Source organism: Excalfactoria chinensis, chromosome 1 (genome assembly GCF_039878825.1).
Source record: "Excalfactoria chinensis isolate bCotChi1 chromosome 1, bCotChi1.hap2, whole genome shotgun sequence".
In the NCBI taxonomy this organism is placed as follows: Eukaryota; Metazoa; Chordata; class Aves; order Galliformes; family Phasianidae; genus Excalfactoria; species Excalfactoria chinensis.
The window spans coordinates 34,477,813-34,529,074 of record NC_092825.1 but is presented as its reverse complement, the minus strand read 5'-3'; the positions used below and the strand labels follow the sequence as shown (position 1 = coordinate 34,529,074).

At 40.9% G+C, this 51,262-nt stretch overlaps 2 protein-coding genes across 3 annotated transcripts; both read right to left on the bottom strand.

Annotated features, from left to right (window-relative positions):
* Positions 1–506: 506 nt before the first annotated feature.
* On the bottom strand, positions 507–12,499 carry RAB21 (RAB21, member RAS oncogene family). Its single transcript, XM_072333151.1, has 7 exons — positions 12,210–12,499; positions 5,650–5,709; positions 5,344–5,451; positions 4,144–4,207; positions 3,318–3,372; positions 2,810–2,898; positions 507–2,010 (listed from the first exon to the last, which is right to left on the bottom strand). The coding sequence occupies exons 1-7, from the start codon at positions 12,354–12,356 to the stop codon at positions 1,871–1,873; spliced, it is 663 nt and encodes a 220-aa protein (XP_072189252.1). The 5' UTR covers positions 12,357–12,499; the 3' UTR covers positions 507–1,870.
* Positions 12,500–30,523: 18,024 nt separating this feature from the next.
* TMEM19 (transmembrane protein 19) lies at positions 30,524–44,357 on the bottom strand. Of its 2 annotated transcripts, none has more exons than XM_072326586.1 (7): positions 44,296–44,357; positions 43,855–44,002; positions 39,068–39,181; positions 37,618–37,755; positions 37,087–37,341; positions 36,394–36,603; positions 30,524–33,911 (listed from the first exon to the last, which is right to left on the bottom strand). In XM_072326586.1, the coding sequence occupies exons 2-7, from the start codon at positions 43,979–43,981 to the stop codon at positions 33,748–33,750; spliced, it is 1,008 nt and encodes a 335-aa protein (XP_072182687.1). In that variant the 5' UTR covers positions 43,982–44,002; positions 44,296–44,357; the 3' UTR covers positions 30,524–33,747. The 2 variants fall into 2 exon arrangements, with proteins under 2 accessions (XP_072182687.1, XP_072182686.1); XM_072326585.1 differs by lacking the exon at positions 44,296–44,357 and adding an exon at positions 44,092–44,225 and having other exon boundaries at positions 31,067–33,911.
* Positions 44,358–51,262: the final 6,905 nt, after the last annotated feature.

Sequence of the window (51,262 nt, the reverse complement as noted above, 5' to 3'; positions counted from 1 at the left end):
TACATGACTGACTTGTCTAGTGAATGTATTTAAAGGTAAATTTAAAAAAACTGATCTGTTTTTAACTCTGATGAGGCTCACTGAAGTTGGATATCATGTCAGAATGTTTACTTAAGTGTTGCCATATTGAGACAGTTGTGAATTTTACAATCAGAGCAAGGCTCTGTGCATTCATGCAGTATTGTCTTCACTAGCAAAGAAGACACCCATATTTCCTGACATGGCTGAATGCATGATGGGCAGAGCACACAGATGTTAACTTTAGAGAGTTTATAAATCAGCTTAATCAGAAAAAAAGGAAGTAAAAGCATCAGGACCAATCTGTAGCAAAGTCATCTATTATTTCAGAGAAAACAGATATCAGATGAAAACATTCCTCACATGTCAGACTGATTAGTTAGTACTACTCCTGTTGTGCACTTTAACATACTCACACCATTCAGTGCATATATATGCAATACTAATAGTACTACCCTTCAGAAAAAGGAAGGCCAAGAAATACTCTATTTTGTCATAGACATCACCTTTACTGTTTTTCCAAGCATGACAAGTAAAAAAAAAAAAAAAAAGCACAAAAACACTTTGAAGTTTTAACTACCACCATTTGTGTTCCTTCTGTGATAGTAATTTATACACTAATTCTGAAATCCCTCCTCCCAGAACCTTAAGTGGGCTTCAAAAAGCACGACAAGTAAGAGAGCAAGTCAAGAGTAAGTTCAGTTTTGTCCACTATTTCCAAATTTACAATTGTGTCTGGCAAGTTTCTTACCTTCCACATAATGATTCCAAGTCAGAAGCAGTTCTAATTAATGCCAATTCATTTTTCCACATAAGCCTTGCAACACAAGAAAAACTTATGCTCAATTTTTCTTTTTTTTTTTTTTAAATAAAGCTGTCTTGGTGCACGTGTATTAATGCAGATTAAGAGTTTCCCCATGCATCTGGTTTAGGTGGCTACCAGATAGACAAGGGCTAAATTTGCTCCAGTTTTCTGGAGATATTCTGAGAGGCAAGATAAATGCACACTCCAGCTGTTTCAGCTGGGAGTCAAACGCCTCAGTGATTAACAGCAGCCTAAGGAAGCATTGCCTTCCTACTAAGGGGGTACTCTAAATACTGCTGCTTGCCAGAGAAAAAAAATACTGTAGCTATGAGTTTACAACAATAACAAAGAAAAAGCTGTTTCCAATTTCCAGAAATGGGAAATAGAATGAACAGTTCAACAGTACACATGAAAAGCTTGCATCTTTTCACTGACTTATTCACTTCACAATCACTGACAAGACTGATGTACATATTTCTGCACCTGCACTTGTAAAAGCAGATAAAATATTTAATAGGTAATTTACAATGTATTTTACCAGCTTGGCATACAGGATGAACAGAATATATCAAAGTAGTTGACTGTTATAGGCTTGTGTTGGCCCTGCAAAAATATTACTTCATATATCTGCTAATTTAAAAAAAAAAATCAATGTGCATTTTAGATGTGATACAATTCAATCTAGCACAAAATACAAAGAGCTGCAAAAATGTATACCATTCCAACAACAACGTATATAAGTTATTAAATAATGATCTGATTTAAAAGAATATAAATGAAGCCTTTAAGTAGGTCTTTTCTACATGCATATTATTCCTCATTAAAGAAAAATATGTAAAAAGGCCATTGGTAATTGCTTTGTTAACCACTGTAGAAAATGCCAATTCTCTGGTCACAGACGCCACTAGTTTAGCACTTAAGGTCTCTGCAGTGTTATATGTGATTATTTTTAAATACTGTTAACTCTATTACTCCATTGGTAAAGAACGCGTGACTTGGAATATGGCAGTCTTCATAATGAGAGGGCAGTGATGCACAGTTTTGTCACTATCCAGAAGAACAGCACCCTCCACTGCTCTGTACTTGTGGTTCATCATCAATGATCTGTACACCTCGCCTTGCTGTTCCTGACTGACTGGATCCATTGCCTCTTGCTCGTTCATCCACTTGAGCAGTTTCTATCATTCCTGCAAATATAGGGTATTAGATGAAATGTATTAGCATTACAGCGTATTATGACACAAGACCTTAAGATCTTAATCTATTTGAGTTACGTACACCAAGTTCAGCAAGACCAATCACTCGATTACGCACAAATAATCTCAAGGCATAATCAAAAGAAAATACTTAAATCTTTTTCCTAAAGCATAAAACATTCAAAATTTCCTGTTGACTTCAATGCTCCAATGTTCTGGTGTTAGTGACCTTCAAAAGCTAGATTGACCCACTCATACTAGAAACATTTGATGAACTAAAGTCATACCCCCTCCCCCAAAACAAAACACAGCCATGCAAGTTAAGTTCTGCTTAGTTTCTTGCAGAACAAGAATAATACAAATAGGATAGCTTCCCTGTGTGGCGTTTTATCCTGTATTCAGCATTCTTTATCATCTGCTCATTACAGTTTCACATTTATGAACTGTAATTGACATCACTTGACAATATATTTGGAATATGTTGAAACAGAGTAAGAAGTAGACAGCGGTGACAGCAATCACACTAAGCTCAATCTGAAGTTACTTATTTAGGTTTGAGTGAAACAGAATGCTCAGGACTCCAACAGAGTGAGAAAGACATTCTTGAACTACAGCATGAACTTCCATCCACACATCAAGCTCCAGTACAAAAGTGGACTGAAGTACGCTCAGAGGAAAAACAGTACTCTTCAATTATTTAAATTAAGATGTTTTTTAATAGGGTTTGAAACATTCTCAAAACCTTTGTGTCTAAGCTCTTTCTTTCATGAGAAAACCAGATGGTACCTACTTTTACAAAGGTCAAGAAACAGTTCTTCAATTCCTTTATTCTGCTTAGCTGACGTATGATAATGTTTTGCTCCAACAGACTCTGCATACCTGTTAGAATGCAAATACAGATGAGTAAGTTGCACCGAAGAACTCAGTCTTTCTAAGCCACTTTACATGAAGTGGAAAGAGGAGAGCTTTCTATTCTTAATTCTTAACTCATATATGCTGATTTAACAAAGGGAACCGTGGTTAAATTAAAGATTAAAAAAATATAATATATATTAGCTTAATTACATTTCTAGACACAACATGAGCTACAATTGGATGACTTCTGCCAGAAATGATGTAAAACTCAAGTTACATTTTGATCATTAAGAATGCTCCAAAATTAAGAAACCAACAGAACACTTAGTAGAAGCTAGCCAGGCACAGCTAGTTATGCCTGCCAGTTGTTAGTAGCGTCACAAATTTATTACTCCAACATAATTCTGCAATGATTGCTTCTATTTATAATTAGCGCGACTTACATTTCTGCTTCTTGTACTGAAACATGTCTCTCTTTTTCCAAGTCTATTTTGTTACCTGTTGAGAACAAGTTAGTATTTCATGCCTTGGTACTCCAAAATTAACAAGTCACATAATCTCCGTATCTCATCTCTTCTTCCCCCCACTACAAGCTGCTTCAGTAAAAACAGATTCTTGCACAAGTTTACTCAGACCACAGCAACATCATTTAAAAGCCCCCTTTCAGTCAAATGCCATGAGTTTTTGTAGCCAGATCAGGATAGCTGAATACCTTGGTAAGTTATAAAAGTAGTGGCTTTCATTAGGCAAAATCTGTGCTTCAGAATGTAGAATATTCACATACCTATCCTCCTGAAAGTGTTAAAATCAGATCTAATGATTACAACTTTAAACTAATACTTACATTTGTAAAAACTCATTGAAATGTCCAAATTTTAGACTCATTTTCCCCACTCTCCACACCCAAGCTCTTAACTTTGAAAATAGACAAGTACTGAGTTTATGCCATTGCAAATAGTGCATAAAGAAAAAACAAGAAGGATCTAACACATCTGAGATTTACATTTCTTCATTCAACTATGAATTTTGCAATTTGTCTTAACCATACACTTCAGCCATAGTGCATCATTAAACTTCTTCCAAATTAACTCTCATTTTCTCTAATTGTAATCCGTTGAAACTTCGAGCTCCAAATGCCTTTCTAATTGCCAGATTCACTTAAGATTTATCCCTTCATATGCACAAGCTGTTACAGCAGTATTTGGAAGGTAATATCAAAAGAAACATTTCTAATTCAGTCACTAGAATCACATGTTAAAGTGTACTTACCTACTATACATAAACAGATTTCATTGCCCAGCATTTTTCTTAATTCCTTAACCCAGTTTTTTACCTGCATAAAGAACAGAAGTAAGTTTGATTTCTCATGATACACTGCCAGTTTAGGCATTGTGGAACTGGCCCATATCTTTCATTAACTTTTTAAGCCTAAAACAAATGTGTTTAGAGCAACTGAGACCTAGAAAATATTTTTTATACAACTACACATGGCTCTTGTTTGTAGTTGAAATCTAGAGCAAAATGCTTTGGATAAATGTTAAGTTACTTCCAAAACCAAACTCTTCACACTCATTATTAGCCCCTCTACAAAGAACAAGTTCACTGTATTGGACACTTTAGGTGCATGGACAGGCACAAGCTGAACCAACAGATGAGTCAGCGTAACAAGTGTGCGGCAATGCACAAAGCACCTCACTGACATAAGATTATTTCTTTAAAATGCTTATTCCACTGCAGAACCATATCCTGATACTTTCTCCATCACTAACTCAAGCCTGACCCACACAGCCATTTTCTACTCAGCTAGAGGAAGTCCTACTGTTCTTTGTCACAAGATCATCAGGTCCAGACTCCTCAGGAAAGCACGTCAGTTTTCAGCTGGATCATCCTATGGAGCAACAGCACCAGTACGACACAGGGCTGGGAAAAAAATCCACCTGTCTCAACCTGATCAACTAATGCTGTAAAGTAGCTAATGATCAAGATCAAATTTCATGTTAAACGAAGACTTGGAAGTTCAAATATCTATTACCACCAAGAATACAATGTTCACGCTGCTGTGTATTGTGATTCCAGATTGTTCATACCTGAAGCTTAATATCACAATGTATTTGAGCAATGTGACTTATACAGTAGAGAACAGTACTCTATACTATCACAAAAGTACTTTTATTTCATATTCATAGTCTGTCACATATTAATTCTCTAGTGCTCTTTGAATAACTCCACTAGATCTTTATTAAGAGTAGGCTTCAAAAAAAAATAAGGTGTACACTTTCATTACATGTCCTGATTCTGCAAATGTAGTATTATCCGCAAGTGACATGATAAGGTATTAATATTATTATTCAGGCTAATTAAGCGTAAGTGCTATCCCTGAAACATAAGATTCCCCATGAGCACACTCACATAATGGATTCCCTTTCAATCAGAATAGACTTTGCACAGAGGTAAAAATCTGTCCAATACCTTCTGGAAAGAGTCCTCGTCTGTTATATCATATACTAGAATAGCACCATTAGAGTCTCTGTAGTAGATCGGCCCCAGTGCATGAAATCTTTCTTGACCAGCTGTATCCTGTATTTAAAAAACACACTTGTTAGTATCTAAGACTGCAACGATACTTTAAGAGATTCCAATAACTTCAAACTTCTACTTAATTACAAAGAATTTAACATTTGATTTCTATCAAATGGAATATTTCCCTGAAAAACAACCTATTTAATCAGGGAGGGAAGGCACAGTGGGGAGGACAGTTTAGGAAAGTAAACATACCCATATTGCAAGGTTAACTCTTTTCCCACCAATATTCAGCTTCTTCGTTAGAAAAGATGCCTGGAAAGCAAAACAGAGTTCAGTTTTCAAACAAATATGTCTGTCTGACTTCAGATTTATTTACTAATAAAAATATGTGAATCAACAGAAGACAGATTTCTGAGTCAAAATACTCCCTGAGCCAGAAGGCTGGGTCAATATTAAGCTAGTTAGTCATTTCACTACAGTTTGCCAGAAGCCTGTCCTAAATAAATTTGCCTTAAGCAAAACGTCTCCTACATCCTTTTGCTGTTTCTTTGAATAACTTAGAAATAGAGTTGAATTCTGAGTAAGCCTAAAATGAAATTAAAACATTTCACAAGAGTACACAAAGCTACTGGGATTTTAAAGCTGCAGGTATTAGCACAGTAGTTCAACACTAGCAAAACAGTAAAAATAATTCAAGTTTAGAAGTCTCAAAGTATCAGTATTTTGCAAGAATTTCCTCCATGTGCGTTTTTCTCCCCTGCTGAAATGAGCTCACAGCTCTCTTCATTTTATTCCTTCCCCCAGTATTCTTTCAGATACCGTTCCTGAAAGCCTAGTACTGATGTTTCTCAGGTAACAGGACCAGAGGAAGCAGGAGAAGCAGTACACACACAAAAAGAAAGCAAGTGGTAGGGTGAAAAGTTTCAGAAGAAGTATACATGCTGCTCTACGTATTCTATTACATTGTTTTCTGAAAACATTTGACGTGACCAACGCGTATTGTAAGCTTAGCCTGATTGCTGTAACTCAGGAAGATGTCTGTTCTTAGAGCCTGCATGATGCAGTTTTCAAATGCTCTCCTTATGCTATCCATTAGAGAATTCACCAGCCAAAAATAAGTATCGCCAAAAATAAGTATTAAAAATTGATATTAGTTCAATAGACTAAAACAGGCTTTGAAGTAGTCAGTACATCATGAACCTGCACCTCCACTCTGCAGATCAGCAGTAACAAGTTGCCATCATAGAACTCAGTCTCCAAGATTAACTTCAGTCTGTTTCCCAAGTTTAGCTGGTTCCCATTCAGTTTCACCTCAGCACACATTTGGATATCAAGTACTCAGTGAATAAACAATCATCTCAGATCATTCTAGGCTGGCCTGTAGCTTCTCAACACAAGCCCTCTGTACGAGAGCACGAATCAGACACTGAGCTGACTAAAAATCATGTGTATGTAGAAAGGGAAAAACATCATCAGCCAGGTCAGCTGCTTAACAACTGTATTACAGGCACAGACCACACTAGTTCAATTTACACCAGCATAAACTGCTGGTAAAAATATCTTCTTTGAGTCCTGCCCGCGCTAAACTCATTTAGCATCAATTCTGGCATTTGTATGACTGAAGATGAGTTAATAATTTCCCTCTCTGTTTTAAAAGAAGTTGTACCCTCCCTGCAAAGTCTTCCACAAAGTCCAGCAACAAATGGAGAAGATTCAGAAAGACAGACAACAGGAAAGAAAAGCAACCTGAGACTTTCCAAGCACAGGCAGAAAGGAACTAATCTTGACCACTGTGTTGAACGCACCTACAGTTTAAATACCCCTTCAAGTCTACAATAAGCTGGTGGAAGTCAACTTTAGGAAGAGTTCCAGACAGCAGGTTTGAAGTATTTAAAACACTGGTCAACTTGTAACAAACAGCTTAACAGCAGAGCTGCAAGTCTTAAATGTCAGGAGACACCAATGGATTTTCAAGTAAATCATACGTTCTGCAGACGTTCTTTTACAGCTTTCACTCATCTGTTCCAAAGGATCGTAAAAGCTGTGTCTAGTCTCATAATTTGTTCCACAGCATCAGTTTAAAAGCTGTAAGCTCAGACATTTTAATATACCAACACATATGGATCATATTAAGAAAAGTTACGGGTTAGCCATACTAAGTCAAGCTTACCTGCCAACATCTTATTGATCTACTGCACTAACACATTTGATACTCTGCTGTACATCTCAGAGGAAAAGCTGTTCAAAGCACTGTTTGCTTATCACTATAATAATGCTCATCTCTGCCCAGCTGATGCAAAATTGGCCAAAAAAAAAGTACTCTAGAACTACATTTCTGGGCCTCTGGAAAGAAAAATTCTTCACTGAAACAGGATTTACATTAAAGACCACAACAAACAATATTCATGAGGTTAAGACATCATGGCTTTGGATACTAGCCCAGTAAGGATAGCTGTGCTATTTAGTTGTCTGACATATCAAATATTAAAATAGGTTTTCACATCACAGACGAGGCACTGTGGTTTCTTTTTCCTGTTTTGTTTTATAGTAACACATCCCACAAGTCACTATAGCTTTTGATATAACGTTATCTTCTAACGCTGAAAGTAGAGCATTTCCTTTCCTATACATGCAGATATTAGAAAGCCAATATCGTCAGGCAACTCTTCTAGTATCTCCTGCAAAGTGACATAAGACAGGAGCAAAGGTGCTTAGGACTGACTATTGCATTTGCAGACTGCATCAAAACTTGATGAACTTGAACTGTTTCAGGTCATAGTCCAATAGAGTCCTAGATTCTTAACCAAAATGATGATAGCCTATATCAGATATCCTGATTACAACAAAGTTTATGTATAAACTTGCTTATTAACAAGTCTGGTACATTGTATGAGGTAGTCACAGTTAATAACAAGCAGAAAGCTTTAGGAGTGTGCTGTGAGAAACTGTCAATAGTATATTACACTTTAAATGCTTCATTCCTCTATTGTATTTATATACTTGAGGAATACTGTTCGCAGGTCCTGTTCTTAAATTACAAGGTATAGGTAAGTCTGCATAATTAGCACCAGTTAAATGTATTTTAAAAGTTAGAGTGCCGTGCACCCCAAAGACAAAACAGCTAATACCTAACATGTGAAAGTTGTACCCACACCCATTTCCATTTGTCTTATGGAAGAGCAAGGTTACTACACTCCATCCACTCCAAAATCAGAAATCAAAAAGCTACAAATCAAAGGAGCAGCAGGACTTAGTTTTTAGAAATGTGGGGAGTCTAATGAGTAATTAAAGTCTTCACTACTGGTTGTGAGTTCCCTACCCAACCCAGCACTGAGGCCGGCTGCCAAGCATGTGAAGGCCTTTGGAAGCAATGCCATCCAGACAGCATTAGATGATTGCACACTGAAGAGGATCAACATGTGTTCTCATCACCTGAGAATTTACCCAACTGAGTACTAGGGAGTTAAGTGTCAGTCATGACAATTTATAATCAGCAACTCCTTTCCACATTACTTTCATTATTATGGCATTCCACTTTAGTACTGACTTCCAAAAAACAAGCATATGGGACCGCAGCTTATTCCAAGATAAGTAATCTCAGGCAGCTCTTTGAAGTAAACTACTAACCTTGGTATTTTGACTCCAGTGCCTTATGACTAGTGTGAAGAATACTCACATACTTAAAAGGATAATGCAATTATAAGCACTAAAATACCAGCCCCTCTATGTGTCTGGAGAAAGTCTTTTTGTTCTTTTAATTGTCTTTTAAGAGCTCAGTTCCACATGTGCACAAGGCTTTGTTGAGAGCTGACAAAAGGACCTGACAAGAACACAAGGAAGCTGGAAAAAGACACACTTGAATGTCATTAGAATATAGCAGGTTTACAGCATCTGCCCCTTGACTGCTTTGTAACAGGCATACAAACACTACATGCAGCACTGGACTTCCTTGTACTGCTTTTTCTAAGCTGTCTTACATACCCAAGATAACTTTTCCTGGTTACATGAGTCCACCAAAGCAGTGAGGATCAGTATATATCACTAGCAGCACATTGGTGGCTCAGTACACAAAGGTTGTATTTATCCTGAGTAATTAACAGAGAGTACCCATCCACATTTAAAAAAAAAAAAACAAAACAAAAAAACAGGTTTTCCTACCAGAATATTTCCAGCACATTTCACTTGGTTTCATTTTACAGCTTAGAATCCTTTTAAGGAGGAAATACTGACCTCCATCTTTTGATCCATGGGAACCAATTCTAATCATCCCACTGAATCTATCAGAAGGTCACGGACTGTCAAGAAAGAAAAGCCACAACAAAAACAAGGCTACCTTTCCTACATTTTTCTTCAGCAGACCAACAGCTTCCTTAATTTCAATTTGCATATCACTGATATCTGATGTAAATGACTTCAAGCGAACAGAACAACATGCCCTGCAGCCCCCCAGTCTCGATATAAGCAAGCCCCAGTTTAATATTTCCTTCTAACCAGCACTTGGAAAAAGAGCAGGAGGGTAGAGAGTTCCCTTTCAATAAAACATTCTGTTACTTACAAATAGGCGACTTTCTGCTAGTGCACAGCCAACCTGCACACATAGGACACTGAAAAGTACAGACCTGCACAGTGCTAGAAGATTCACACTGACCAGCTGAAGGTCTTCCTGTGCTCTCTCCCATCAGTAGGGTCACGATGCAGGAAGCCCCAACCGACACCTATAGTACTTCAGAAGGCTGTAGTCTCACCATGCTTTTGCTGCTAAAAGGTTGGCAAGAAGTACAGCAGCAACTCCACCACACCACCCCCTGCTCAATCAGATTACCGTGGATTGAGAGGCCCTCACCCCACTGACCAGCGATTTCTTTTTCCACACAGCTCATCACTGTGGCTCCTTTGCTGAAATAGGAATCCAATATTTATCTAATTTTGGCTTAGTTGGAACAGAAACCTATTTACTGCAATGCTTTGAACTGATGCCACAAAGCAAAGTCACTTTATCAAATTAAGCCTTTAATAATAATAATAATAATAAAAATCTTATGAAAATGTCACTGTTTTGTTAGCCACTCCATTTATTTTTTTAAATGAACGTTTTCATGAGGTTTGGTAACTCCTTCCTCTGCCATTCTTCTACCACTGCAAGGCGTAGAAAAACAAGAATGCCGATTCGCAAGCACACACACATCACACACAGTGAGATTCAATAATCAATAAGATGCATGGCACTAAGGAGGTTCAGAACAAAATAAAAAAGAGGAGTGAGTTAAAATATTCAATATAAAATATAGGGAGCAACTAGAAACCTAATCACAGCAGAGAAGCAGAGCTTCAATATCACACGTGAGCATGTGCTCCCCTTCCTTCACAAGCAACTTCCATTCCCCACAGGCAGCCTCAAGCAAAAGCTCTCAGGCTGCAGCATCTAGAGAGACATTTTACTGTCAACGTTTTGGGGCCATTTAAATTTCCATTTTCTGATGTCTGTGACCCAGCTCGCTTTTGGCTTCTAATTTTAGGCTTTCCGCTGCAGATTTTAAGAGAGAACAAAACCAGAGCTGCATCACGTGACAAGCTATTCTTTTTTACACAGGATATCAGAATTCAGCTATACACAGTCACTGCAACGCACTTCTAAACATGACTGCTTGCTCAACACCACGCTTCAGGTGGCGTAGCAACAGGAGTTACAAGTGCAGCTCTGAGAGCAGGTTACCTCTGTGGCAATCAGACCTATCATCATTAGCTTGCCATGCCTCCAGCATCACACTCAGCAAACCAACAAACAGGTACATCATCTAACAGCCCAGTATGAGCACAGGCAGATGAAGTTCCAATTATTTTTAGCTACCTAAAAGAAGTATGGAGCAACAGTACCTGCTGATGAAATATTAAGTATGCTGTTTCCAATGCATCTCTGATGTTACCTTTCTTTTAAGGGAAAGCTGGAATCTCCCACAAGGTGTGCACGAACAGCACACAGCTACCCAGAGGCAACACCATTTATGCTGTATTTCACAGAACTGCAAAAGCAGTTCAGAACCCACATGGTGGCAGGGTTTGTTTCTTCATTTACAAGAAAACACACAGAACACAGCATGCATTGCAGTGCTAAAACCATGCTTCCATGTACATGCCCTCAATAGGTAGAAAAGATGCTGTGCAGCTGCAAGAAGCTGAGCATGCAGACAGAGCTCAAGAGACACGTGCTGACTGTACAACCCACAACATGGAACTCAAAACACATTTTCCAAGGCCACACAGAACACACGTGCGTTGTGCTGTGTGGGATGCAGGCCGCTCAGCAGTGGGAGGCAGCGACAAACACGGCTTTCCAGTAGACACCCATCACAACCCCACCAGTGGAATTTCACTGCTCAGATGCTTATAAGTTCAGTGATAACTCAGGCTAAAATTGAGGGAGATCGCACGATGGCCTCACGGATCTTGTGGGTTATTAAATCATTAAGGCTTCATCTCACAGCCCCGCTTGTGAAAGCTGCTCTTTCTAACTGCTGGCACTGAGGTAACTCAGGCTGTCATTAACAGAGACGCAACTCGAAGCACTTAGTCATCAGCCCACCACCAACCATTACAACAACAGCCACGTTACTTTAAAGCCGCGCTTCCGCATCCCAAGACTCGAAGGAATAACATCCACGCGCAGATCAGACCAAGAACTACCAGCCGGGGACCCCGAGCACCACTCACCGCTACGGGCGAACTGAAGCCCAGCAGCAGCCCTCAGCAGTTCCCCTAACGGGGAGCTACAGCCGCCCCCCCACACACACCCCGCGCTCCCGGCCGGCCCGCACCTGCAGCGTGGTGATGTGCTTGTCGTTGAACTTGTTCTCGCAGTAGCGCAGCACCAGGGAGGTTTTCCCCACGCAGCCCTCCCCGAGAAGCACCACCTTGAAGGAGAAGCTGCGACCGCCGGCCGCCGCTCCGGTCCCCGCCGCCATCCGCGCCCCGCCGCCCGCCGGGCCGCCTCACATCCACCGCCCCGCTCTGCGGCCGCGGAACGCCGCCGCCTGCAGGGAAGAAGAACGCAGGGAGCGGGAGGAAGGGACGGAGGAAGGGAGAGAGGAGGCGCCGAAGAAACAACCAGCAGACACAACCGCAAACACCTTCCCACAACCAGCGGCCCCGCTGCCCCTAATGGCGTCTTCTTCCTCCTACGTCACGCACCGCCCGGTCACGCGCCGCGTCGCCGCCAATGGGAGGGGCGGGAGAGGCGGCGGAGGGAGGCCACGCCCCCTCTGTGTTAGGGGGCGGGGCCAACCCGCCGCGGGGCGGAGCCTGGCTGGCGGGGCGCCTTGAGCCTGCGGGCGCCATCTGTGGCGGTGTCCTATGGGGGCTGATGGAGGGAGGGTGTCCCCGGCGCCCCTCGTGAATAGGGGCAGTGAAACACTCGAGGTTTACCGATAGACTTACCTAGGAATAAAGTGTTGGAAGGGGAAACAAAGCCACGCAAGGTTTCTGCGCACGCGATTTGCTCTCAAGTGCCCCCTCGAGGCTTTCGACCTGTGGTGAGACCGCGGTGCTGTGAGTGAGAACACCAAGCCTCTGTCTGCAGGTGGTAAACATAAGCATGCAGTTTGCGCTGCCCACCGTCAGCGGCCCTGTTCACACAGACTGTTGGTACTTAAATGTTTGTCTGCCCATGGGCAGTAGAATGCTTTGGAACAGAGATGTGGGAACAGGCAGTGAGAAAGGCAGAGGAAAAACACATGCAGAATGGCCTGGGTTGGATGGGACCTCAAGAACCATGAAGCTCTAACCCCCCACCACAGGCATGGCCACCAACATCCACATTTAATACTGGACCAGGCTGCCCAGGGCCCCATCCAACCTGGCCTTGAACACCTCCAGGGATGGGGCATCCACAGCCTCTCTGGGCAGCCTGTGCCAGCACCTCACCACTCTCATGGTAAAGAACTTCCCTGATATCCAATCTAAATCTTCCCTCCTTCAACTTAAAACCATTTCCCCTTGCCCTGCTGTTATCTACCCTTTCAAAGAGTTGACTCCCCTCCTGTTTGTAGGCTCCCTTGAGGTCACCCCGCAGCCTTCTCTTCTCCAGGCTGAGCAAGCCCAGCTCCCTCAGCCTGTCTTTGTAGGGGTGGTGCTCCAGCCCTCTGATCATCTTTGTGACCTTCCTCTGGACCTTCACCAACAGCTCCCAGTTCTTCTGTAGAACTCCTTGATCGCTGGGCTCCTTCCTGGAGACAGAGAATGCTTTGGGTTGGAAGGGACCTTAAAGCTCATCCCCTGTATTTCTCCAGCAGCATCACGTACGTCCAAGAACCGGGTAACTGTCTTGTAAAATTGAATATCCTTCCTAAATTAAAAGCATTCTGCACATAGCAATCCGAACTGCTGCAATGTAACTCCTCTCTAGTGATCGTTTAGTGGTAAGAAAAGTAATGCTTATGAAAAGGCATCACAGTGCAATTTCCTTTGTCAGATAAGACTAATGCTCTGTTGTGTGAGAACGAACAGAGGAAAGAACAGAGAACGCTTCCAGGAGAACAAAGATCAAATTTCCTGGAGCAAGAAGCCTCATTAATGAGCAGCATTGCGTTCACATAGAAAATGGATTTGTTTTTATTTCCCTCTAGATGTAAGCAGAGGAAACAGGACAAGGTGAAAAATCAATGCAGTCAAACTCTTCAAGGGTATCTTTCCTTTGAATGTGTTCCTAGTTTCATCAGCTAGTGAATTATTTCAGCAAGTTAGGATAAAAATACCGTCTTGCTGGAAAGTGATACTGGCTGCTGTCAATCCTGCCCTCCATGCCTGAGCAATAAAACTGCCCAGTGCTTTAGTAAGTCTTCTAGGCCAAATGGATGAAGAAGTGAGATCTGCATGGATGAAGATTGCAGAGACAGTGGAAGTCAATACTCAAGAGCACAAGCTGCTGGCACAGCTACAGAAGAGTCATCAGGGAGAGTCACTGCAAAGTCCACGAGCTGATGTTCCTGACCACAACTATGAGCACTGCTCTTCTAACAGAGCACAGCGAAGCATAAGACACCGTCTGGAGCTCAGTCCTGGCAGAGTTCATCTCTCCAGCAGTCCTCTGCCGTGGTGCACAGCCAGAAGATGCATCTTCCCACTGACGATAAGCACTTTCAAGTTACTACTCGGTTCCATCATTCCTGTTTTCCTCTGTCTTACCTGGACCCCGTGGTTACAGATGCATTTGTGCGGCAAAACTTATAATACCCAAAACTTCAGCCACCAGCACTAAATGAAATTAAAAGGCCAATATGGTTGAGAACAGAAAATTCTGTATGAGCTATAAAAAGCGTCACATTTGACTGTAATCTGCTGTGCGTGACATTAAAATCTGCAAATCGAAGTATCCGTGATAGTTATCGATTTATTTTAATAGTGGTAATTAAATCCGGAAGTCCTCGTTTTATTTCAGGATATTTTGAGAATGCTTTTTCTTCAACTGAATATGGTGTGCTTCCCCTTTTTACCTAGCTTCCTAAAAATACTTCTGCTTTAATTTTTCTTTCGTATTGATGTTTTCATACCATTTTTCAAAACTCTTAAAAAAAAACCCCACTATTTTTACAAGGCAAATCTATTTTGTAGATAACTTACAGCCCCGTGTTTCTTCATCATTGCCCTTGAGATTCAGGATATCTGCTGCTGCAGACAGGGCTGGCAGTCAATTTGAAAGTGGAGCTTGTAGCTCACTGGCCCTGAGGCGATAGCACTGTGATAGCGGTTTTGTAGTGAAGTAGAGTTAGACACAAAGTAGTGCTTTTGTAGTGTGAGCTCCAGGAGTACAAATGCCCTGCACAGTGAGGGTGTAGCTGATAGCCCCTCGGGTCGGAGTTCTTTTCATCTAACTTGTGGACACCTGCATGGAGTCAGGTTAATTCTCTTCAGTCTGTTTGAAGAGGAATGCTTGGCTGACTTGGCAGCATGTGTTTTTCCCTTCAGCTTCAGTGGAACAGCTGTTTCACCTCGGCAATGACAGTTCTGACAGAAAGGAAAATGGAATAGTCAACTATATTGCTGATTTCATCTGCAAGAAAAGTGTCACTCAAAACGTATTTTCTATTGTGTAAAGAAATCACAATAGAATCATAGAACCACTGAGGTTGGGAAATAGATTTGAGATCATCGAGTCCAGTCATTCCCTTAGACCTGTAAGTCCACCATTAAGCTACGTTCCTAAGCACCGTATCCACATCTCTAAAAGATCTCCATGGACGGGGAATCCACCACCTCCCCTTGGCACCCTGTTCCAAAACCTGACACATCTAGCTCACGTTCAGGCAGCTGTTGACCAGCACCATCAGGTCCTTCTCTGCCAAGCGGCTTTCCAGCTGCTCTTCCCCAATCCCATACCAGGGCATGGAGTTGTTATGACCCAAGTACAGTGCCCAGCACTGAACCTTGTCTTTTTCAACTTCAGTGATTCTGTGATTATATTCTGTGATTCTATGGTTTCTGGGTAATTATCAGTCCCTCATAAATTACAAAGGTGGAAGTTATTGTGCAGATGATGTGAATCTTATATTGGCAATTTATTCCTTTGAGGAACATTTATGAGCACAGTTTGTCATCGTTGCACTAAAATGTTCATATTTTATGTGATTTACTTGGAAGATAAAGATAGAATGAAATCTTATCCAATTAATATGTAGTTTTATAGAATCAAATGGCTCCTTGAAACTGTGTAGATGTCCATAAAATCAAGATATAAGAACAGGTTAAAAAAGCCGAGCTTATCATGAAGTTAATAAAATAGTATCAAGATGAGAGATGTTCAGAATGAAATTTGTGTGTTTGTGTTTCCATTATAACTGATATGAGCATCCAGCATAGAATCACAGAATCACAGAATTGTAGGGGTTGGAAGGGACCTCTAGAGATCATCGAGTCCAACCCCCCTGCCAAAGCAGGCTCCCTACACCACGTCACACAGGTAGGCGTCCAGGTGGGTCTTGAATATCTCCAGAGAAGGAGACTCCACCACCCCCCTGGGCAGCCTGTTCCAGTGCTCCGTCACCCTCACTGTAAAGAAGTTCTTGCGCACATTCGTGCAGAACTTCCTATGCTGAAGTTTCAGCCCATTGCCCCTAGTCCTGTCCCCACGCACTACTGAAAACAGACCAGCTTCGCCACTATGGCTCCCACACCTCAGGTATTTATAAACCTGGATCAAGTCCCCTCTCAGCCTTCTTTTCTCAAGGCTAAACAGACCCAGTTCCCTAAGTCTCTCCTCGTAGGGGAGATGCTCCAGGCCCTTCACCTTCTTTGTGGCCCTAGAAGAGAGACAGGAAACACTGTTTGACCAAATGGCAATTAAGAGTAATATCACCCCGTCCATCAAGAATATAGTAGATGTGTTCATCTAGGGTGAGAGAAATAGTTTCGGTTGCTGAAATCATGATAATTCAGTAAGCATATTGAAAGAAATATCCGCATATTAAAATGGTGCATTCTGCTCCAAAAAGAAAGACTATTCAGGCACCTAAGAGTAAAGATAAAGGAGAAATGTAAACCATGTGAATATAAACAGAAAAGAACAAATAAATCAGGAAGAACCTTGACCCAGGGGAACTTTCTTTACCCATATCTTACCCACTCACTCAGTGCTGATAGCCTTGGTGTACCCATGGTGATGTGCTTGACAGCTTCGGTAATGCGCTTGGAGACTTTGCACAGCATGAATTTTGTTTCCAATTTGTAGAAACAAGTGAAACATGGAAACTGATTTCTAGCTAAGAAACAATTCCAACAGGAGACTACTGTTCGGCTGTTGTTTTTTTATTCTTATAGAGAAAAAGATGATTATTTTTTGAAAGTTCAATTCTCAGTACTGAAGAGTAATTGTCTGTAAATGCAATTCCTTCCAGGATAAGCAGTTCTGAAGCATTTGCTCTTTGCGTTGTCTTTTTCATACATATACTGGGATACGTGAGGCCGTGCCAAATTCCATCCCCATGTGGTTCTGTTCGAACTCCTCATTGACAAGCACATGCTGAGAACAGCAAGCAGCAGGCTGCTCCACTGTTCATTAATCACCTCCTCTAGGCATCTTCACTTGCAGGAATGAAGGCGCTTTTCAAGCTGTAAACGTTCTGTCTAAGGTTTATTTTCCTCCTGCTGTTCCTGGAGTGGGCTCTCCTCAAATCCTGCAGTAAAGGAATATCTGGGAGCTATTGGTAATAGGTGAACGGTTGGACTGGATGATCTTTTAGGTCTTTTCCAACCTTGGTGATTCTATGATTGATTCTATGATCTGGGTGACAGAAAGAGCAAAGCTGTGGGCATCAGGATGTTCAGAACAAGCTCAGAGAAAAAGAGATGCTGGAGGTCTGGGGAAAAAAAGGGTGGGGGGGAGGGGGAAGCAGGAATCAAAATAAAGCAATCATGTCAATGTTTGTTTTGCTGTTGTTGTTTCATTTTTGAGCACTTCTGCCATACCCCAGGAGAAGAAGGAGTAATATTCTAGGCTAAGAATGAGAACGAGGTAAACTTTTTCTGCAGTTTCTCCCCCTCCTCTCTTCTAAGATCATCCTCTCCTAATCATACCTAAGGTTTTTCTTCACATTTCTTCAGTTTGGGAAAATCTTGAGTATGTTTTGCTGATCAGAGTGTTTTTTCAAGTTGCACCAGTTCTTGCTGCGCTAAGAATAATTAAGCTATAATAATTCTTGTGTTCTTCAACAGTGTTATTCAAAATGATGTGTGGATGTACTGCATTTATTATGGGAAATTAAATATGTAAGGTCTAACGTGTACATGAGAGAAGTGATGTCATCCGCAAGAATGTTTGTTGTCCGAAAAGCTTAACTTCAACCCAGATATTCCCAAGGTTATCTGGCTGTAACTATTCTCACACACCATTTCGTTTCCCACAAGCTTTAATTATTCAGAACGTGCAGCAAAGAACACAGAAACAGAATCTTTTAGAACAGAGGGCAGAAAAGCAGCCTATAATAGCAAGATCTGGGCTAGAAGACCTCTAAGGGTCCCTTCCATTTTAAATGATTCTTTGTTTCTAAGATTCATCAAGACTGTAGGATATGGACATTTCATGGCACTTTGGAACAAACAGATTGGCACTCCATGGAAACTAGACAGCCTCTGAAAGAACTGAGGACCAGACCAATGGTATCATTTGATAATCTCTTTCAGTGTTAACTCGCATCCCCAGTCTTTAGCCCTGTTGGGTACAGGGACAGTATGGAGCTGGTGGCAGCTCCTTTCTTCTGGGGAGATGTCCCCAGGCAGCACTGTGGGGAGGCTGCACCCCAAGAGAGCAGAAAATATATAGGTCCAAATGGTTGGATCCTCAGCTGCTGCAAATGCAAGTTCTTGGCTGTGTGGAATTTGTACTCAGACCAGCAGGTGGTCTGGAGGTTTCATTTGAGGGTTGGTCCTTCTGGTTGGCAACCAAGAGGGAATCAGAAGAGCGCAATGAGGGGATAAATATGTTACAAGTCCATCTACATTGCACTATGTTTATCTTAGCAGCCTGGGAAATGTGCAAGAGGAAAAAAATTACTAACAAAACGTGATATGAATAGTGTTTCTGAAGATTGTGTGGACATTTTGAATGGCTGAAATATAAAAATAATATGCTATCATCTATTTAACAGTCATAATGATAGTGAAAAATTACTCATGGGACGCTATAACTTGTTTTGAAGATGCTATAATGTGTCAGTATTATTAACGACTCAGCTACAGAGAACCTTTAATGTACCATTTCAACCAGAAAAACTCAATAAAGGGATATTGCTGGAAATCAATAAAAGGCCACCAAACAAACTAGAAAATAAGATTAAATTTCTTCATAGAAACATGTCTGTCTTCTGCCTGGCATTGGAATGGTCTGCTGAGGGAAGTGGTGGAGTCACCATCCCTGGAAATGGTCAAGAAATATGTAGGTATGGCACTGAGGCACATGGTCAGTGGGCATGGTGATGATGGGTTGATAGTAGGACAATATGATCTTAGAGGTCTTTTCCAACCTTAATGATTTTATGAATCTTGGAAAAGCGGACATCATAACTGTGACTTCTCTAAGAAAAGCATAGAAGGCTAGAAAAAAACAAAATTACGTGATTTAAAAAAGAAGAATAAAGAGGTAACTTATACTAAATGCCCCGCGTGGATGAGCTGAAGCAGAAATTAAACAAACAACAACAATAATAATAATAATAAAAAGACATGAAAGGCAGCAGAAGTAGAGAGCGATTATTAGTCATTTATCATAATGACAGGCAGAACACGAACAGTGCATTCGTATCTTCAGCTGTGGCAGGAGCAGGTGACTACAAGGAGAGAAATAATGGTGTAAAAGGAAGGCCAACAATTAAACGAGGCACTGGGATGTTATCTGTGCCAGTCAACGATGTCTAATGGAAATGCAGGTCTGGTCAGACAAAGTAGAAGGGAAACCCACTGTTTATAAAGTCAGTAGGTTTCAAAATGTCATAGGAACAAAAGCAAATGTCTCCCTCCCCAAAAGTCCATTCACAAGATACGGGCTATGACAGCATTAAGAATGAAAAAAAGAAGAAAAAAGCAGAAGTGCTTATTGTAAACACTGTTAGACCAGGGAAATTCCAGAAGAAGGCAGAAGCAAGATTATGTCAATGTATTTCTTTTAAAAAGGTGAAAATGTGACCCATGTAATTATAAGCAACCTAGAATACTGCCAGTCCTTAGCAAACCTTGCTGGAAAGACCATGCCTCGTTGAAACAACCATGCCCACGTTTGCAAATGCAGAAGACCAGTGTAGCAGCTGGCAGGCCCACATTTACCTCTCGGGGTGTATAAAGGATGGAAACTCCAAGCAGAGTCCCAGGCTGCCACAGCGTGTGGCAGAGATGGTGGAAGTCAGGGCAGTTCAGGTTCCCTTGTGCTCTGCTCCCAGTGAGAGGGATGTGGCAGCAGGTCCATGGTGAGGCCTGCAGAATGGTAGCAATAAACTAGAGGTTTTCTGTTTTCTTTGGGCAGATGATCGGCTTGTACATCCTCAAAAGGATCCTACCCAGGAAGCAGGAACATGGCAAGGAAGGGCAGATGCTAATGGAGCTCCCTGTGGACAGCCTAAAGCCCACTTGTTCCAGCACTACTCAGCTGCAGCCAGGCAGTGCTAATTGCACAGGGAGAAAAGAAATGAACTCCTCTGAGAAAACCAGCCTGCTGGAAGCTCCCTAAATCAACTACACTGCTTCATCCAAATCAGCAGCGGCATCACAGTGACCAGCCCATCTGGAGACCAACTCCTGGGTACTGACAAGAGCCCAGTGTGGACAGGCTTGCACTGCCTTTGTACACGCAGACCTTGACTCATGCCTTCTCAGTATGGCATTCATATCTTCTGCTGTGGCAGGAGCAGACGACCATGAGGAGAGAAGTAATGATGTAAAAGAGTGGCTAACAATTAAATGAGGCATTGGGATGTCACCTGTGCCAGTCAACAATGTCTAATATAAAAGTAGGTTTGGTCTAACAAAGCTGTGATGAGGTTACAGATTCAGCTGTGAGAAGGTAATTACATAGTTGTGCTAATTTTTAAGCTGCTTGACTTAGCACCATGTGTTAATGATCAGAAGAATAATTACTTCATAAAGTGACAAGCACAGATGCAGTGCATCAAGAACAGACCAAGTGACTCAAAGCAGCTGTCAGTGGGGCAGTTGTCTTATGTCTCCTTTGGGGGTTGCTTGGGGTTCCTAAAATCTCTAGAAAGCTTGCATAAAATTGTTCCTAATCAAGAGTGAAGTAATGTGCTGTCAGTGTGATGTATGTGCAGTGGTAAGAACCGGGCTGTCAGCTGCATGACAAGCTGTCTCCTGGAAAGCATGAGGATCTAAGGGATGTAAGAGTGATAAATCTTAGGCAACAGGAAGAGTATGAGTGTCAAAGCCTGACAGGCATCTCTGTGTATTCCTGCAGTAAAAGGATGATGGTAATTCCTTGATACAAATATTGGAGGGAAAATGATCTCTGCATATGTAATTGCTAAGAATGATGCTGGAATTTGGCACATAGCATAAAAATAAGGCAGAGAACAGGAAAGAGATCAATAATACAGCAGGGGCAAACACAAGGAAAGAAGTCAGAGAGGGAACCCAGACCTGACAAATACAGATGCAAAATGAGCTTTTTAAACCAGCAAGAAACTACCAAGTGATTCCTTATTCCCTGATAGCTTTGCATGAGCTCTCTGAGAGCTTGCTGGCACAACTCTGCCCAGATACAGATTGCATTTCAGGCTGTCACCACAGCTCACAGGATGCCAACAGTCTCAGCCAGCTGTGAAACATATAAAATTATTTTTTTCAGTATTGTACTCAGCGTATTTATTTCTGAAATAAAGAAAGTCAGAACTATTAATGGCCCGAATGAGCATAACATCTTAGTGAAATGTTGTGCAATCAACTAAGTCTTCTACCATTTGGAGAAACAAAAAAATGCCTTCTAAACATATTCTTTATGTGAATAATTGGAGAAATCCTGGGGCTACGTTATATGGCTTAAATTGAAGCAGTTCATCCTAAAGCAGACTTTAAAACAAGAAAAAAAACAACAAACCAGTTTAATAGCATTGTTCAATCACTACCACCGATGCAAAACTTATTGCTGTACTCTGAAATACATTTAACTTTACATATCCTTCCCTTTGCAGAGTGGTCCTTAAAAAGCTTTTCAGTACAGGCACTGGTAATAAAAAAGTGAACAGGTCGTACCCTGTTCTTCCTCATGAGCTCCACTAAGACTCCTGTTTGGTCCTGCAATGTAAAATGTTCTATAAAAGGCAAGTGGCTGGGCATTGGGATTACTGTCATATAAACCCTTAAAGAAAGTGCTTTCATTTCTACCAACCAATCACGTAAAGCCGAATCAGTCAGTCTTTTCCTTCCACTCATTATTTATTTCTTTAGAAATTTCCATTTTAAAGCCAAGCTCTTTATATTTCAATTACACTCCCTAACCCGGTTTGGAGAGTCACATAGGCACAGCGGGAAGAAAAGAGTGTAGTTCGTAAAGGGCAATTACACAGTTACTGTCAGAAGAACAAAAGATCAACACACATCTTTTTGCTTTGACTGGTTCAGTAGTCCCTCTTAAAACTCAGATCCTCTCATGGTTAGAAATGGAGAGCTGAAGCAATAGAAATGATGGTTCTCTGTTTCTGCCCAAGAACGTGTCCAGGTCTGGCTCCTCTCCCCAGGCCTGAGGCAGCTGATAAGGGGGTTTGCATCACCTCAGTTCTGTGGGAAACCAGAAACCAGGATGACATGATTCTGACAGCCGCGTTGTACCAAGTGCTGCTCAGAGCCAGCAGCAGCACTGCATTTCTGGCACAGATCCTCCGCCTGTCCATGAGCAAAAGCACTGCAGCAGTGCCTGTCGCCTGGGATAAACAGCCCTGCAGAGCAAGCACAGCCGTGTATGCACGTGGTGTGTAGATACAGGTGCATGTATTACAATTTGACTTTGTATCCTGGGACGGCATCTCCATTGGAAGGAGATTTCACAGACTGCTCAGGCCTGAACTAAAACCACAGAGAACAGCTCTGGCGCCACAGACAGCACTTCTTAGTGCTGGAGATGTCACTCACAGTGACATATTCTGAAGCCCTATCTGAATCTATATGGCGGAGCGAAGTAGTTTATGTAAGACATTAATTGTAGGTACTTCAGAAAAAGCTACAAGGAGGACAGCATGCCTGTGAACTGCATTTTTTAGTGAGTGAATCCACAGTTTTTGTAGGCTTTCTCTCACAGAATCATTGAATGGCCTGGTGTTGAAAAGGACCACAATGATCATGCAGTTTCAACCCCCCTGCTATGACCAGGCTGCCCAGAGCCACATCCAGCCTGGTCTTGAATGCCTCCAGGGATGGGGCATCCACAACCTCCTTGGGCAACCTGTTCCAGTGCGTCACCACCTTCTGAGTGAAAAACTTCCTCCTAATCTCTAAGCTAAACCTACCCTGTCTCGGTTTAAAACCATTCCCCCTTGTCCTGTCACTATCCACCCTCATAAACAGCCATAAACACTCCCTTCAAGTACTGGAATACCACAATGAGGTCTCCCCGGAGCCTTCTCTTCTCTAAGCTAAACAAGCCCAGTTCCCTCAACCTTTCTTCATACCCTTTCTCTTCTTGTGGAAACACTGGTGGCTGCAAGACATATTGTTGCGTTCATTAAAAACAACAAACAAAAACAGCAGATGTATTAACAGATTTCTATCAAACAAAAGCATTTGCCAACTAGAAGAGCCAAGATCCAGCAAAAAATAAAAACACCAAATAACCATAAACATCTCGGGGGGAAATCCATTTTTCCAAGCAGCCCTTCCAAGCACTTTGATTTGAAATATCACTGCATCCTTGGTCAATACATTTTTTCCACGGGTACAGGGGTGGAGCACAGTCCGGATGCGCTGGTTACGAAACAGTACATGCTCCAATAAACCCTAAGCAACCCATGAGCAGTTGGTGCATTGAGCACTGACCTGTGCAAGTCACCTGCTCTGTTCTAAGGCTTCATGCTGTCCTACTCCTTTGCAGAGGTCATGGCTGTTTCCTCCCTTCCAGCCCCCTTCAAAGAACCCTGTACCTTCAGAGTGTCAGCTTGAACAGGGTTGCTTCCAGGGTGCAGCACTGAGTTATTTCATCTTTCACCTCTCTCCGATACCCGGGTTTCCCATGTGGACAACTTCACCTTAATAATGTGTGCTACACACTGCATGGATTGCTTTCCTTGTTGAAAGAAAAACTGTAGAGTATTGTGGGCAGCATCAGCTAGCCTGAATGTGCTCACCACAGGCCCATAAGCTCAGCCTTTTCTCCACAAGTAGCACTTTTCCACTAAAGCTTATATATATATATATAGCATTTTCTGATAAATTCCAGTTCTTACATACAGTGAGCACTATTTGCTTGTTCAGTAGGTGGCAATGATCTGGAACACCAGAGACAAACACTTGGGGCTTTTTCTTTATTTTGCTTAAATCAGTGAGTGGTTGAAGAAGAGCCACACCATACATGTATTAATTGGTGATGTATGGTATGTAATTACCACCTGATTAGACTTGCAGAAATACACAATTGGATTGCCTCAGGAAGAATTTCACTCTATTTTATTCACTAAATTCACCCAGAAGTTCCCTGTGCTTCCCCTACTTGACACCTCTGTATCTGTTTCATGCCAGCTTTTGTGCTAGGAAATCATACATCAGAGTAATTGTGCCAATACAATACACTACCTTAGCTCTCCATTGTAACTGTCATGGGGACAGTGTAACTCGATGAAGACACTTCCTGATTTAGATATGCCAAAAGGTGATGATTGAATTGGGAGAAAAAGGCTCTGTATCCTGAAACTGGGAATGTTAATTTAAATATAGCTCTATAACTAACTTTATGCCACTACATCTAGCCCAATACTTCAGATGTTTCCTAGCACCTTTGATGTGCTGCTCAGACTGAATGGAAATAGCTTCCGTCCACACTAACTGTCCTTTCCTTTCCTTTAATCTTTGCCAAACTGCTCCTTAATGATGGATAATCTCCTCTGTCCTCACCACCTCAGGCTTAACCAAGTCATCTAGAGCGATAATTCTGCTTGCACCACTTTCTTTTTCAGATGACTATGGCAGAGAGAAGCCCACAGTGTCATTTTCTGGTAGGGCTTTGACCCATCTGATCCAGAAATGTTTTATGCAGCTGCCCAAGATGAATTCACCAGGTGAGTAGGGAGGGACAGGCTGACAGACCACACTGCTCACTTTCAGCTCCTGAGTGCACACAGTGCTACGTAGCCCAGTCTTGTGTCACCTTTTATTATCATGCTGTGGCATGAGAGTTTAAATAGTCAGGATGCATTAAATAGCCTTGGATGCATCCAGGGATGGGGCATCCACAACTTACTTGGGTAACCTGCTGTCCTTAGCATATGAGGACAACTGCAAGGGGAATGCTGTGATTCTCCATGGGAGATGAGCATCCATCTTGGTTCAGTTATCTTCTTTGCCTTTCAGGTGGTGAAAGCATAGGAATTTTACAATACTGTATAGCAGGGCTGCCAGTGCTGGGAGTTCTCATCTCCTGGACTCATCAGTTATTAAAGACAAGAACTCAGGTTTCAGAAAACCCAGCCTCTTAACTACTGTGAGTAAAGAAACTCACAGGAGCAGGTCAGCTCCTAATTGCCCGGGCCAGTTCTCTTGCTTCATATTGATTCTTCCTTTGAGGCATCCAGCACTGGCCACTTCCCAAGAGGGATCCTGAGGCTCCTGCTCCAATTTGATGGTACGTTGTGTTCCTAGCAAATGTCATGTCTCTACGTGCATAAGACAAAGGAACAACACAAGATCCAGAAATGCAGTACTTTTACACAGTTGAGTCATGGCAATCACTGGAAACAAGCTGGTGCCTGGAAGCCTCAGGCACCATTTTGGTAACTCCCTACTTCGTTTTCATACAGGACAGCTGCTGGTAGTATTAAAACAAGACACGGAAAGGAATTAAGAGAATTAGCTTATTTTAGCAGAGGTGTTCTCAAGAAAGGTCTGAAGTTAAAGGTGCCGATTGGTTTTCCATTATCTTCCCGCAGAGTGGAGCGATTTCTTAAACTGTTTTTCCCCTCTGTCTATTAGCATCAGAAAGGAAAACATGAAAGAGAAGCACAATGGACGCTTTCCAGTATCTCAGTGAGAAGTAAAGCAGAAATTTTGGCTATCCTCATTATTAATTAGTTGATGAAATGCTTCATATATCTGCATGAATGCGTATTCATGACAGTCTGTCACATGATCTCTGCCTGGCTCAATAGCTTTGCTTACACACCAGTGTCCATGTCTTCTACCACAAGTGAGGCCCGCTATTTTGAGTCGCTGCTTGTTCAGATACGTATCCGGTCTCACAAAAATGATCAATACATGAAATTCACAGACCAGCAGGCTACTGTAGCTGTCAAGTACCCTGACCTCCTGTCTAATCTAATCATGGCATCCTCTCTGACTAATTCTTATATGAGTTATAGAGCTTATATTTTAGACAAACACTGTCATGACTCCAGTCTTCCATTTGAGTAATCACACTCCATCATTGACACCCCATTTTACCTGGAGGATCTTCAGTTGTCTTCAACATGGATCTCCTCAGTACTATGTAATTTAAAGTTTTACTACATCCAGTTTCTAGGTTCAGCAGTTTTAAATAGCCTATCCACATTCATTTCCTAAAACCCTCCCTTGAAGACTATCAAAGTGCGATTAACTCAGCCTTGCAGCTGAACATGCGCTTTATGGGCCTGACCACAGGAGCAGGGCCCACCTCCAGCAGCTGAAGCGCAGGGCCTCACTGACTGCTGGTTAGTAAGGCTCTTCAAACAACACAAGCACACCCTCCCATTGCTAGCCCTTCAGTAGGGCTAATACAGATACAAAGCTAATCTACTTTTCAGCCTTTCTATTAAAAAAAAAATAAAAATGGTAGACAATCTTTTCTATCTAGATGCTCTTGGATAGAGAAGCTATACAATTCTGGTACAGAAAGTTTTCTGCTGCACTCTGGTATGGGCTCAGACAGGACTACACCTGGGTTGCGGGGGGGGGGGGGGGGGGGAAGATGCTGAATAAACACTTTAGCATTGCATTCAAATGTAAAAGTGTCTCTGTGCATTAAACTCCCCCCCAGAAGAGGGTATCCTAACACTCCATGGCAACCTCAGGGCTAAAAGGGGAGCTCAGCTTTCTGCGACTTTCAACCCCAGCAGTCAGCTTTTATTGTTTTACATTTCACTCTCTAATCAACCTGGAGGCAAAAGGAGACATTGTAAGCCCCAGAGGATGTCACCCTGTGTTTTTATACAGCTATTTGCACTAGTAAGGAAAAAATAATGGCTCAAAACAGATCAGTCCCGTGCCACTCACAGAAGTGCAAACACCAACTCAGCATCTGCTGCTATGAAGAGAATCACTGTTTTGTGGTTCCTCTAAGCCACATTCATGAGGACTGAAGAACAGCTGCAGACTGCAGGAGGAGCTAAAGCTGAAAACAGAGAATGAGATAAAAGAGAAAGGAATGAAGGAGACTGATTTCTTCAGATAATAGCAGAAAATAAACAGGAAATGACACGTTTCTTGTGTTGCAGACATCTAACAGTTTAAAAAACACCGTAATGATTACAGTGTAAAAAGCTGGTGATAACAGCCCTAAAACATGAACACGGGTGTTATTTTGGGACTGGTATATTCCATGAAGACATGGCCATTGGCTGATATATGTTCATTGCCCTCACAGACATTTTTCTCACACCTTTTTAGAATACAGTTCTAGTGGTTCCCTCTCAGTCAAAATTAGGAGTAACCTCCAAAACGCTACCCCAGCAATGGTGTGAGGAGAAATGTGCACCTACAGTGACGTACCTCCTTCCTATAAACAAATTAGAACTTTTAAAGCAGTAGGATTTCAGCTTCAGCAAACAGCTGTTGCAAGAGAGAATAGCTCTCACCAGTTTTACCTTTTGAAAATTAGAGGTGTGAAAAAGCAGTCCTGTATGCGCCTATTAAATCCGGTAGGGTTTCACTGCTATGTAACATATAAATGACAGCCAACACCTTCACTCTTCAGGGCAGCATAAGATGCTGAATATCCATCAAGCCATGTGCTGTATGTGTCTGAGCTCCTGAGATTGCACTTAAGGCCGCAGGCACGAGAGGATTCTGCCTAAGGATGATCAAAGGGCACAGCCAATGAGCTCACTGTAATCAAGACAGAGCTTGTAGCTTAATGCAACAACATCTGCAAGGAAGAACCGGGCAAAGCAAGTCAGCCTGCATTTTCAAAAACACATGTGGGTTTATCCTTGCCTCTCTTCTCTTGACTTTGTTGCATCTGAAGAACAAAGACATACACAGAATCACAGAATGGCCTGGGTTGGAAGGGACCTCAAGGATCATGAAGCTCCAACCCCCCTGCCTGGCAAGGCCACCAGACTTCCATGTTTACTACATCAGGTTGCCCAGGGCCCCATCCAACCTGGTCTTAAACATCTCCACGGATGGGGCTTCCACAACCTAGATCTCCTCATACGCAGCAGTAAGTGAAGATGACCAGCAGTTCTCCCTTGTGGAAAAGAATCAAAACATGTAGTAAGAGACTGGATTGACTGGAGAGAAAAAGGAAAGGCAGCTAAGTTCCAAGTTTACATTATGTTCTTATCTTAATTTAGTACTGAACCAAATGAAATAACGTTAATCCACATCAAACCGAACCTTTGTGGCATATTACTCACAAATCTATAGGCAAGCCAATGCCAGTTTAAACTGTAAGGTACATTGGAATATGCTTCCACTTTGTCCTGTAATACTGGATTTGGGTATTTTTAGGGTACTTTTTTTTTCTAGCATTGCTAACTGAGAGCTGCACACTGTGAATGCAACGCTCCATTTTCTTATTGCACCATGCAAATGACACCCATGCTTCTTATCCCAGCACACTGTGGATTACCTGCTTTCACTTCTCCATTTTAAAATACATTGGGAGGAGACGTAATGCAACAAGATGATGCACTTATATTTCATACTGGGAGTAGCATAACTGGAGGCATTTGGCAGCTTAAGGCAGGCCAAGAGCAGGCTGAAACGACTGCTGCTTTGGGATAAGCTCTGGATTGCAGCAGCTTTCATCGGTGATTTCAGGATTTAGGATATCAACAAATGGAATAATGAAGTATCAGGATAACAATCAGTTGCCACAAGGAAACCAGGAAGCCAGAGTCATTGCTTTTCTAGTACTGGGCTGAACTCTTCAGCATTGTATCAGGAGCCCATCAGCTGTTACAGGGAAATATCTGTAAATACATAGCTGTGCTAGGTTGTGGGGGTAGAAGTTGACTGGTGTATTTACCCAGATAAACACATTAGGAACCCAAAGGCTTGTATAAAGCCTGTAATTAGGTTAATTGAGAAAGAGAGAGAATTAAGAATAACATATTCTCCGAGTCACAGCACAAGGTTACACTGCAGAGCTCAGCCTTTGTAACAAGTAGTAACAAGTAGTGTCTGCAAAGGCCTTCATTTTTGCAGGACACGCATGATGTCACTCTCTCATGCTGACAGAAATTTTAATGAGCTCCTTCTACTTTCATAGGTTTGCAGCTAGGACTGCAGTTGGAAAGCCTTGATAGAAGCAGTTACTGAGTTACGAAAGGATATCAACCAACCAGCACAAGACTTGAATTCTTACTCCTTCTTGCTCTCTACTGGCATTCTAATGGCAGAATGCATTCATACTGCTGTTGCTCCTGCTAGTGGTTACGGTGTTGGTTCCCAACAGGAAACCAACACAAGTCCCTGCTCTAGGACAACAATGCCCAGAGCAGTGTAAAGCTATCAACCCTCTAGACTGCCTACTAAAGGAATATACATTTATGCTAATGATATTCCCAAAGTAATAATGTTTATGACACGACTGCTTCACACTACCAGTCAGTCAGTCACACTGGATGTTTCTGGGTCAGAACTTGCACACAGAAGAAAGCTGAGGACCACAATTACTGGTCTTATGGTCTATCAAGGAAAACTGGCATTCAGTTCTTCATTGAGCAGCGAAGCATTCATACTGATCAACTTCCTCCTTGGGAATGGAAGCCAAACAAAAAAAAGCTACTGAATAAATTCTGTCCTGCTGGAATTTGTTTTGTTTTGGCTCTGAGTTTGATAGAGTATGTAAGTAAAACACACCATTTGACTGACAGCTTTATTTCTATGTATGTCATCTTCATTTGGGACTTGCAATACTTACTGGCAGCTCCAGACTTGGGTGTGCTGTAGTGCTCCACATAGTCTGAGCGAATTCATGTCCCTGCTCTTATTCACACGCTGCAGCAGGCCCCTAATTCTGAGAGCTCCACAGCCCTTCCATCCCACATCTCCCATAAACAAAGCAAGCATTTAAACAGAAAGATATCACCGAGTTACAGTAACGTTGGAAGATGCAGACACTCAGACAGGTTGGTCCTGGTGTGAAGCAACATAACACCTGGCAGCACTGGAAGCACTGCCAGAAGCAGAGAGTGCAATATATCTACAAAGCTCTAAGTCAACACTCCAACTTCCTGTAGAATAGTTTAATTCCTACTTGAAAAAAATAATGATTTATTGCAATTTCAGGATCTGGATAATTAAAAACAGAGAAGGGACCAGAGCAATATTAGGGGAAAAGACAGGAAAACAAATCCTCCTTACAAATGTGAAAAAACAAAATCCTAACAGATTTAAATGTGAATATCAACCTACTGCTGCATTTATCCGACCCGCAAACCAAAGTCTGTAAACTGTCGACAGTCTTTCAAGATTCTTCAGCCCCTTGTTGTCAAAAAAGTGACTTATCTGAATGTTAGCTAATCTCTAAATCTCAAGAGAGGTGATAAATTCTCCTCACTTCTTATACCTCTTCATTTCACTGTCCCAGCAAACTGTGCTTTACAGCTGTAGTGACAGACCAGTCAACAGCAACGTGGACAGATCCAAGACAATCTAACAGAAATACAAAGTAATTCTGAATATGGGTCACTCTGATACCAGTACCATGGTCATGCTCAGGGGAATCAGGGCAACAAGCCTAAGCAAGACCTGTCTGAAGACTTCTCATACACAGAGTGATTGCCATATGTTATTTATTAAAAGTAAATTATGCCATTATCATACTTTTACTTGAACTTCCAACACATCTAAAAATCAAAGCAAAAAATGCGGAACGTTTCACAACAGAAACTTCTCAATTAAAAAATAAATCCAGTGTATCCTCTTGGTGCTGTGGAAAATATCAGTGTTAGTTCAATAAAATTTAGTGACAGAGTTATCTCACACACTCAAAGTACCAACAGTCTGAAGCAAAACATATTCAGGTGTTTTTGATTTCTCTGTTTTCAATCTAGCTTCTCTCCTCATTTTCCCCTTTTACTTCTACTCTTTCTATCTCCCCAAGTATCACAAAGACAGGCACCATTCCTGTCTGCTCCTTTCTCAACTCAGTAATGGCTCCTAGTGGCACATCAGTTAACAGGCTGTTCACAGGTACAGTCACACACTGTATCTTCCTCCCTGTAACTTCTATTAAAAAGAAGTAACTGAATTAGCATAAGCTGTTCCTCAGTTGATACAGTACACCTAGAGTTAACACTGTCCTTTCTGGAGTTGAGGAATACTCTGATCTTTCTGAATATTGAAGATTTAAGAGCAGAAATTTCACAAACAACTCAATCTCACCACCATGAAGATAAGACAAAGGTGAAATTCCAAACAGTGGCCTTTGAAGGTCTTTCCTGCAGGACTCTCATGGGAACACATTAATTCAGATGATAACAGATCAAAGCATTTCATGCTGCTGTGGACTTAAAACTACAGAAGTCTTCTCAAAGTGACACGCTATTTTTAAAAGGAGAGTCGTATCGAACAGCAGTGAAAAGTAGGCTAAGTCTGCCTCAGTGCAGGAAAACAGACTTCGTTTCAGGAACTGAAATAATAATAATAATAAAAAAAAACAAGGCATTTGATTGAAAGAAAAATTATCTTACAAAAATGTGCATTGCTTAATTCTAGACATTACAGAAGTACTAATAAATTCCTAAAAGCCCACTAACACAGCCTTTATGTAGAAGCAGCATAAATCCACTCAACCTATAAAAACCTCGTGTATACGTTGCTGTAGATTAAGGGCATCTATTCCTTTTACAATTGCGTGCTTTTCCACAGAAAGGCTGACATACAGCGACCACACAAACTTGCTCTATTCAAAAAGCTTTTATACCTTTGAAAAGCTGGATTACACAGTTACCTAGTTCCGGTGCTGAATTCCAGACTTACAGAGTAGATTTCGAATCAATAAATCCCATGTGGAAGGTATTAAAATTTCTGAATATTCTCAAAGAGGGACAGAGTGCGATCCAAATGAATTTGGACAGGCAACACACACAACGTGACAGTAAAAAAAATAAGAAAGATAAACTAAACACCAGCTATTTAATACAAATCTTCAACTACCCCTCTAAAGATAAAAATAAGAAGCTTTTAAGTTAACAGAATGGGCTCTACCTTTTGAATGTCTCCAGGTATTATGAAGGTATACATGAAATTTAAATACAATCTATGCTGGCTCAGTAACTTCCACATCTTCTATAATTAATGACGAGAGATGGAATCACCTATACAGAATACAAAGCACTAAAAATTAAATTCCCGCTTCCCTTTGGAGCTATGAAATATGGTTTAGTAGCTTGTGGTAGCAACAGTAATGGGAGGATGGTTGGATCTTCTAGGTCCTTCCCAACCTTGTGATTCTGTGAAATGATCTGTCGATGAGACTCCCTCTATTCACTTTGAGGATAACCTCCATAGCTTCTTTGGTTGAGACTCTCATCTGTGAATAACAGCCTCAAAGAAAAGTAAGAAAAACTCACACTGCTGTGCAAGAACCAAAGAATACAGTTTGCTCCGAACGCTAAATATTCTGAAGCAATTCTTTGCTTACAGAGACAATCTGCACCTTTATAAAACAATGAATGGGAATTTAAAATGTTGAAATTTACTCCTAGATAATTTAATAGGTATTGCATTACAACAGTGATAATGATCTTCATATATTTAATTAGTTAGGAAATAACAATTTCAAATAAACATGGGCAAATTTATTATTCTTACTGGGTACATTTTTGTTTTGTTTTTTTAAATTCTAAACATGGTCTTTTGCTCCAAACATTAAGTAATAGCATTATTTTTAACAACCTTATTTTCAGGGAAGGAAAAGTTTTATCAGGATACAGAATAGGCCACAAGGCTTAACTCTTTTTTTTCCCTTCCCAAAATAATTCCATAAAACTTTACACTCTCTCGATTATAGGAAACACTAAAGCAGAATTATTCCTTTCTACCTGTGTTATCACCACCTACACAAATTTGCAGAGGACTTTGTGCCTGGCTTGGACAGTAGCTTCAGTGCTCCAACACTCTGGTAAATGGAGATCAGACTTCCATTTCCAGCTTCTTGCTCCTCCATTGAGACCGCTGAAACCAATCCTTAGGTTTCAGGAGGGCAAACAAAGTGCTTTATCTCACTTGGCAACGATCTGCACCCACTCAATGAGCAGCAACAGCAAAATTGACAAGGCCTCTTGTCCTGATAGATGGCTACTGCCATACAAAGCTTACATAAGTTGAGATAGAAATCCATTTGCTCTCTCAAAAGTTCAGATCCCTTTCTTTCAGAGTGCTCAAAGAGGACTCTTAGAAGTCTTTAAGAAAGACTGAATGTAACTGATTACATGCCAAAAGCCTTGAGCCATTTCAACGTCTTGGCCAAAAACACAGTGCCACAGCTGGAAACACCAGAGCAATGAGCAGAGATGAAAAAAGATTTACTGCATTGTTGTCTAATATAGGCTTTCCAGATATGTGCTGGCAGTCTCTTGTTTGGTAGTTGACAACCATGCTGGTATTCTTGTCAAAACCTGGGAAGAGATAAAGACTTTGTTTTAAAAAGGCAGGGCAGATAAAAAGAAACAGTAATCACGTGCATGCAACTTTCTACATTTCCTTTACCATTACAGTGACTGACCCTGTAAGAAAAGACAGTAAAATGCTAACCAAGATTATGGTTAGCTACATCTGGTAGACTCAAAGAATGGAATCTAAATGCAATACTTTAAGTTAAAAGTTCTCAGAAGCTGTGCTTCTACTGAGTCTGCTTATCTCTTTATGTAGTCCTGCGACGAAGAAAGGTAGGAAACATGAGCTAAACCAGAAGAGGAAGAAGCTACTGGGGGAGCCATTAAGACAAAGGATGCTGTTCTGAACAGAATAGAAACAACTGACTGTTAGGAAGAATTATTTGTTTTTAAAAGAAAACTATGGAAGCAACACTTTTAACTGAGCTGACAGAAAACAAGGTCTGGATAGAGCCCGAATTTAACATTTGTATTTAGTTTTATACCACTTCGCATTTAATTCCTATAACTTAAATAATTTCCTGCTGTGCCACAGTGTTCCCAGTATTCTAGCACCATGTCCCATTTTTTGTTGCTGTGCACATTCCATTATCCAATAAATTGTCCAGTTCTATACACTGGTAAAAGTGTAGCATTCTAGCATGCTTGCTTTTAATAGCCCCTGGTAGGTCAGTGCAGTATTGATCAGGTGTGTGCATATGTAAAGACCTAAGGCTGACATGAACAAACACTCCAAAACAAATGAGCATATTTTGAACTAAGATTGTTTTTCTCTGTACGCTGGAATATCTGCTAATGCCCACAGTACAGAAACATCAGCATACCACAAATGCACGTACGTTATAGATTCAGAGCATAAACATGTTCCTTCAGCAAGTTTTTTCTGTAGTTTGGTTATTTACACAATTGGTATAATCGCAGTTTGGAGATACAGGAAAATCTGGATGCAACCCTGCAAAGCTGTTAAGGAAAGTCTTGATGCGTGCAGTAGGAAAGGACTTCCTCTTCAAAACAGACTGTTATATAAACTGAAATTACCAGGTAAAACATCAAGAGAAGGTATAGGCAACACTGGCATCATGTTTTCCAAAATACCCACAGTATCACAGCTGTTATGAATGCCATGTTTGTTTTTTCAAGATGCTGAAAAGAGCACTTCTCATGAGAGCACACTGAATACAGTTTGAAAAAGCACATTAAGCAAAGAGGAAGATGTAACCTAATAGCAAGCACACCATGAACAGCACTTACTCATCTATGTCACAGCATGTATAACATAGCATACGCATGCATACATAGTATACACAGTCCAGGAGTGCTTAAGGATTTGGAAATGAATCTGTGGAACTCGGACACTGTCCCTTCTGCAGCTCACTACATAAGTTGCTGAGCAAGTAAGAAAACAGATGACAAATGCAGACATGCATTAGCTAAGTTTCCCACATTATCTTAATCTATCTGCTTCACTAGAAGAATGAAACATAGTCTGAGTGCTTCAGTGCTTCATCTTTAATAGTGAAGTATTATATTTAAGAATTCCTCATGTAGTTATCGCTCCATTTTGGTTTGGACTTGCCTGGATCTACAAAGAATAGAGCACACAAGCTGCTGGAAAGCCAAAGCATCAACAACAGTGCAGTGCTCACTGTGGCAGTAGCTTCAATGGGCTTTTCTCTCTCATGCAGTTCATCTGCAAATTCAAACTGTGACTTCTAACAAATCGATGTACTGACAATAAAATCAGAAAACTAAAATTCTTTCTGTAAATCAGCTTTTGGACAGAATAGCATCAGATGTGCTTTTTAAGTACAAGGCTTAGTCTGAAGGTTGCCTGTATTGTTCATTGACAATGATCCTAAGGAGTAACAAGTAACTAAATAGTGGAGTTATTTAGGATCAACCAGCTGACAACCTTTTTCAATAAATACCGATTTGTTTGTTTTAAATAAAAGCACAGCTAGCTTGTGAAATGCTTAACTTCCATGAAACAGTACCCACTGAACAGCCAAAAAACAGAATATAAAATAATGGGTACGTCTTCTCAGAGCTCTTCTTGTCTAGTTCTCAAAGCTGGCACTATCACTAGGCCTCCAGAGTAAGAAATGGAGAATCTGCAGTTACCAATTAGTCTGAGCGAAAGGACAAAATTAAAGTGACATTTTCCCTTTGAAAAGGTTACCATAATTAGATGCAGAAAAAAAGGCGGAGGAAGAAATTGTTTTTACCAAGGTAGCATGTTGGAAACCTCTGGTTTCTTTCAGTCTTCAAGACAATAATGGGAGACAAATAAACCAAAATGTGCAAAAGGAAGGGGATGAAGGACACAAGCGAGGACCGACTGCCATTGCTCTTGCTGTCATTATCATGCCCATCACTTTGACTCTTTGCTCTGTATGCTTCTGTACACCCCAGCCCTTCCTGATACGAAGTCCATTTTTAAGTCATATCAGAAAAGGAAGAAAGAAGAAAACAAGAGAATTCTTACCACTGTATTGCATTGTAGCACCCAAATATGAATCAAGAATTGATCCCAGCAAGCCAGCTGCTGCTCCAAACACAATAATTGGCCACTGTGGAGCCGACACATCCAGATCATTTACAAAAATGAGCTGTGTTATGTAGTACGCTATACCTACTACCATGCCACCAAGAAAACTTGAGAGCAGGCCCACCAGTGTAACTCCTCCATTAGTACCTAAATCAAAGAAAATCAAACTGATTTACAATTTTGTTTTTTTACAGACTTAAATTTACTATGCTCGTAGTAACAGATATCCAGAAGGCTCTGCCATCACAGCTTTTATTTATAATTCTCATGAAGCTGCTCAGATGCTTAACTGGTATCACTATACCCTAAGAATTATCATTACTTTCCCTGTCCCTAAGGCTTGTTATCTAGAAATATTTTCTAGCAATAAGTGAAGCAAAACCTGATAGTAAACTTCTCAATATAACCTGGTATCTGACTGCTGTAAACCTGCATCTCACAGATGGTATACAAAAGGAAAACAACTGAGGAAATTACATGTCCAAGAACACATCCCCGTTAGCATTTTCAAACCTGTTTTCATTGTTTAGGCTTTTTTTGAGGCTCTTTTGGAACCAAGTTGGGTGCATAATTCAAAAACAAAGCAGCAAAACAATAAGACATGAAAATATAGAACAGATAGTATCTCACCTACTGGAACTTGTTTCCAGGTTGTTATTAACCTTGGCTTGCTTTTACTCATAACACTCCCGATCTCTGACGCCCATGTATCACCAGCAGAGCACGCCAAAGCTCCCAAAAGGGATAAGCACATCCATGATGCTGTATAATACTTTGAAAAGTCTATTGGGATTTCACCAGGTCCACTTTCTATCATATACAAGATAGCCAGCTCAGTAGGAATACCACCATTACAAAACACTTGCAACCAATTCCTCTGTCCACCTAAAGTGACAGAATGAAAATTTTAGTATTTTCAGATAGAACACCTCGAAATACAACAGCTGGAGACAAAAGCAAAGCACACACATATAAAATTAGATTTAAAAAATGCACATTTTCAAAAGGTAAGTTTCTTGCATTCATGGCGATAATGGAATGAGAATGACAAGTATTCCCTATTCTGGGTGTTACACCTCATCTGATGCTTTAAAAGAAAGGGGAATACACAGTATGAACTCTTCACAAGGGATCTGAAGAAACCAGAGTGTTAGGGCTTACCTTCTTTGTATTCTGAATCTATACGTTTCTTTATATCTTTTTTCCATTTAGTAAGTTTTGAAGAAGTGACAAAAAATACAAGCAAAGAAGTGAAGAAACTGTAATTGGCAACTGTAAGGATAAATCCAACCACCAGTCCTATAAAGAAGAAGAAAGTATGTAAGATTCCTTCACCTAACAACTAAACTGCAAAGCAATTAAGTACTTTCAGACTTTTGAATACAATCTTCATGATAAATGAATATCATGATAAACCTAAGATAAACATGCAATAAGGAAATTAATGAAGCATCTAACATCTGTAATGAGAACTCTAGGGACATCTTGACTGAACAATATCAGTTACCTTTATTATCTTCTCATAAATTTAACTACTAAAATTGTTAATTTTATTGCTACTGCTAGAGCATATGATCTTCTCTTGCCACAAATCAGGAAAGTAGTGAAGAAGATGGAGCAATAAAGAGAAAAGTTACTTGCCTAAAGAACTTGACTCCTCAGGTGAGAAGTACATAGCTGTGACAATCTCTCTATCTGGAAGTTTATCTTAAGTTCAAGGATCAAATCCCCTCCCCACACAAGGCCACTTCCTGCCATTCATTCTCTTTTGTTTCCAAATTGTTTGATCTTTTTTATTTTTTCTGTTATTTTCTTTAGTATTTGAGCTGGATGTGTCTTTTTTTCTTTTCTTTTCCTACCTCCTTCTCCACAGAGGAGGTCTACTTCTTGGTGCCCTCAGCTCCTCACAACTGAAAGTAAACATGATTCTAAACCAAGAAAATCCTCCCTCTGAACTCACAGACAGAACAGGATTTGCAGATGGGTGACATAAGAGGAATGGATGATAGGTTGTTTCTTTCCACTGACCATCAGCTCAGACAATGCCACAAGACAAGGAAGGGTCAGCCACCTCAACCAGAGATCTTACATCAGATTTCAATGAACACCAAGTACTTTCTTTCCTTATGGCCAAGAAAAATGTAGTTGGAACAGTCATTGGCTTGAACTGAAGAACAGCCTTAACTTCCTTCTTATTTGTGGGATGCAAATATGCTGATATTAGAGAAAAGAGAACCATGCTATCTTTACTGGTTTCCTACCATGCAGGCAAGCTGCTGGTATGGCTTTTCCTTATCCCTGCCTCTTCGACTTCATTATCTGTAGATGTGTGAAACAAAACCATAAAGATTTAACTACAAATTATACGTGAGTTCAAAACAATCTTGTAAAATTATGTAAATCTAATGACAATATTAATGGAATGAACTGCAAACAACTGCAAAAATTAACTTGACTGAAACACTATAAATATCAGCATGAACTCAAGGTATGTATACTTACATCTACATTGCACAAGGTAGAATGGTGTTAAAATAATATCACACACAGTAAAAGGGACCTTAATTCAGTTTATTGAGTTTTTAGCTTAATAATCTCAGAAGAAATGTACCTGCCAATGCACCACTGTGATCAAGACTCCTCTTCTTAAAACCCTGTGTAGCAATTACTACAGGAACTGCGATGGAAAAAAGCCAGCGCCATGGAGAAATCGGTCGGATATTGCCTGTTAAATAAAATGAAATGGTTGCATATCATCCTTACAAGCTTTTTAGTACCTTTATATCTGAAAAATATTTCCCTCCATGAGTATATTTCAAGTCTGACCTCAATAGAGATTAAACCTCCTTACCATTCAAAACCAAGTATTTTTATTAAAGGAAGATCAAAATACCTGTAATTATGTACTCTTTTTTATTCAGCTGTCACAGAAAACAGAAAATACATTAGAGTAACTAAAATTAACAATCAAGAAATGGCAAATTCATTAGAAATAAACACAATGAGGTTTTTCTTTCTAGAAAAAGAATTTATAAACCCCCAGAATTAATACGCAAAATGTTAAGAACAGCTGAAACCTAATTGAATAAAAGAGATGCGTTCAGACTTTAGACCAAGTACACACCCACAATCAGGTATGCAGAATTCTGTTTCAAATATGAATAAAGCACAAAGTAAAACCGCAGTTAATAAGGCATTGCCATTCCTTTCAGGTGAAGAGACTACAAAGCAACTTCAGGAAAACAAATCGGGGCAAGAATTTCTCTCACAGATCATGTGATGACTGACTTGCTCAGAACTTAAATAAATCTGTATTGTTCATGATGATGATGGTGCTTTTTGATCAAGGTTGAGAATACACAAGCCAGCACACTGCATCAAGTCAAGTATCTGCCTGCATCTGACTCAGAACCCCACCTGGCAGCAGCCAGCTGCACACGCTTAATAGAAGAGTGTAAAGAAGATATATAGACTTATATTCCCCTTTATATTGGAACTTTTCTGTTATAATTTCTAAAGTCATCTCCCCTCATATTTGTCCAATCCCCTTTTTAAGCCAGTTGTTGGTTTCAGCTCCATAGCCACATGCAGAACTGAGTTCTAGTTACAAAAGTCTTTCACAAAGCCCAGCTACACAGATACTGCTGCCTCAAGTATCACTGGACACCTGCTGCAGTTTTTGACCTACTGGGTGTGAAAAGATTCTCCGATCCTCTGATTGCCTGTGCACATTATTCTTGCCATTCACACCCTATGCAGATATCCCATTTCTACAATGAAATATCTCTACTTGATAAGTCTTTTTAAATGGATGCTATTACCTGTGCTGCTCATACTTATTCCTTTCCCTTCTGCTATGGACATCATGTGATGGGATGAATGCAAGCACATGCAGTACTTATAGCAGGGAGACACTGTGAATTTACAATTATAAAATAAATATTTTCTTCTTTGCTAGCAAAGTATTAATTTTTAACAATGTGTTTCATTAAAAAACAAACCAAAAGAAAAAACAAAAACAACAAAACAAACCAACCAACAAAACAACAAAGGTAACCTGCACAATGCAATTCCCCTCTCCTGCATTAGCTTGCACTGAACCAGGCTACTGACCTCTTCAGTCATGCACTACACCAATCACAGACTGCTATGGCGTAAATACAAACACTGCTATGGTGTAAAATACAAACATCTGTTACATTGCTTCCACTGTTATCCTAACTTCTTTATCCATCTTCAGGCTGCTGTTGGGTTCTTCTCTCCCCCATAGCAGCCTATCTCCTCAACAGGAGAGCTCAACATCCGTTATAACACAATGGGCATTCTTATGACTATATTAAACAGAAGGGCTAGCAGCGCTAGGAACTTTCAAAGTAAACTAGGAACACCTAAAACTGTACAGGAACTGAAAATTGAGCTTATTTCAGCAAGCCTTGGGCTCCCCTGTTAAACCACTGTTTTTTTCAGAACAGAATCACAAACAGAAAAACAACATCCCACTGAACCGCCATATTCCACATCATTCCATGAAGCACCAGTGTCCATAGCAACTTAGCTTCTAAGTAGAAGATTTATCTTCAGTGTCCTAAACATATTTCCTTCTCAAGTTCAAGAACACTCACTTAAATAAAAGCTTTTAAGTTAAAAAAGGAGTTATTAGTGTCCAGTTAGTGGGCTTACAGTATTAATCATAGAACTGACTCTATTTATCTACTGCCTTAGCAGTAATTAATGTATGTACATCTATATTGCAACACCTCATTTTTAAATTATAAGACATAAGTTTCACTGTGAAAGACGTCTCAAGTACATATTTTAGAATATAAAAACTTAAAAGTATAACAAGAAATGGCTGCTATAACTGCTAAAGAGCTTTCCACTTTTGCACCCAGAGACAAGCTATTGTCATGACAGCTGTGACAGTTTTGTTTTAAAAAAGCCCACTAAAAAACAGTAAAGCTAATCATTAATGTGGCTTTTGAGCTAAAACAATACTAAAACATGAGAAACTATTTATTACATCTGCTATACAAATACATGACGCCACAAATCTGGCATTGCATCTGACCTATCTGATAGAGTAGAAATTTCACACAGGCACAGCTGCTTGCCACAATGGAAAGCTGAACATGATGGTTTGTAACATGAGTGCTCGTGTCAGCGGTACCTACAGCTCTGCAGCTATCCAGGCTTCTTGGAGGAAAGCAGGGCAAATGCATTTTGCAATGAAAAACTTGTCAATGCAGTATGAAAAAGCTCAGTGCCACAGATGGTGTGGAGGTGAGCCCTGTAGCTAACAGCTGGCTCAAAAACTCAAAGAAAAACACCGCATCACAATTCTCTTCCCTATGGTCTTTCCTTAGTTTTGGACAAACGAAAAACAGATGTCCTATGTTCTTGTTCCACAATCTCTCTGCAAAGAATGAGGATTTGTCTCCAGTCCCCTCACTTCCATCAGCCCCTGATTCATGTGATATCAGGGTTCTCAACCCTACACCTTCCTGTTACATAGCAAGAGCAGAAATACCTTAATTAGTGGAAAAGCTGAGAGAGCTCTACCTATTGAGCAGATGTGCAAAAATGACATTGTCTGCTTAAGTTTGACTGTTGTGGCTTAATCCTGCAGTTGGCTAAGAACCACAGCTATTTGCTCACCCTTCTCCTTCCCAGCGGGATGGAGGAAAGAATCAGGGAAAAAAAAACACAGAACTTTTGGGTTGAGATAAAACTAAAATAGAGGAAAGGAAAAAAATAATAGTTATGATCATATATACATATATATGTATGTATGTATATGTATATGTATGGATGTATATAACAAGTGTTGCACAAGCAATTGCTCACTAACCACTGACTGATGCCCAGCTAGCTCTCTGCGCAGTGGAAGATGAATTCCCACCCCTTCAAAACTTCTGCCTGATGACATGTTATGGAATATCTCTTTAGCCAGTTTAAGTCAGCTGTTCTAATCCTGCTCCCTCCCCGTATCTTGGGACCTTCACTGTGAAAGGCCTTGGCTCTGTACATCACTGCTTAGCAGTAACTTTATACACAAAACCAAAACCACAGCATGATACCAGACACTCTAAAGAAAATAATCACATCTCAGCTGAAACTAAGACACCAACTCTGCTAGTTCTAAAATAATTAACAAAACCTGTTTGTCAAGCCTGTTTCTGTACACCTACTCTGTCAAGTACCTATCTGCAAACTGAAGTGGAGGTGTCACAGAACATTCCAAGTTGCAAGGGATCTACAGGGATCACTGAGTCCAACTCCTGGCTCCACACAGCCCCATCCAAATCAAAACCCAATGTCTGAGGGCCAATGATCCTTGAGCTCCAACAGCTCAGTGCCATGCCCACTGCACTGGGTAGCCCGTTCCATGCCCATCACCTTCTGGTGCAGAACCTTTCCCTAGCCCCCACCTGACTCTTCCTGATACAGCTCCATGCTGAGCCATAGACACAACCTGCGCTTGTGTGATACCTGATTTCATGTCACCTTGATAAGAGAACCCAGTATGGAACTGTGAGTGCCCATTTATTCTCTTCAGATAGAATCATGGAACATCCTGAGACAGAAGGGACTCATAAGGATCATCAAGTCCAACTCCTGGCTCCACACAGAACAACCCAAAAACCAGAGCATATATCTGAGGGTATCGCCATTCTTAAAACTGAAGCACTGGAAAACACTGATTCACATTAATTCGATGCATATACTGGTAGGGTTACTTATTTTATCTCCTCTGAATCCAAGGTGACAGCAGGCACCTGGGCAAGCTCCTACCACATCCCTAGGCAATGAGTGACACTGCAGTGACACCGGAGCTCCTCCTGCAGCAAAGCAGCTGATGCATTAGGGACAGCTGCTCACCTGCACAGGAAAGCTGTTCAGCTCTTCAGGGTTTGAACAGATGCTGCAGGCAGCACTGCTGCATCTGTACTTTGTTGTAAAAAAAGGTCTTGTCAAAAGTGACAGCCCACAGAGAGTGCTCATGTCCCTGCAACCATACACAACCCACAGCCCACCTAGGTTACCTGAGCAGGAGAGCTGACCGTATGGATACCCACCTCAGCAACTCCTCATGCACATCCCTCTCCTGCGGCACTGATTCCCACTTCTCTCCCTTGTGCCCCAGCACACTTTCCCTCACGCCCTATTCAAAGCCTCCGAGTGCATTTCTAAAACTTCTGCAGGCCGGAGAGCCCCTCGCTACCCATCATCCTTACCGTCACTACAGGACAGCACAGCTCCCGCTGGGACTCGGGCTTCCAGCCCTTCTCGGGCTGGAAAAGACCTACAGACACCTCATCCACACCAAAACCCGTCCCCGGGGGGGGTTGGGGGGCCTGGCTGTGGGCCCAGCCGACTGGCCGCAGCCTTTGGACTCACCGTAGTATGTGCTCGCAGTCATGGACACGATCCAGAACACCAGAGAGACCGAGATGAGCAGGCTCAGGACGACGATGTTCGCCAACATCTTGAGGTAATCCCTGAAGAAATCTTGGTTGCTTGTCATAGGGAGCCAAAGGGCGGCCGCCTGCGGGGAGGCACAAGACATAGGGCATGTCAGTGTCGCGGCCAGCCCTGCCGCCCTGCCCGCCCGCTTGCCGCTCGCTCGACACCTACGGACATCTCGGGGGGCTCCACGGGGGGCTCCCGGCGAGCCGCCCGCAACCGCCCCCCGCCCGCTACCCCGCGAGCGGCCAGAGCCGAAACAGCCCCGAACCGCGTCAATTCGGGGGCGGAAGCGGCAGCGGCGATGAGAGCAGAAGAAAACCGACGGGAAACGTCCGCCCCGCCTTCCCCCCGCCGCCCGGCTCCGCCACCGACCTGTAACCCAGGCCCGCCAGCGGCGCTACCATCCCGCCCCGCCGCCAGCGCCGCACCGCGCATGCGCTACCCACCCCGCCTCCGCCTGTGGAGAAAGAGGGCGAGGCGGCGCTGCGCGGCCCTGCCCTGGTTGGGCTGTTAGTAGCTGGTGGCTGTTCCAATGGTCGCCTGCATGGAGAGGTTCCCGTATGCTTCATGAGGGTACGAGCGAGCCCACCGCAGTGCCAGAGCCCTGCCAGCGTGCTGTGCGTCTGTTTGGTGCTTCCCCCGTGCCTCTGGGCTCCTCTCTGTGCCCGCATACAGCAGTTATGTGCGTGTCAAAGGAAGTAATGCTTGTTAGGTGGAAATCCGTTTTGTTTGAGAAAGAAGACAGAGGAATGACTATTGATAACAACAGGGACGAGTGTTTTATTTTTAAATGAAGTTTGAAACTTGTTGGAACATGGCAAAGTTCATTAAAGACTTGAAGCATTTCCTAAAGCCAGCTTGGGATGAAAACAAGCCAAACCTGCCCGGTGGCTTTTCTGAGGGCATGCCAGAATTACCTGCAAAACACATGGCCATAAATACAGCCAACACGAGTTATTAGAGAACTCCGCGTCTCCCTCTTGCATACCGAAAAAGCTTTGCCAATGCACCACAGAAAGATGGGAAGCTCCACCATTTAGCGACTCCACCCCTCCTTTGCTATGTGGCAAATAAGAAATAAGGTTTGTTTGAAATAAACAAGATTTAAAGCAGTTCAGAAGAGATGTTTGAGGTAACGTGTTCTGTAAGTAGAAAGGTGCTGAAAGTAGATGGAAACAAAACAAAACAAAACAAACAAACAAAAAAACCCCTACATTTTATAGTGTCACAAATGTTTCAACATCAATAAAGTAACCTCAGGCCCCTGTGTTCGGGGAGCTGAAACAGCAGCATGATAGAATATGTAATTATTCAGTGAGGAGCTGAGTAATAGGAAAAAGTAAATTAAACGATCTTTTACGCTGAACAGGCAGCACGATGATAAGTTACAGGCATTGATAGGCTTTGAAGAACAGAAGTTTTTAGGGTTGAAAATTCTAATGATTCAGGTAAGAACTGGTGGTTCTTGTCTCCAAAATTTTCATTAAACCTCCATTTGAGAAATGAACCTGAAATCCTGGGCTGAGTAGCTGTGGGATACTTTGTGAGATCAGGACACCTTTAGAAGGATAACTCTTACACGTTGTTTAGATTCTCCTTCTATAACCTATGTAACTGAATTTTTTTACCAACTCAACTTAAACTGGGGGCTGAACAAGTAGCTGCTTATTTAGGGGTAATCAACTCCAATATGTTTTTTCAGTGTGTTTATTCAGATAGCCCTTAACTGCAAAATTGCTGTGTTTAATTTACTGCTTAGTTTTTGCTTGTAACAGAGACTGGATACTGGAATTCCTGGTGGAGGGACAGAGTCTCTTACAGGAATCATGCAGCCCAGGCTTATACTGGTGAGACTATACAACCATGTGGCCATGATGAATCACAACCCGCACACTAATGCAAAGAGAAGGCATGTTTGTGGAAGGTCCTTCAGCTTCCTGCAATGCTCCCATACCTGAGTTAAGAAGCACCAGAGCCCCTTTAGAGAGGCATGCCACAATGTTGTCCTGACTTATACACAGACCTCACAGCTTGACTTAAAGCCACAGGTGCTCCTGCTGTTGGAGCTTACAAGAGGAAGAAAAGCAAAACAGCTTTAAGTGCCTGGCGTAAACAAAGTGACTCCAATGATGAATTCTATAGCAACCATAGCAAGAGTAATGTTGACTTTGACTCTTATTCCAGCTCAGAGACTTCTGTTACATGTGACTTTGTGTGTTATTTGAAACCAACATATTTTCCTGCAGTTGCTTAATAAACATTAAATATTGCAGACAGGTTAGAAAGTGAAAAAGAAAGAAACCTGAAACTCTATATTTGGAAACTGAAGGAAGCAGACACGTTTTGGAAAGTAATGAATCTACAGCTCTTTGTCCAAGTACTGTGTTTAAACTCCTGCTTTGTTTTTTCTACATCTTGAAATTAAAAAGGAATCATCACACTTTTAAGGTTGGTTTTGTTTCATTTTGTTTTAATTTAATGTTCATATAGTTATTGTGACTTTAGAATATACATACTTGAAATGCAATCTTGAATCGATAACAACAGTATTAAGGTATCTGTGATACATGCAATATGCACATTTCATAAACAATTTTTCCTTATATTTAAATATACACTTCAGGCTTTTGTGGCTGAAAAGCTTGTTAATTTAAAACCGACAAGTAGCTACTGCTTGAAAGTTTCTCCCTGCACTTTCATATACAAATACATACTTGAGGTAAGAAAAATCTGAGAAGTTTAAATCTAAAAACTGTATAGGGTCATTAGTAGCCACCTGGGTATTTGCACAGAGAAGTATAGGATACAAAGAGACAACCAGCACGGAGTCTAGAATTAAAAATAATCATGGTGATTTAATAGGAGACAGGAATGTGAGGTGAGCTAAGGCAACATGATAAAGTGAAGATAATGGCATGTTATTGCATATAACGTGCTAATTAAAATCAACTCTTTTGCATTCATTCTTGTGAGTGTATTAGAATTCAGTAGATTCGGTGTATTACAGCACAACATTTCCAAAGTTTCATGAGCTAACCATTCAGCTCTTTGCTTTTATGCCTCTTTTCTTTCTCTTTGTGATGGTACTCTCCATTTCCCTTCTCTGCTTAAACATTATTCCTGTTTGCAAGGGCTCTGTTTTAATCATAGTATCATCATAGTATCATAGTATCGTGCGAGTTGGAAGGGACCTTAGAGATCATCAAGTCCAACTCCCGGGATTTGAGCCCTCTGTGTAGCAGCGCGGCAGTTCTGCCACATGCGCCACAGGGGGGATTCGAACCCGGGCCCCGGAGTTGCAAGCGGCAGTTCTTCCACCGTGCGCCACCGGGGGCACACATAATGTTATTCTTTTTTTACTTAGGGATATATATTTAATAGAAAATGCTAATCTGACCATGGAATAATCATTCGTACCTCCCTCAGTACTCTTTTTTATAGGATAAGAATAATGTTATAGGATATGAATAGTGTTCATAGTAAAGACTAATGATAAAGGGAGCTGGTCACTGTTTATTAGAAGCTAACATTAAAATTTTATACAATAACATTATTTAAATGTTTGGAGGCAAGTATTGCTTGTCTTATATAACAATGAAAAATAACCTCCCTGTGGATCATCTTGGATTATTTTACACCAAAATTCCAGTATATATTTCTTATTGAAGGGGATATCACTTATGTTTCTTGGTTGATTCTATGTTCTCAGTATAATGGATTATGAATATTATAGCTTGAAACTTAAACAATAATAGAAACATTTATTATTATTCTTTGCTGTCTTTGTCTTTTCAATAACAAAAAAAACTGTTTGAATACAGAATGCTATTGCATGTACAAGATTAACAAAGTGGAAACATCTTTCTAGGTATGGACACTTCTGAGGCCCTTAAGTAATATTCACTGCTATTGAAAGTAGTAGTAAAGTGGTAAAATTTTGTGCTGATAATGTTATTAGACAGTCTATAGAATAGAGAAGAAAAGGCATAATGCTACTGGTTAATTTCTGCCTCAAGTAGAGCACTTAAAATTATTAGTCACCTTTGGAAATATTGATTAAATTGAGAATAGCTGTTTTCAAACCACAAAAGTTGATAAGTTGATATTCAGCTGAATTCATAACATTTCGGAGGCAGTAAAAAATGTCATTGATTAACAATATAGGGAAAAAAAAAAACTAATAATTGAAGAATTTAGTTTTTGGACTGTAAAGCAAGAAATGCGTTTACTATTTGCTATCTTGATCACAGTTAGTCTATGAACCTTAACAAAAGATTGTCCTATGCTTTCTTTTTGCACATCTATGTAATGAGTATAATTTTCCCAAACTGACAATGATTCTCTGAGCATCTTTTATTGTCTTCAGACTTAAACTTCATGAGTAGTGATCAGTTTGTTTCAGTTTCTTTGATCAGATGAAATCAGGCCTGTGCTGTCTCATCTCTGAGATTCTCGGATACTTTCAGAGATAGTACTCTGCTCATTTTGTTTTCTCATTTACTCAGCCGAACACAATTTATTATGGCATAACATGCCCAGAAACTGCTGTATATTCCAGGATAACTTTATATATTGAAGTGACCTACTTTTTACTACATCATTAGTTTGTCTTTATCTACTTTATCACTCATTAAAAAACAAAAACAAAAACAAAAAAAAATGCATGAAAGCCCTTTCAGTGTTACTACTTGTACCATCTCTAAGTGAAGCAAGGGCTTATGCTGTCTAATCTATCTCCTCTCTATAACTTTGAACAGCAATCATCACAAGGAAGAATTGCAAAAGAACAGTAAACTTAACAAAGCACCTGTAGCAGCAATACTAGGAAGACACCATGAACAAAGTGCTCTCTAGTCCTTTTACATGTCCCTTTCACTGAGGAAGAAGAGTTCAGTGCTCTAGCGGCTCTGTGCATAGTTGAGTAGAAATTAATGGTGTCAGGAGACGATCTCAGGCTTGTGGAACTGCATAGTCATAGCAGATGGGATAAGCAACAGTGGGTGCAAAACTTCCAGATGTGGAAGGGCACTGCTTGAAAAGTGTCCTTGAGCTGGCTCCGTTTCTTTACCATCCTTTCACAAAAATTTAGGAATCACCCATTACTAATTACTCATTAGTGGCTAACCAGCGTTGGATAGACAAGTCCACCGTGACCAAAGCAGTAATCAATGTATTTAAGGCCATCCTTGAGACACTCTTTGAACAATATTTCTGAGTTCACAGCAGTCAGCTTATTCTGTCCCTTGGTCTTTTCAGGTTCCCCAGAAATGAGAGTGCTGAGGGGATCCTTGTTTTTATCCACAGTCTAGCCCAAGGCACACACCTCTGGAATTCAAGGTGCTAGGTAGAAATTACAGCACTTTGGGATGGTGCAGAACATATGAGGGGTCAAAGGGCATCTGGAGCTCATCTCTAGGGGATTGGCAAGGTTAGGCTCCTTCAGGAAGTATCTATCTCATGGACATAAAAACTGCTTTGAGAAAGGAATAACTACATGTGGTGGATAAAAGCAACCATGGGAATGGCTTAAGGCTGCCCTGTTCTGTATCACCTTGCTAGGAACAGCATAGTCTGTGTTGACAGAATAATATCTATGCAAGGGAAGAGGAGTGGCTCGCTTTTAGATTCAGATAATTTTAAAACGATACAGGATAACTAAGATAAATACATTTTTAGCCTGTGAAAACTTGTGCTTCCAGTTCCGCCTCAACACAAGTGGGTGTAACTTGTCATATATAATGACTCAAATTAGCAGTTTAATCTATTTAGGTAAATTGTAGAAGTGATGGATCTAGGCAAATATGTTTCCTGCATAGATCACACTGTTAGATTATTATGGGTTAACCCCATGGGTTAAGATTTTCAGAAGAACTGTATCACATTTACCTCCCAGGTATTTAGTAGAATTGGAGATTCTGGTAAATACTGCTCACAATTTAAGATGACAAAGTTTCTTCCACATCTAAAGTCATTTATAAGAGAGAATGGGGAAGTGGGGACAATCTAAACCTAAATCTAGATACATAGTCATAATATTGTTCTCCACATTATTACTAACTCGTCCTGAATTCTCACAGGATTGCCAAGGTCCTGCTCATTTGAGTTGAAACTGAGTGCCTAAGTACCTTTGTGAACATAAACTGTAGTCTATAGGAGAAACCTTTGGCAGTTCTGTCCAGAGGAGGGGCAGATAGGAGCTATTAAATTGTTGAACTGAGTCTTCATATAAACAAGATTGGTGGCTTCAAGTAAAAATAAACTGAAGGCAAAGAGAATAAAATGAGGGGAGTGGGGGAACAACAAAAAAACAACACTGGCAGGCAGAATCCCTGGGAAACTCTAGTGGAGATGAACTTGAGCATGGGAAGAACCCTCAGGAAGAAAAGGAGACAGGAAGAATGTTACTGAATGATGCCAGCAGGAAGAAAAACATTGGTAGGAATGGAGAAGTGATAATGATTGGATGAACAAATGCAAAGTAGAGGCTCCAGCATACTTTGGCACAAAAGAAGATTTTAGACTGTAGGCATGACAGTTCTATAAAAAATATGGGAGACAAACATTTGAATCTGGGTTTACTGTATTTAATTGACTACTCAAACCACCAGACTGCTGTATTTTCTAAGGGATATCTGTATTACATGAGTTTTTTCTTCATTCTGTCCTGAATGAGGAGCCAACAAAAAATTAGCTGAACAGAGTATGTTTTCATTTGAGTACAACAGTACTTCCTGAAATTAAAAAGAAAGAAAATCATAAAATTGCTAACACTTCTTCCCCATAGAGAAACCACACCAACAGGCTGTCAAGTCCAACTATTTGGTGGGTTTATGTATGTTTCATGCTAGAGGCTAAAAATTATACCAATCTACATGTCATTTGCTGGTGAAGAGCAACAGGGAAATAAGCAACTCACATTTAAAGACAATCTCCTTGATAAGACGATAAACTGTATTTTCCTTGAAATACTAAAACACAGCATCCATGTGACTAAGATATTTCAAGCAGTTGCTTATCATGCTGTTTTTTTCTTCTGAGATAAAACTGCACTCAACTGCACCATAGAGCTTTAGTGGGGGTAACTACCAGCATAGTCAATAGGTGATAATGCTTCAGTTGCCAGTTCTCCAGTCGGGGCACAACTTCCTATATTCTACTTGTCTTTTCCTACATTATTTCAGTTGATCCTTTTCTATTTAGAAGATGGCAGGATGCTTTTGTAACAATCTAGAGAATTACATAAACTCTAGCATGAACCACTTACGGCTTCAATGCTGTTCAAGTCAGTGAAGATATGGTGTATTAGACAACGTGCAGATCTGACCCCAAATCTCAAGGC

What these genes read in the sequence shown, in the direction of transcription:
- TMEM19 (XM_072326585.1), bottom strand. An exon ending in GACTGCGAGCACATACTACG is followed by an intron (nt 39,182 to 43,854) that starts GTGAGTCCAAAG and finishes TTTATTTAACAG; the next exon opens with GCAATATCCGACCGATTTCT. An exon ending in CTGGAAACAAGTTCCAGTAG is followed by an intron (nt 36,604 to 37,086) that starts GTGAGATACTAT and finishes TCTTTGATTTAG; the next exon opens with GTACTAATGGAGGAGTTACA.
- RAB21 (XM_072333151.1), bottom strand. Translation starts at nt 12,356, where the DNA reads ATGGCGGCGGGGACCGGAGCGGCGGCCGGCGGTCGCAGCTTCTCCTTC. An exon ending in GAGTTAACCTTGCAATATGG is followed by an intron (nt 5,452 to 5,649) that starts GTATGTTTACTT and finishes TTTTAAATACAG; the next exon opens with GATACAGCTGGTCAAGAAAG. An exon ending in ACGAGGACTCTTTCCAGAAG is followed by an intron (nt 4,208 to 5,343) that starts GTATTGGACAGA and finishes TTCTTTATGCAG; the next exon opens with GTAAAAAACTGGGTTAAGGA.